We start from the raw sequence: 72,089 nt of genomic DNA, 5'->3' as shown, positions 1-72,089 counted from the left end.
TGGAGTGTGACGAGGAGGAGAATGACGTACGCGATAAGGCAGAGTGACACAAATGTCACCATGCTAACCTTTCATGCACTCTCACTCTCTCTCCTCTCTACTTTGCCTCTCTTCTCCTTGTAGATCTGAAGCCTTGCAGAGGTGGACACCAAATGGGCAGCATGGAATCCAACATACACCCTCCAGCGACTAGCTTTCCACACCTAACTGTCTCCACCATCTCCAGCCATCAGCTTGAACCATCCCAGCGAGGACTGAGCCTGCAGAGTTGACTTGGCTAGACTGAGATACCAGAAGCCGCCTAAAGGAAGTAGAGAAAAGCAGTGGGTGACGAGCCTCAGAGGAGTTGACTTACAACAAACCAGTCAACCTGTTGAGCATACGATTGAGCTTCTTGGACTTCATCTGAAATGAAATAAACTGCAGTGATGCTTGAGCAATGGTATGGAGCTTTCGGACATGTCCGGATTTATCGACCGGATATCCTATCGAGATTACGACACGTTTGTGTACACCTCAGAGCTGGGCCACTTTTCCAGATTGGCTTGTGGGCAAAAGCGAATAATTGAAAATCCCTCCTCAAGAGGGTCTCTCTTCTGATTTGTTGTGGGGAAAGAGGCCTTTTTTTTTTAAAGGAACAATAAAAAAAAAAAACCTTTCTTTATCCCACACTTTCTCCCTATTTTTTTTCCACCATCTTTCTCTCACATTGCGGAGAAATACATTATGAAGCAGCACCATTCTTCTTCATCCTCCCTCGGTGATGGAGAGAGAGGAGGGACAGACTGTCCAGAATAGATAACGAGCAAGGAGACTGGCACTGAGGAGAGGAGAAGGAGAAAAAAGCAGGGAATACAGGGAAACAGGTAGAGAGAGAAAGAGAAAGACAGAGAAAGAAGCAGAGAAGGCAAGAAAAGAAAAATAGAGAATTAACTAGGATTGTTCGAAATCCTCTTGGAGACTTAGAGTCTCTTTCTAATTCGTCTGTGCCGTGTTGGAGGCTAGTTAGCGCAATGTGCAGGGGAGGGGTCAGGATTTACACCAGGGGGGGCACTTGAGCAGGAGAGTAGGGTTATGTCCCCCCTGCACCTGCCTGGTCTGTATCTTAGTGTTTGGCAGGAAGACAGACTGAAAGATGGCCCGGTAAACAGACAGCTATACTGAATGATAGACAAGCTCTAAGGCTGGTAAGACAGACAGAGAGGAAGACGGGTACACAGCCTATTCCAAGTGTCAGGCAGAGAGCCAGGCAGACAACCAGTGCCGGCACAGTAGACAGCGTGCGATTCATTGTCATTCTATGCACTGTGTGAGGAAGAGACAGAGGGAAGGAAAGAAAGCAGAGACAGAAAGAAAGAAGAGGAGCATCCCTGTGTTTGTAGCTTCTGGAGAATCTCACTTCATCTGCATCCACACCAGTCAGCACTGTGGCAAGCCCATGCACTAAAAAAAAAAGGCTGGGAGGGAGGGGGCTGTTACTAGAAAGGAAATACAGGTTGGAAAGAGAGAGAGAGAGAGAGAGAGAAGGAGGCAGGCAGAGAAACAGAGGGAGAGAGCAGGTGTCGGAAATCCTCCCCTTCATCTGCTTGTCATTTACTCCTTTATGTTCTCTCCTCGTCTGGCGAGGTGATTGGTTTTCTGATGCCGGCGTTCCTCTGCTCATAGGCCCTCCGCAATCCCGAGGAAAACAAGAGGTGGGCAGACAGAGGAAAGCTGAAAAAGACAGCGTCAAAGGAAAGGTGGAGCCCCATTTTGATTGACTAATTTTTCACCCCTTTCTTATTTGTCAAGACGGGCCCATGTTATTTTATTTTTTTTTGCTTCTTTTCTTAAAGTAAGAGATAGAAAGAAGAAAAACACAGGCCCAGTCAATCAATCCCTCATTCTCTTTGCACACAGAATTGAACCTCTGCTTTCATCAACTGTTGATTTTTCTTGCCTTGTTCTAAAGGGATTATTTTCTCCATCAGAGTACAAACACTGGAATCCTCTAGATTCCCTCACCCCCAATGACACACTGTGAACCCCTCTGATTCCCCCACAGCGTCCCCCCTTCGGCTGAAGTGCTAAAAATCCTGTGGTCTCAGATCTCAATGCCTGTGTTGACTCACTACTACAGCGATAATATGGCACAGCGCTTCTGATAACGTCTGATTCATTCTGTAAGTAGGACTCTCTCTCTTTTTATGTGTGTGTGTGTGTGTTCACATGTACACTGCATGTCATTAGCGTGTATTCCACTCATGTATGCAGGAACACGGACGTGGTCTGTCTTTCTGCAGTGTTGGTTTTATGGTGTCTTCACAGCGGATTTGCTTTCCTGTGCTTCCTCTGCTCCAGGCAATTTGAGCATGTGTGTGTGTGTGTGTGTGTGTCTGCCAAAGAAAGAGATTTTGATCTTACAGCCAAGCTTACAACAGCATCAGAGTGGTGTCAGAAAGAGGCGAAGGAGGTGCCTTTCTGTGTGTGTGTGCACGCCTACATATTGGTCCTGAGGTTAATTTGAACTAATTAGTGGTGAGTATTTTTGCTTCTCAGAGCAGTTTTTTTGGTTCTGTGTCAGTGTACTTGCATTCATTAGGGTGAGATGGAAAAGGGATGGGGGGCTAAAACTGAAGAGGGTGAACCAGCTAATGAGAATGACTCTGAATCCCTGACTAGTTCTTTGTTGCCTCCATTTCACGTCTAATGCCCTGAGCATTACACCCCGGCTACATATCATTTCAGCCTCTTTTTATCTCCCTGTGTGTTGCATTGGATGAAGCTCTATCCTGAGACCCAGCCTCTGCAATGTCCTGCATATTACTAAGCCCATCTATCTCCGCGGACACATCCACATCTTTATACACTCCCACAGTCACCAGGCCCTGCACCGGGAGACGCTCAATCAAGATAGTCCCTTCAAACAGACCAATGAACTGTGAATAACGCCATTACACAAACTCCCAGCTCAGAGCGTTACAGAGACAGAAAGATTGGGAGGGTGGAAAAAAAGAAAGGGAAAAAAGAGAGAGGGAGAGGGAGAGATGGAATGAAAAACAGTCTGGATATAGAAGAACCAGAGTCAGAAGGGGAATGAGAGAGGAGACAGAGAGTGCGAGACAGAAAGCAACAGAGAGGAGGACACATAGAGGAGGGAGGGTGAGAAACAGAGAGGGAAAAGGGAGTGCGTGGGTCTAGAGGGGCTGCGGAGCAGGAAAAGACCTCTGCTCCATGGGAGCACTCTGATGGGCTTAGCAAGGCCCCGCTTTGTTCACACTGTTGGTCAGCCTCTCAGAATTAAGATTACTAAATAATACGATTACTGCAGCTGCACACTGATAACACACTGCTGCCGATCCCCTTTGTCACTGTCAGAAGACCCAGAGAAGAGAGGAGGAGTGGCATATGATGGCATCAAAGGCATGGCAGTACTGACTACATTACACTGTCACAAGGGCCCACGCTTCACAACATGGCTTGTCTGCTTGCCGCTGAGTAGAAGTGGAAAGAGTTGGTGTGACTATTCATATGACAAGTGGCCATAAACAAAAGGATACTAAGGAAAAAATAACGTCAGCCCAGGTTTTTTCCTCAAATGGATGGATGCTGCCATCATGTCCAATTTTGTGACATAAATTTTGGCTCGCCGTATCTTTTCTTCATTTGTTAATGTTGCACTCGCTAAAAAACAAGTAAACAGGGAAACCTGTTACCTGATTCTACATGTGTAAACATAAACCAATGCTCTCATGGTGAAACGTCTGCCCCTTATCTCGATGTTTTACACCGCATCCTCTGCGTGGGCTATTTGTTTCATGTTTCAGCGCTTGACAGCTTTGACACAGATTCCTGCCAAGTTGACCTTGCAGTTTAAAGTGTAATAAAAGCTGAATTCCCAGGCTGTGTGGCACATCGATACGTGTTCTTCTGGTAGCTGATAAATGCCCCCCCCCCCCGACCCCAGGGAGAGGGTAAAAACAAGTAGACAGCAGAAACTGCTGTCCAGTCCTGCTCAGCGGAAGTAAAGTACTACCGTCTGAACCCCACTGATCCCAGAGTAGTGTGCTAATATCAGGGTTGGGCTTGGCTCAAACCCCCTCCTATGAGATATGAAGCACCTCCACTCTCCTCTCAGCAGGAGCAACCATTTGCCTGCAGAGCTAAAGATTAGCTTGGAGCAGGAAACAGAAAAGACACATTTAGCTTGTGATGGTATAGTATAAGAGTAACAAATAACAAACCAGAGCAGACAACAAAATCAGTGAAATATGACACACAGCACAAACATGCAGCTTAAAACAGCCCAAAGCCACTGCAAGTTGGCAACCATTCATTTCAGTTTCTGTTCCTGTGCAGCACATTTGTCATCTAGTGGATGTTTTGTGTACATGTCATGGAGTATATTTGCTTCAGTGACATCGAATGAACTTTGACCCCAGGCCCTCCCCCAGCTAAGCCCCATAGTCACAAAATAACTGTATGAGTCACTATGTAGAACCAGTACAGCTCCAGTCAGAAAGCATCCATGTTGAAGCACATGCACTCTGCTCGGCAAGACCAAACATGCAGAAACAGAAAGGCAATATGGAGATGATGTGCCAAATGATCAGTTACATTTTTGTGTCATTCGGTCTCCCCTTTTTGAGTGCTTTTCACAGCAGCAGTGTACTGTATCCGTACAGTGTTCTGTATAATCATTTCACTCGACTTGGTCTAAATTGTGGCAGAAATGCACATGGTTCAGAAGATAATCTTTCACGTCGGGTTTGAGAGCTTCCCATTGCTCTCGTTTACCAGTTAGGTCCTTTCAGATCAGTGATCCCATCATCCCTCTGGGTTACATCTTCCAATCGCTGGTTTAGATTTTTATTTGCTGGTTCCAATTTTGATTGTTCTTGACAGTATCGTTCCTTGCTAATTCTCCACTGCATCATTAATCATTTTACAGTTCTTTGGTGGGAGCAGCTGTTCTCCCTTCGAAGGTGGTCTGCAGCTGTTATTTCTTTAACTGTGCTATAATGTAGCAGGGAATGCTTTGTTCTTCTCAAAAGGTAAACAGTATATATAGTGTTATAGCAGGAATAGATCATTGTTAGACTGTTATCAACACTGAATCCATCATTTTCTCATCAACTTGGGACTGGAATTGGCTTCTGCAATCATGCCCCATGATGCCTCTTGCGTGGTAGTTCACCCCTGAAGTGTCTCAGACAGCCCCAGCTCCAAAGCGAGCCGGGCTAATTTGGGATGTGAGATCTCTTCTAACACTGAGCAGCACTTCAGTTTCCTCTGCCTTCAATCTTCTGCCGCTTGACCACCAGCGCGAGGCAGTGCAGCCTGCACTAAACCTTTGCTCCTCATTGCCTAATGGAGCACAAAAAATGGCCCTGTTTGCTTAGTCGTTTGTCCACTCCTGCTTGCTTCGGGCTAGCTGGCCTTGGGGGAAAGATTGAGTGAGTGTGTGAGTGTGCATGTGTGTGTGTGTGTGAGAGGAGGGTGACAAGAAATGGACATTAGGACACACATGCCCTTTCCATAATGTGCTCCCGGCTGGGCTGTTTGGCTGGCCATAAAGTGAATGCCGCTAATGGCCTCTCAGTTAATGGAGTCATTAAGATTGGATTGCAAAAAGATAAAAGCAATGTGTATAATGTGTGTGAACCGGGTGGTAGTGTACATCGTTTGTATATGTGTACTGTTACTGTAACTGCTTTGTGTGTTTCTAGTTATTTAGTGCTTCAGTAGATACACCCAGGACAACACTCAAGGCGGCAGTGACACTCTCCTGCGTTAGCATTAGTAGAAAAGGTCAGTATTCTATCAGTGTAATTGTAATGCGGTCTGAGGCCCAGGTGATCAGTCCTGACCTGGCTTGTCCTAATCAGTCGGCTGGCGGAGGCTCAGAAAGTCACAGCTATAATGTTTCACGGCTAGATTTCCGCTGCCTCGTGTGTGTGTGTAAGTGACAAAGGCTGATAGGCTTCATTTGAGGTCATTTCAGGATCTGCCCCCGAGAGAATATGGCAAGGCCTGCGAAAGGCATTCTGGGTAGTGTTGCGTGTTGTTTTCATGGTGGCATGACTGCTCATTAAGTCTATGTCAATTTCTTGATTCTTACCAGAGGGTTTGCTTATGTCACCGTGCTCATCATGTTTTAAGCTTCAGCTGCGGTCGGTCCAGCTCGCCTCATTCACTTGTTGTATTCAATGAAATGCAGCCGTCATTGCACCACAAGGGCAAGCTAGTTTTCAGGCAGAATTAACATTAAATCACAGGATAAAATAATTAAAACACAACAGGAAAATCTCTCTAATTAGGCCAGACGGAGAGTCAATAGTTTTACTGCTAAACTTTGTGTATATTTCCAATAGTTTTTCTCAACTTTGCAAAGTATAACTTTTTTCAAACTCAAAAGAGGCGTATTTTACTACACTGTTTACCAATATTCCACACTCACAAATCTTTGCCAGCCTCATGATAATAACCACATTTATCTGTCAAATGGTGTCAGTCCATGTATCAGAAGATCAGATAATAGATTTCAGAGTGAAAGCGCGCGCCTTTTAATGTAACCAGCTACTAAGCAGGTGAAGCCTGTGGCTGGAAAATGGAGTCTCAGCAGGGGATGTCATACTGCAATCACTGATCAAACCTGTCTGCAGACCCCTGAGGAGGCCTGAGGGGGTCATGCTGCAAAATATGGAAAACTGGTTTAATTTTGCTGTTATTTTATTTTGAGATAAGATAGTGAAGGCATATTATAGGAGTGACTGTTCTAATCTGAGATTTCATTATCGTTAGTCATTACAGTATTAACAGTTGTACAGTTGTAAATGACAGTGGATTGAAATATGTGTGTGTATGTGTTTGGGGAGCCTTTTTTGAAGATGTTTGAAAAGCCCATGTTTAGACAGATCGACTACAGTAGAGGGGCAATGTGTTTTATTACAGTATGAGCTGAAGCACTCTGCAAGCAGTCTTGTACCGTTCATCCACTCTGGTACATTTCTACATAATTGCTTTTGTATGAAAAATTGTTCAAAAGTCATTCAGCTAACAACATTGTCAGTCTTGGTCTAGTGAGTCTATTTTACATTCTAATGTTTCACTCCGGCCCCTGCTGAGCGGCAGTTTGCCTGACAGTGTAATAATGGCACTCATCATGATATCTACAGGTATCACATCTCTCTGAAGCTGATCATTTATATACGTAGGACTTAGCTCAGCTCTGCTAGACTCTACAGGACTCCATGGTGGATGTGGATCGGAGAGAATTTCACACATTTGCTTTAACGTACTTGGGCTAACAAAATGCTGCCAGCCACGTAGTGTCAGGCACATGTACCAGAGCTCAGCCCAGGTGGAATTACCAAATGTACTGTTTAAGTGGTGAACCGACATTTGCCAGAAAAGAACATTAAAACATTACATTGCAAACAAAGAACTTTGTCTCCTCTCCCAGTATCTTCAAATAAAATCTGTCACAAACACAACATTTTACAAAAAAGGTGGAGGCTTTAAATCATTATGTAATTAACAATAAAACATAAAATGGACTTTGTCTTCAGTCTCACCTGAATCACATAACAAACAAAGTCTTTTCTCTTCTATGACACCATTAAACCTGCCTATTTCTATAAATAATGTTAATGTACCTGAACATAACTGTGCACATAGAGATTTGGGTTTTGATACAATTATTTTTCACATAAGGTGTTTCACTGTAGTGACTTCTTATGAGACAATATGTTCATAATTTAGGTTTGTGCCAAGCATCAATAGACCATTTTTGCTTAGACATCAGAAATCAATGCAAATCAAATTGCACTGTCATGAATATTACACTGTAATCAATTTTGTAAAATAAAAATAAAAAATTAATCATCAAAATTAAAGATTTCACTTCACTAGTCCAGGCATGTCCACACAAAATGTTAAGGTTTTCCAACCCATATCAGGACTGATTTTTCATTTCAATTTGAGATCTACCAAACAGGACAGCAGTTTCTCAGGAAATTGTGCCTAGCATAAATGTACATGTCATTCAAGGAAGTTAATGAAACCACCCACCTGATGGTTTTCATCTCTTATATCATTGTCGAAATAGTTTGGTTTTAAACTATCCTTATTTGTGGCATTTTCTACCTGGCCAGATGCCAGACTCGAGCATCATCCTCTGTTAAATAATCCGTAAAAATGTTAATTCACTTAAAAGAGTTGTCACCTTTTGGATGGTTTTATCTCTTCAATTAGTCGGCCAACCAGGTTTTTCTAGCATTCCTTAACAAAAACTGTAAACAGCCAAAACCACAGCCTACTGATATACGGCACGTTAAATAGAAAAGACGCCCTCATTGCTTTTTGTCCCTAAAATACAGTCGAAGGCCAAATTTCATCACCACTTCCATGTTTTGCCCCTTGGCTCATTGTTTCTACAACACTGGTGTTTTGGGATTGTGAGTCAAGAGCCTGCAATCAGCTCCACCAATCAGAAATATTAACATGCGAGTCAGTTCCAGCTCAGCTGCCCTGGTCCAAATGGTGATGCTGGAATTGATTATGGGCTACTGTCTGATTTTAAGCTGCTGAATATTTAATTGACTCAATGAAACATAATACTCCAAATACTCCATGTCATGTCATTATAATTTAATTTAAAAAATACAACAACTTAATTAACTCATTTGTGGTTTTATGGGCTTCAGATTTCCACTAACGTGTGGTGGGTCTGGAAAATATGGCAGCATTTTTTTCCCGCTGAGTCAAAACTTGGCTGCGATGACAGCCCTCCACCACTGCCCCCTGCTGCAACCACATACACAGAAGTGTCATGAAATAGTAGAATATTATCTGCATCATTGCCTTTTTGAGGTATAACTTTCAGATGAGCTCAGATGTTAAATGGTAGCCTGTGAATAAAGTACATTCAGACACCCAGGGAAAGAGGTGTTGACTGTAATTAAGCTCAGATAGAGGTGTCTGATGTAAAGTGAAAATGCTTAGCGAAAGCAAAGTAACTTCTTAAAGGGTCTGACAACCTCCTGAGGGCGATACTTTTCTACTTCACTTAAGTTAAACAATAGCAGCACATCATCCAAGAGGCTCAGTTAAAATGAAAAACTACTTTTGTCTGGTTCAGCTGTACTTGATGTAATCCACACAGTTGTTTGACCAGTGTTTATTTCAAGTCCTCCTGAGCTATTCACTCAGGAATCAAAGTCTAAAGCTCGAGTCATTTATCTAGTGCTTTTCTCTGAATCTCCGAGCTCTGCTGGGATTTTTCCCCAAACCCACAAATGTTATAGTCGCATGCAAACAAGATACTAGATGTGTGCATGATGAACTGCATTTGTACACAAGAAGATTGACGAAGAGCATAAGTGTATTGTATGTCTGTTTATACATAAACATCTGATGTAGCCCATGTGTGTGCCATGTTTATGTATGCAATATAAATGTTGCGGAGGCGTTTTTTTCCATCTGTGTCAAGATCTGTCAAGACGGGAACCGTATTGTGCTGGCTGTGCGTCTCTGTAATTCCTTTGAATTCCATACATGATGAAATCCTAAGGGAGGAGGTTTCATGTGTTCATTCTGCTGATGTCGTGGTTGGCGCTGGTGTGTGTTAGATGCCAGAATCAATGTGTTTCACACAAGCCGAGCTGTGGTCATGCTGAAAGGTGCAAAAGATTTCAGACTTCTCATGAGACTGTGTTTGATCCAAAGTAAAACAGGCTGAGAAAGCACATGCTCTACTGATCCACACAGGTGATACCAGCCTATTAGCACCTGCTGTCAGCCTCAGCTCTGCTGTTTGCAGGTCAGTAGTAGAAAGTAATATAAGAAAGTCAGTAGGACAACTTGGGACACAACATGTTGTGTGTCTTACTCAAAAGCTGCTAGATTAAAGCTGTTAAACATTGATAATTAGTGAGCAAATTAGGGATCAGAAATAGATTGTAGGTGTTAAATATCAGGTATATACCAATACCTCCTGGATCCATCCTCTTCACTTTCTGTACACACGACATGTATTGCGTATCTGTCCTGTGAGAGGAATCCCACCTCTGCTGCTCCTCCTGAGGTTTTTTTTCCATTTTTCCTAGTTTTTTAGGAGAGTTTTTCCTCATTTGAATTGAGGGTCTAAGGACAGAGGGTGTTGTGTGCTCTACAGATTGTAAAGCCCCTTGAGGCAAATTGTGATTTGTGATATTGGGCTATATAAATAAAATTGAATTGACTTGACCTTTGCTATATTGACTTTTACTGGCCACTTGGGTCAGCAAAAACAAGCTCTAAACACAACACTGACATATTATTACCCCATAAAGTTGATATGGCAAATGTGTTAGCAAACAGTTGCGTAATTAAACACCTGGCTGATCAAACATTAGCATTCAGTTTGTGTGATCTGGCCACCAGATGAGTGTAAGATCTATTTCTGCTCCCCTTTCAGCTCTGTTTTTGGTCTCCACCACCTCCTGAGGGAAATGTCTGCTAAATGCTCCCCTATTTTCACAAACCAGTTGCTACCTTTGTCTGTGTACTGTTTGATGCTGGGCAGGTAGCTTACAGTGGGGTTTTCATGTCTTTTTGCTAAAAACAGCTGTCTACTGAGTGTGGAAACAACACTGACGAGAACGGTGAGAGTGAACCAAAACAGCAAAGCCAAAACAATGAGCTGAAAGATGCTAAAATGCTCTTTAGGGCTGAGGGGAACTGCGGAGTCGGGTGATAATTCTCTGTTTCAGAACAACAAACAACCCCTTTCACCTTACATACAGCAGCTTTAATGGTACATAAATTCAAATACACACCAGGTAGCTACTTAGCAGTCATATGTTGTTTCCCCAGGGAAGATTCATTGTTTACCTGACAATGTCAGACCTTTGCCCACTCCGACAAATGAGGACAAAACACACAGACATAATTTGCGCTGCCTGAAGAGTTGCGTAACCTCGGCTCCTGATATCAGCATTTTCCAATTTAGCCATCACTGGTCTCAATGGGACATAATCAGTCGCGAGCAGTTGGCCAGTGGCACTTTCGGGTGATATCCTGTCTACGACAATAACAACTACATCTCATAAGGGGATAACCTGTCTTATTGCACAAAGGATTTACATACAGCAGGTAATCATTGTGACCGCAGGCTATCTGTGACTGATGGTGTGTGTCAGCACTGTACATGCAGCCTTTATTTTCATTTGGCAATCAGGCCTGTCGGGCCATCTTGCTGCAGAGATCAATGTACTGTTTGGATGATTGTAATGTGTGTGATTGTCAGCGTGTGTGTGCGTGTGTGCGTGTGTGTGCGTAATTCATCTAAATGCTTACCTGTAGGCCATCGTCTTTGCTGCCTCCATGTATCCATCTCACTCAGTGTTGCGGTGAAGCAGAGGAAACATAGGGCTCCTTTCATGGGGGACCATTACCACAGCAACCTGATTTACTCTCTCTCGGAGGCTTTGATATTAAAACACTGCTGTACAATAATCCATTTTAAAAGAAAACCCAAATTCAGAAATATGCTAATAAAGGGAAGTGTGTGTGTACAACCGTATCCTTCAAGGCTTTTCTAGTGAGGGGATGTTGGAGGCAGAGGGGAGGAGGTGTGGGGGAGAGGAGATAGGAAGCGATAGCTCAGCAGAAAGTGTGTAAAGTCCTCCAGTGGCTAGCTAATCTGCTAGGTTTAGGGCGGCTGGTTTTCTATGTGCCCTCATGGAGGAAGGGGAAAGCTCTGTAGGGCTCACCTTTCAAGCCGCCTGGGCCGCAGCCACAGGGGGAAACCCAAACACATCGATTAGCCGTCAAGAGGAGGGGGAGACAGTGAGCGAGGAGTGGACTAACTCTCTTCCTATCCTTCCCTCTCCCTCCACCTCCTCCAGCTCAGGCCACTGCTCTTTCACATGAACATATGGGTACAGCGGAGAGAAGATTGAGGATGGAAGGAAAGCAATCAAAAATGAGGTGGATGAAAAATGAGGAAGGTGTGTTGAGCGAGAACAATCCACAAAAAGAAAGACAGGAATCAAACAAACAGGCGAGCCCAGAACAGCCGTGTTTTGTTTTGCTCTGATCATAAGCCAAAATCTGGGAGCGTGCCTGTGTGTGTGTGTGTGTGTGTGTGTGTGTGTGTGTGTGCGTGTGCGTGTGCGTGCACGGCAGCTGCTGAGTTGCTGTGTTTATCTGTGTGAAAGCTTTACGGTAAATAAAGCTCGAGCCCTGGCAGGGAGACAGGTGCAGCAGGCTGGGCCAAAGGAGAGCTACTGTAACTCAGGAAGAGAGAGAGAGGGAGAAAGAGTGAGAGGAAGGGAGCAACTCTTGAAAGTGCCAAACGGACAATCTTTTGAAGTGGCCCATATTGGCATATCATGAATAAACATGAGCGATGTTTGCTTTCCAGCAAAGCAAAGCTGAAGGTGTAGGGCTCATTAGAGACCAAGAGGCCATGTTGATAAAAGAACTGTGGCCATGATCATTTACTGCACTGAAAAGCCCCGCAAGTTTATCTGGTAGCGTTTATCATTTTAACCCTGATGTTCGTCTAATCATGCATGCACTGATGAGAAAGAATGGAGGCACTAATTAAAAAGAAAATTCCACAAAGCTGAAGTGTACCATGTAGACATGAAAACATCTGAGATCATCTACGGCACTGTATTATCTATTCATTGCTCAGTATTTCAAAATTACCTACCAATTATGCTGTCAACTACCTAATGATACTATTTTGTCAGCACATTTATTAAGAAAACCATTATAATAATCTCCAGAGTTTCACTGCAAAGCCATTTTGTAGGGATAGGTCTCACATTTTTTAGTTTTCCGGAAACAAACTGATGATAATGTCTATTACTGCTGATAATGATAGCGCAAATTACATAACTCTCCCAGCGCTTCCACTCCAAATCATAACTCATCTATAGGCATTTGGAATATTAACCCAGTGCTCCCCCAAGGCTGAGAATATGAACCAGCACCTTATAAGCCTATGCAACTCTGTGCAGTGGTGGTGTGATTAAAAACTCTGCCTGGTGAATTGCTAATACACTTGCTGGAGTTTGATAGCCTCCAGTATAGCAGGCTGCTGGTTATGAATAACCCCCTGCATAACCGACCCTCCCCCACATCACTCTGTGGCTGTGCACTTAAAGGTTTTTTTTTCTTCAGCTAACTGAATACATGTCAGAGCATAAGGTTCATCTGAAAGCATTAGAGGAATCAGTAACAGCCCTTAAGTCTTTCTGAGGCGGATCGGGGTGGAGATTAAGCAACATCGGTTAAAAGGAGACGGGAGGGGAAATGTGTTTTGGTCTTATAGGCATCTGACAGCTCCTCTATAATAGTGAGTTAATCCTTTTTATACAGTGTGTGTTCCTTTCCTACACACATTAGCAACATCCAAACACGTACACAGATGCACCACATAAATGCGGGCACAAAGCACACACACGTGCATGCACATAAACGCTCATGGGCATAGACACTCGCATTCATAAACACATAAACAAAGCAGTACATAAACAGGCGTCTTAGCAGTCCTGGCTGAACTGATGAATGGAGAGGCCTTTGAACTGTTGATCATTTCTTGACATGTTTCATCATTTCATCTTGACATCTGTCAGAACTGCTCAGGCCACCCTAGCCAAATAAATGTTGTCGTCTTACCAACAAGTATTACTCCGAGTCATGCAAGTGGCTAAGGTGCTAAAGGAGTGTGTGTGCTTACTCCTACAAGCTACTTAGGCACCAAACTGACTAATTCTAAGTGCTAATGACAGGTGTCTCTTTGTGTTTGGTTTGCGGTATGGAAACGCTGCCAAATGCCTGCCATCACTAGCATCAAACGCTGCGGTGTTTGCAAATACTCTGTAGGATGAGGTGCGGTATCTGTTACGGCCGTGCACTCGTTCAACTCATTAAAACTTAATTGATATGTGACATTTGATATCCATTGTTGAATCATTTAATGACATTGATGTGACAGACTCAATTCGGCCAGTTAGGCAGCATCAGAGTAAGAAGTCATTTTGTCCCTCCTGTCATTATCTTCCTCATCGCACCCTGTGATTGCACAGACCAATTAAAATGGATTAACCTCCCATCCAGTTCACCCCTCTCTGCCACCAAATTGTTGTCATCATGGCTGCCCGGACTCACTCTTTGTTTTTTGTTACACTCTCTCAGGGGCTGTCGAAAGTAATAATTGTGTTTCTTGCTGTGTGATAATGCGGTGCTCTCTGTTCCTTTCGGCTCTGTATTGAAATCTTGATCCTGTCCCTCTGCAGTGGCTATCTCCCTCCGTATCTGAAGAACTGATGGTATCTCCCTCCCCCAGTGAATTTCCTCCTCTCCAGCTGAATTATCCATTCTCCCCCTATGGCTCTCTTTCTCAACTTTCAATATTTCCTCTCTGGCTTCCCTATCGTCTCGCCTTATCTCTCCCTCACCACTACATTTCCTCCATCTTGCTCTCTCTGTCTTACTCTCTTACCTTCTCCTTTCTCTCTCTCTTCTGCCTCTTATCTGTCCCCCTCAATCGCTCTCTTCTGTCTTACTTCAGTCTAACTCGGCATCCAAAAGAAGCTTTGCATGTCTCTGGCCAGGAAGCATCAGAGTGTAACCTGCTAAATTGGAACGTTATGGTGAGGCAACACACACGCATGAGAAACTCTTGAGTTAATGGACAATTTACCTCACCTCATTGTTATAGCCTTTACATTCATTAAGCCCCCTCTGCTCTCTCCTCTGCCTCTCTTTATCTTTCACCCATGCACTCACTCCTTTATGCCTTCATTCTCTCCTATCTTTCTCTGCCCTGGTTGTCTTCATCCTAAAAGCCAGGCTACATTCTTCTTCATTGTGACCTACCTACTGTATGTTTCCTGTGGCTCTGGTGTGCCGCTCTCTATCTCCCCTCCAGCATTAGCTGTCCAGCCTGGTTCCTCCAGCCCACTGTAAATGGTAAAATAATGGTAACAGCCAGCCATAAATCAACCCAATTGAAAAACATCACCATTAGAGTCTCCCTCTCTTTCCCTCCCTCATCTGCTCTTTTCTGTGCCCTTCACCTTTGTTCCAGGAGGGAACGAGGGAGGGAAAGATGACGATTAGCAAGTGTTGTGGGGGAAAACAGAGGCTTCCATAGAAGGTGAAGGATAATGAAAAATAAATACAGCACATGCGTTACGCTGTATGTGCGTGTGTTTGTTTCTGTGCACATGTGTTTGTGTATTTGTCGATTCCAGAGAATGAGATCCAGTCTTTAAGCTGTTACTGGTGTGTGGATGCCATGTGCTCTGTCCTGACCCGAAGCTTAGAGGAGAAGGCTCATGCGGAAGGAAGAATATCCTTGTGTCAGCACATCCGCAATCCGTTTGTGTGTGTGTGTGTGTGTGTGTGTGTGGCCACACATGTATTACAGGCTTAAGGGAGGGAAGGGAAAAATGCACCACAGTGAGACAGATAGTGCAAAATGGCAAAAAGGAAAGGAGTGATAGGGAGACATCATCATGGTACTAAGAAATTTGCAACAATGGGGTGGTGAGTGCAGCGATGCGTTAAATGTGATATGACACAGAGACATACATATCGTAGACATAACCTCGTTCATAGAAGACAAATGCACTGACACACACACACCCACGCACACACACATTTAGTTACAGCAGCTGATTGCAGGCAATGGTGCGTTGTTCAAGCTTTATTGGACAAATAAAAGCCGGCGTCAGGCTGGGGCCTGTCTGGGTTTGGTTGCTGTGGTGATGCTTGCCAAGGTACATGGCAGAAAGCAGTGATGGAGGAAGTATTTAGGTCCATTACTTTACAAAAGTAACAATACCATAATTATTCTATTACTAACAAAATTCCTACATTTCTTACTTAAATAGTCAGTTCACCAAAATTACATAATTTCTCAAGCCACTCAGATTGTTTTGGTTTTGCTCACCCAGGTTTTAAGATATCCGTCTCTGAGATTACTGCTTGCTCTAGGTGCTCACAGCAATAAAATATTACCTTTAAAAAATTCAACAGCAAAGTGTCTGTCCATGTCCTAATTACTCTGGATCATCCACAGACTTGTGCCAATTTTCATTGGAACTACTTTCTCCCCAATAAATAGTCACTATTTAAACCAATAAGACAGTAAGACTATCTGCATACCACTGTAGGTAAATGAACCATCCCTTTAACTAAATATACAGAAGTATTATCAACAAAGTCTCCTTATATCAAATATAAAAGTACTCATCCTTTCAGTGTGTTATGTTATTATATCATTGGATATTTTTACTTATACATTAACGTGTAAGCAGTATTCAATGCTGTAACTGGTAGAAGTTTGTCTAATTTTAACTACAGGCACTTTATAAACAGTTTGGCAGTTAAACGCACAGTGTGTAATTTCTGCTGCTAGGGGGTCTCTCAATCAAAACAATAACAAAGGGCATAGTTTTATTAAAGTAAAATTAAAGTGGTGGAGTAAAAGGTACAATAAACCAAAAAGCAGCGAACAACTGAAAATACACTACTCGCATACAATAAGCATGAATAAGTATTCATGCATATACTGTATGCTTGCGCTCACAACTCCCACACACTTGACTGAACCACACGTGCCGTGACACATCTTTACAGATACACACACATCCACGCATCCTTACAGACTCGCAGCGCAAAGGCCACGCTGCACAGAGGTGCTGACGGCTGTCATGTTAATATGACAGTGAGGCTGGAGGATTTGGTTGCTACCAGCAGGGTGAGTTGGAGGAGTAGAGAAGAGGGAGGAGAGGAGAAGGAAGGTGGTGTGGGGGCAAAATAAAAACTTAAAATTAATTATCCAGCTCTTTTACAAAAAGTAAAGTGCACAAAAAGCCCTTAGATTTAGGCATATAAAATGATGCCTAACACTTAACAACACGGAACACGATAAATGTGTGTAGTTACTAGGGAACGAGTGAGGAACGACCAGATTATTGATGAATCGTTAATGAGTAGTTCCTGAATAACTCTAATTTGAGGACTACATAGTAGACATTTATGAGTTACTAGAGAACAGACTAGGAGATACCATATTAATTTCATAGCAGTCCATTCAGTAGTTGCATTATTACATTACAAACAAACTGACATTGCCATTCCTAGGATCATGCTGCTAGCATGCCTAACAATTCGGAAAAGGCTTTTGTTATACATGTGTGAGGAGTACAGTCTGCTGTAATTCATAATAGTGAAATATAGCTCATTGCTGGACATCAATGTGACTATTTTGTATATATTTTTGCATATATATACTTTAGTGACATATATTAATACATGAAACATACTGTTATTAATATCCTGTTACAGATTGAAACCCTATTTTCCAGCTCTAACACAGAAGAATCAACTTCAGGTCGTAATGAAGTGAATAAACAGAGGTGTGGAATAGGTGTCCTCCTATGTAAATGGTAGTGGATGCAGAGAGTGGTTGATGAAATGAAGATGAGGGGTGTGCAGACGGGGGAACGAGGGAGTTAGGGAGGGGCAGAAGGAGGCCAGGATGAGGGAGGGGAGAGAAGTCAAGACTGAGAAAGCAAGAGGGAATGTTGATGACAGGATGAAGATACAGTGCGGCGGGGGGAAGGGTGGAGGCATGTTGTGAAGGAGTGGGGAAAAGGATTGAGGGATTGTTGGAAGGAGGCGAAGGAGGGAGATTTGTCCTCCATCCAGCAGGAGTGTGGTCTTCACTGGCCCCTGCGGCACTGTCTTCCCAATCTCCATCCCTTAATCAAGAAGAAGAACAAAGATATGCATGTTATTAAAAATCAGGCCCGTCAAAGGGAGCAAGGGAGCACGGGAGAGAGGGAGAGAAAGAAATAAATAATGGCATAGTAGAGTATAAATATAGTGATATCCTCCAGGCACGTTCTATCTATCGCTCATTTTTCCTCGGCCATTAAGGAATTCTTCTTTCTTTTTCGCCCCTCTCTTTTAAATAAAAATGAAATGGTGTTGATTTTCATTGTCTGCCTCCTTTATGTCTCCACGTCTCCATCTCTATTTTAGCGCCGACTGCCCATCTTTATTTTCACACTCATTTCTATGCTTCTGTTCTGTGACTGGCTTTATCTCACTGTCTTATTAGCTTTGTTCTCATTCCCTGCCTCTCACCTGTTCTTCATTTTTCTCTTACATTCGCCCGCTCCCTCCTCTATCACACCCTTATTTTATGTGATGTCAAGCTAATCACTCCGCCATTGTCTCTCTCTGCTTCTCTCCCTCTGTCTGTCCCTCTGTGGTGTGAAAGTGATTATGGTGGATGGCGCATTAGGTGGGTTGTGGCGTGTGTGTGTATGTGTGTGTGGGAGTGATGATGATGGCATGTTGAGAGGCAGGTGAAAGGTGAGACATGGGGTGCAGCTATAGACGGAGGCGTCAGTGTGTCATCTCTTATCAGCAGTATTTAGTACCGGATGTGTTACCCCAGTGTAATTTGCTGCTCAATATGGAATTATACAATATTTACAGCCCAGGGTAATTAGAGGGCTGCAGTCAGCTATCACAGTGTCACCGAGGACACGGGCACTCTTAATTACATGTCACATGTTTGGATTTAGTCAGCCTTTAATATTCCGACGTGTTTGAGAATGATCTTTTCGTGTAGTAATAGTAACACAAGACTAAAGGTGTGTCTCTGTTCCATACAACATACTATTTCAAAGCTGGTTTTGATGATGTGGCGTGTTCAAAACAGACAGCATTTGTACATAGATTGCATGATTTTTGAGTGCACTGTTGTTGGAAGGCGCTGGGCTGTGAAGCGATTTTCGTGTTGTGTCTGCACTGGGTATTGCAAAAGGATCATCACATGATGCACACTAGCCCAAAAAACATTTTTCCCATACACAATCATTGTAAAAGGAACGGCTTTAAAACTGTGAATACATTTTTCTGAGCAACACAAACCCCCCGAAATTTGTTTTTGTATTACCAGAATTTGATCCTTTCAGTTTAGTAAAATTTGGAAAGTCTAGAAGAGCCATATGATTGAATTATTGTATCCCATTCCTCTGTGCAAGGAGCCAACAGGAAGTCAGCCGGCTCGGCTGGAGAAGAGATCTAGTGTGCATGCTCTATGGGCCCAAAAATACGTTTGTGAGATGAAGCCTGCATGCGCTGTTATCAACTTTAATTGGAACGAATGGGGCGCCATCTTCGAACGCAGTATCCAGTTCTCCTTAATACATCCATGTGAAGTACACTATTCTCAATGCAATGCACAAAGGAAATGGAGGAGTTGCTCACACATTGCATCATATCCTGTTACAAAAAAAGAGTGCATTTTAGGAACGCTCTCTGCTGGAGTACAAGTCACAGCCTGTTGCACCAATCCAATATTTACCCACATTTGATCTGTAATATGAATTTGGAATAAAGAATGACAGCCCTAGTGTGCAGTATTGAATTATGTGAGGCTGTAGTGCTCATTACGAAATAGTGGGGGAAAATTATAATTTGGCTTGAGGATAGTACCATCTATAAAGTTCAGATAGTGTTACCTATATGCAAATTAACTTGCTAGCACATAGCATAGCATGTTGATACCACAAACACCTGTATAATAATCCTGTTTAGTTCAAAAGCTCTGCAGTAAGCACCTTTGTGAAGCTGTTGTGTTGAGTGTCAGAAAACTGTTTATTCAAAAACCCCAGAACTGTATTATACTAGACAGGAGTTCATGTTACAGTGTTGACCCCTGTATTTGCCATAATTTAAGTTTGATTCAGTCACTTACCAGCCCTTCTCCCTCTCCTCTCTACTGTTATAAAAATGTGACAACACAGAGAGGGTGTTGACCACTTTGACCTCCGTTGACCCTCTCCTTTGTTATCATTTATGAGTTTGAAATGATTCTGTATCAGTATTTGTACTCTGAAACCACATAAACTGTGTGCTGTCTCTCTCTGCCCTGTTTAGTCTCCCTGCCTCTCTCTCTCACTCTCTCTCTCTCTCTCTCTCTCTCTCTCTCTCATACACACACAAATACACAAAAACATACCTGCCTGACACAAACCATTTATTCCAATATATAAACAATCTACCAAATGCTGCCCGATTTTTCAGGTTTTCCTGCAACATTCATGATTTCCCTTCTATGACAAATGGAACATTTGTAGGACAAGAAATAAGCCGATTACAAGAAAACAAGTCAGATTTCTTGTGTTGCTCCAAATATCTACCGTTGCAAGGCCCAGGTGCAGAACATGATTGGTTCTCTAATAGGTAAACTGGCTTGAGACACAATGAGAATATGGGACCACCTGGGCGTGTGTGTGTGTGTGTGTGTGTGTGTGTGTGTGTGTGCACATGAGTTTCATGGCATGTTTGACAGCATTGTGTGTATGTGTGAGAGTGTAGCTGCAGTCGCCCTTGGTCATGCTCATTAGGCTGTTATGAGGGTGGTATGTGCTCATTACCAAGTGAAGATTCACAAGAGCCGCCATAGTATCCAACATTAAGTAATTGAGGAGGGCAACAAAAAATGTGCAGCAACTGATTTGTCCTTTTGTACCATCAGTGGCTGAGATGTGTTTTTAGATTAAAGAACCTTAACTGCACAAGTTGAACCAAGCTGAAACTGCCTCTGAAGCCAATGCAGGAGTGCCTCATATATGATTATGATTATAAAGACCACTACATGTAGGCTCCTAGGAAACGCAAGACTGAATAGAGTTTAAAGTTAAAGCAGAACTTACGTGTCCTGCTCTAGTAATAAGAAAACTTGATAGAAAATCACATTGACATTTGTAACCACATTATAAATCCTGTCTTTATGGGCCCTAAGTGTACTCCATTTCCCTTTCCCACATGCCAAAAACTGTTACGGATTAAAGGAATAGTTCAACATTTTAATACGCTTAGTCGCTTTCCTGCCGAAAGTAAGATGAGAAGATCGATACCACTCTCTACGCTAATTATGGATCTAGAGCCTGAAGGTGGTTAGCCTTAGCTTAGCATAAAGACTGGAAGCTGGGGGAAACAGCAAGTCTGTCAATATTAGACTTTGCAGCACCTTTAAAGCTCAGCAATTACCATGTCGTATCTTATTTGTTAAATCTGTACGCAAACTGAAATGTAAAGTGGTTTCCCAAAAAATCAAACTATTCCTAAAGGTTACCAGCTTGAGAAACTGAGGCTAGTCGAGTGGCGAGCCAATGGACTTGTCAATCTCCAGTCCAGACATGGCTGTAACAATGGCACCACAGATGATCCAAAAGGCTTAAAAAGAGGCAACAATAAAGATAAGGAAGGATAAGGAAGAAACAGTTATGGTAATGAATGTATAAAACAGAAAAACAGCTCCTGGGAGCTGTAGTTTTCGGAATGCTAACAAATGAATCGTTCAACTCTGTCATGAAGGGTTCAAGTTCTAATAGCAAGCATATCTTAGTATATTCATAGTAAACACAAAGAGCACATTTTATGTTTTCAGAAAGACAAATGAAAGAAATCCTCAACGGGGGATTGCATTAATTTACATAATTTAGTGAAATAGCAGCTAGCTTCACATTAGGACTTTGACTGTTGCCTGATTTTGAAAATCATTGTTCCATTGAGGGGTTACTGCGGTTTAGGTTGGTTTCCCAAGCTACTGCACTCAGCTGTGGTAGTTGCTACTTGCTTAAACCATCTCAGCTCCACATTGCCTCTATGCCATTGCCAAAATGTGGAATACCTCCCATCAGACACCTTGAGGTGATGTCACAGATGCTAATCCCCTGCTCTTTTACAGTCAATGAGTCCAGCCAATCACTACCTTCTCTCTCTCCCTCTCTGATTCCAGCAGAAGCTGCTTGGCATGCCGTGGATGTGTCCTCCTTGTGGACATGACTAATGCATGGAACACACAATGTATCTGCCAGTCAAAGCAAGCTAGACTTGTGTGGGCGAGAGCGCTCTCACGTTTACCTTTTGTGTGTGCTTAATAAAATAATTCCATCTGCTAAATATACATAAGCCTGGATTATAACATATGATACAAGATCGCATGCACAGACACACATACATGCACATAGATTTTCTCATCTCTATGTTGATTGTCCTTCACCTGATGAGTGTGTTTACGTAGCGGTGCTGAGATTCCTGTGGTTTGCTGATGTTCCATCATAGTGTTCCCTCTCAGTAAGCTGGCACTTCGCCACAGGGCTGGTCACGCTAATAAAGACCCTTTGAACTGAACCGAATTGACTTGAGACATGCAGAGAAAAGGGGAGGAGAAGGAAAAAAGAGATGGAGAAATGGAATTAGGAACAAAGACTGAAAGAAAGAAAGAGAGAGAGATAATGAAAGGTTTTGTCCTCCAGGTAAAGACCTGCCATTTTTTTCTGTCACCCATGCTAACATTAATAATTAAAGGCTAGGCAGGCTGGATGGGGTCCCTAGATAAGGGCAGATGACGTCCTTGGATAATGCTTGTTTCAACCTTCATTTTGATTTTTAAGGTCGTACTTGAGGGGCATTTGACATTTTGACATCTGACATTTAAAAGGAGTGGGCAGTAGACTTCACTTTGGCATTTTATTAGGTTTTTTGGGGGGGACAGTACATTGAAGCTAAATTGAGAAATGCGACACAGGCCTGATTTGAACCCATTTCTGGCTCTTGTGTCAGTACAGGGGCATTGCCAGATTTCATATTATGCCCTCCTCTCCAGTCATTCTGCACCTCTAACTGTTCCTCCAATGACAACGGAAGTCGCCCTGATGTTGTATAATACTTACTGTTATCTGTTTCAAATCCTTCAAAAGATCCTGTGCAACCCACCTCACATGCATTCTGAGGAAATGCGGGTGAAATTGGTTCTTAGAGATCAGCGTTGAGTGTGAGTTTATTTGGAACCTGGGTCCAGATCAGCAAAAAGGCTATCATAAGAACCAGACTGAATGTCAATCAAACAGTCATTATGGCACAACAAGACATCCACGAGCAGGATGAAACCTACGGGCTGTGTGCGTTAGTTACTGTACCACTGATGAAGCAATGTGACATCTTGTGTGTGGGCCTGCGGCAGCTTCAGGCCTGCAGAGGCTGTCTAGTCCGACTAATGAGGATGGAGAGAGAGGTCAGAGATGATAGCCAATCTAAATAAGGACCTTGATATGACTTTAACACTGTGTCATAGTGTGTCACTGTGCATGTGTGTGTGTGTGCTTGGAGGTGATGTCCTCCCACCTTCCTGCTGTTATGTTATGACTGGCGTCCTTGCTCCGAGCCCACTGTCAACAGGAGGTGTCATCCACGCAGCGCGCTGCTGGCTGCGTTCTGAACACTGACAGAGATAGACACACCTTCAGAAACACACACATATTTAAATGTGCACAGATACACACACAGTTGCATATCTAATGTACTCCTTATAAGGCATTCTGTGAGCATAGACAAATACAGGACACGCACATGCTCCCTTGTGCGCGCTCATGCTTCCTGCTCTGTCAGTTCTCCCACTGGCCGTTGGTGAGTGTCCATGTTATGCAAACTCATAACAAAACCCTGTCAGAAACTGTGAGTGTGTGTCAGCTCACCTGACAGGAACAGAGGGCCGTCTTCCTCCCTCACGATCCCATTTTCCCTCACTCCAACCTCATCCATCCTGAGACTCTTTACGGCACTTAAATTAAACTGAAGTTGACGTATACTCACTTAACGTTGACACATTTCTTGTTTCTGTCTCTCTTCCTTATCCAGTTCTTCTTTTACCGCTGACCACTGTTGGATTGTTAACAGACAAAACCCTTGAGATCCAAATGCACTGAAAGTGTCTGGCGCGTGTGTTTGGAAGCACACCTATTGTTTTAAATGGTCGAGCGTGCACCAAAAGTGTTATGAGGCGCGTCAAACTGCCTTGACGCCACTACTCCGACCTTGATTTTGGAACGTCAAATGATGCCCCACGACCAAAGCTGTTTTTTCTGCAGCTGCAGTACTTGTTAACAGACCTCCCCCGTATCGTCTATCATGAACGTTTACTGATCTACTGGTCATAAAACTTAACTTGCTACATAAACCCAGGGTGCAATTTGCCGGGGGGAAGAGGGGGATATCCCCCTCTCTGGCCTACATATCCCTGCCTCTGCTGAATTATTTTCATCCCCGGTAGGGACAAAGTTTGCCCCCCCACATTCATAGTGATTAATGCTACTACACAAATAGGCCATATAAAATACCTAAAAATAAGCTATTTATTTTTATGTTGACAGCATGAATTGCATTTTGTGATTGTTTGTTATTGAATATTGAAGTTTATGAATAAGTGTTTTGCAGAGGGGCGCTATCCATGGTACTGAAAGGGGGATTTAATTCTGGCATGTTAAATTAACATTTAACTTTTACTTTTGTTGTGTATGATTGCATGTGTCCGCATGAGGAAAGGACAAGAATGAAAGTGAAAATTTCGTGCTACTTGATTGATTAAATTTTAAGAAGTTGATTAAAATAATCATGCAAATGTGGTGGTTCAAGTTCAAGTATAGGTCCATTGTGGTTTATGATTTATTTTCACCTAACAACAGCAATTAACACAATAGAGAGTTATGATTAGCTGTGCTTTATGTGACTTTCACCCACCTGGAAGAAGAAGTAAAAGATGAAATGAGATGGCTGGTCCCCAGTGGCTTTACCGATGTTTTACTGCCAACTGACGTAAGCAGCAGCATGCGCCCAACAGTTGCCCTCCTGCCTCATCTAACGTTATAGGCTACTCAAATAGAAATTTATAGAAAATGAATGGGGGTATCTGTAAAGTACAAAAATGTTGCCTAAAATACTTCCGTATCTGTGGTGTTGTCATTTCAAATCTGATGCCTGCAGTGCGCCATGGGAGCATCAATTGACTTGCATCAAATGAGGCGTGTCAATTATCGCTTTCAGTGCGTTTGGGCCTTCACAGATTTTTTTTACAGTCATAAACCAGTTGCCAGGATACACTGGACATGTAATTGCTTGAAATTAGTATTTTTTGTTTCCAGGAAGTCTGTAATTTTCCCTGCTCAGCGGGACTCTGACTGAAAGCATGCCTGTCTAACGTGGCATGCAGAGAACTATTTTGGCGCGCTATCTATGCTTTAATACAGGGCTTAGCAGCCACAGTGGAGTTGTTAAGTAGCATAGTAGCTGAATGTTAACCAATACAGTGATACCAACAAGCCTCACTGTAAGTGTAGCTGTCAGGAAGAACAGGAACTAAGCCCCACACTGGGGCCTGTTTCAAACACACACCAGATGAGCGGCTGATGAAGAAGACGGTGCCTTTCAGAAGAACGCAAGTGACATTTGAACGCCTGAACAATTCCCAGAGTTGTTGTTGAGAACATTTCTTGGGCGGAGGCGAAGGATATGAAAATGTGCCGTTATAGCGCATATTTTTTGATGATAATGGGTACATTTGTGTGTGGGCTGTCACAAACATACTGTATACAACATTTCTTTGGTGTGCCAGTGTTTACAGTATGCTTGCAGATACGTTGTGGGCGTATGTTTCATTTTTCCCATGAAATGTACGTTCACTCCTTTGAATCTTAATGATGAAGTCACAATTCTATGAATCCATATGCTGCCTTCCTGGCTGTCCCAACAGCTTGTATATAGTTTGTCAGCTGTTGTTATTTTAGCCTGCAGGCCCTTGTGATGGGATCATTTAGGACTTATTCGCTTCACACCTCCCTTTATGTGTCCATATATGGAGCAGTGTAAGGGGACTTCACTTTGTCACATTTAGAGCCATCTCACCTAGCAGCCCTAGTCTTTGAAGGCATTTCTTGCCGCATGACTGGCTTTACTGTACAGTATATGAGTTGTTTAAGTTGTTTCCACTGCTGCAGGAATGTGATTGTTTGTGCAGCTCCTGACACAGAGCACCATAATGAAAGAGACTCCTTTTTGTGAAGCACTGCTTCTCATATAATGGCTTAATTAAGGCAGGAATGGAATTTGCTCTGCGTATGGATGTGAGACCCGCTGGTCAATCATAGCAACTCACATAGCAACAAGACCTGCGTAGGACAACTGAAATAGATGAGATGAATCAGTCGCAGTGCTTTACTGTTGGCATGCTTTATCTCCTGGCCATGACAACGCCTTTGTGATCAGTGTTTGTCAGTTTGTCCCCACATTCTGTGGTGGATAATATTGCCAAGAAAAACATTGTGGAATGTGGACAAAAGAAGCTAATTAGGAGTTGGAATAATTCAAAAGAAAAAACAATGTTTACAACATAGACACACTGTTGCTTTTATCTGAGTGCTGCCTTCCCTTCTAGAGCTAGAGAGGACACAAACAACAACAGGAGGTGAGCCACTTGCAGCGATGTCCTTGGTCGATCTGTATTTGTACATCCCTGATTGTTGGCCATGCGTACAGATGTTGCAGTGAGGGTTGTTTACCTGGCCACATGGTGTGTGTATGGTGAGCGTCTCCAGTCTATTACACCGTGGCCTAAAGTGAAACCTGAGGGTAGCCTTCATAGATTGATGAGAGTTCACACAGCATGGTGGAGCCCTGGGTGGCGTGTCACGGATGCATATAAGCAAGCAGAGAAGCACACACATTCACACACACACACACACACACACACACACACACACACACACACACACACAGATGGACCGGTACAATGCGTTCACGACCTGTTCAGTCACCCTCACACACTCACTCAGAAGCATCCCTCATCTCCGTTTTCTAGATGGGGTCGGCATGTCAACTAGCTCACCATGATAGAGAGGGAATTAGAGAGTGTGTGTATACGTACACGTGTGTGTGTGTGTGTGTGTGTGTGTGTGTGTGTGTGTGTGTGAGCGTGCTGTAGGGCTTTGTTTGTATATTAGGCCCAAGTCCTGCATCACTCATTCCAGCACGACACATCAAAGAGACAGAGGCCGACGCTGCTGCCCGCTGACCATATATGGTTCTTCCTGCATCATCCAGGCTTTGGTTCAGCCCATTAGAGAAAGTAGGACAGAGCGGGGTCCTGATGACCATATTTGGCCGGGTGCTCTTGTCCCCTGCAGCCATCTTGCCTGCCTCCACCGCACACTGCCAGGGCACTGCTGCTCAGCTCCTTCCCCCTCATCGTCTATCCCCATTTCTTCTGTTTTCTCCTCATTCTCCTCCTCCACCACCAGAACGGAACATTTTTCATCCCCCTCTTGGTTTCTCTTTCTGCTCACTCTGCCCCTTATTGCTCCTTTCCCCTCCTCCTCTCTCCTGCTCATCCTGTTACCGCGCTGTTTTGTCTTTTCTCCCCAAACCCACTTCTTCCGCTCATCCTCCTTCTCCCCGCTTCACCCCTCTTTACTGCTTCCTTTGTTCTTTCCTTTCTCATTACTTCCTGTGTTCCCCCTCTCTCCCTTATCCCTCCCCAGCAGGAAGCTGTGCGCATCCAGGTTTACTCCACTGGCTGTGCACAGGGAACCGGGTCTGTTGGCCCCTGGCCTATTCTGGCTCCATCCCTGTGTTCCTAATCAGCCCTGCTGCACGATGCACATGTGTCTGCAAATTCATTAACGTACACACATCCTCACACATGTGCATAGACATTTTTGTTATGTATGAGTCTGTGAGGGTGTTAAGCCTACATCTGCACACCCACACCCATGTGTTTGTCACGCACACTTTCACACACACTCAATTTGTGTGAGCACGTTAATAGTCTCACTCACACACACATACTCTCTCCACCTCCTGGCAGCGGGTTTGATCGCCTGGAAAATGAATACTAAATGCAGGGCAAAATGGCTGGCAGGGATCACCTTGGCTGCGTGCAGCTCACCTCCTGCTCCATGCAGGAATAAAACTGGAGCACCTCCATACCTATCTCCCCACTCAGATATTCTTGGACTCCACAGCTTGGTAAGGAGGCACAAAGTAATAGTTGGCTTTTGTTAGTAATTTGGTGTCTAAGTAGAGAGGAGAGAGGCTCCTCCTGTGCCCTGGCTGTAGCATTCCCTTTGAGCCCTCAGCCTTTCCTCTCACACACTGTTCACACTCACACACACACAAACAAACAGAGACATACAGTAAAGGCTTGTATACACACAAGCAAGCACGCGTACACATGCAGAAACGAGTTAATTTCCCCAATCGCTGGGAATCAAAGGAGGTGGAGTAGCTAGCTGAGGACTGGGCCAGCTGGGAACAGGTCTTCCCGAGGCTGAAGGAAGCTGTTTGGATCCAGACACACAAACACACACACACACACACACACACACACACACACACACACACACACACACATACACATATGCACATCCCCTGGTACTAGGGTTGAATGTTTTCCCTTGATTTTGAAATGATTGCTTTCCGGGAGTGTCAGTCTGGATATTAGTTTGATTTTAAACACATCATTATTAGTAATTATTATTTGATAGTTTATTCAACTTTTTTTGATGTTGTTATTTCATATTTATTATACGAAATGTAATATATTATATATGATATATTTTTAGTAATTACAATCAATCTTTGAATTCGAAAAACGCTGCTCTAATCACACAGAATCATCTGATTCTATGTTTTTCAATATAGTTTCCAGTCCGAGTATGGGACGATTGGAGTGTGTGAAGAATTGTATAGTGCTGACCTAATAACTGTGTGCTGTAGCATGGAAGGAAAGTCTGTTGCATGCAGCCATTTTGGGGTGTTGTTTTAGTTGTTTGAGGCATAGAAGCACTGTTCCTAGACATTCAGTTGTAACATTGTCTTCTGCACTCGATGCTCAACTTGTTGAATACAGATGATTTTAGGATAGAGGCCTGCATTTCTGATGAATCACTCTTGTTTCCTTCACACGTATTCTAAAAATGTTTTGCCACACAGCTGAACTGTATTCTGCCCTTTTAGCACCAAAAGACAGAACTGCTGCAGGCATTGATCCAGTTCTGTTACCATAATATGGCTCAAGGCTTTCAAGGTTGGACTTTGCATGGTGGCATTAATGAAGTTTGGAGACGGCATCTTTGTTTCATAAGTGTGAACATACAGGACACAGACACACAAGGACACATACTGAAAATATTGCGTTACTGCAGCAACATGCAGCATTTTTCCATGAAAAATTTAGTGGACATTTGGCCAGAGTTTCAGGTAATAACTGGATCTGGATTGCCAATATTCAATCCTACTTGGTATCCCTCCTCTCAAACCACAGTAGAAAAAGGTTAGAGTTCTTGCAGTGCAAACAATGAACAATTAAGGCCCTTGCAATGGCTCATTGTGTGTGTTTTATATCTGCATGTGTGTGGCAGGAGAGTAGCACATCTTCTTGGGTGGAGTGTTTCCAATACAGCCATGTCTGTGTGTTTATATGTGATTATGAATCTTTTTATGCATATGAGATGTGTTTGTAGCACGGCAAGAGTGTGTTTGTGTCCGAGTGTTTCTGTTTGTGAGTGTGCTTCCGTTATCAATCCGGGCCAGACGACAGAAGCTCTTTAGTTGAGAGTTAGTTCAGTTTAGCATGAAGATGAGGTTTGCTGGCCCGCGTGTGCCAGCCTTACTTTGCCGAGTGTATTCCTGCGTGTATGTGTGTCAATGAGTGTGTGCGTATGTAGGGTATGTGTGTGTGGTCTTTGATGTCAGCTGGTGGCTGCTACTGTTTGCAGATGTGAGCGTTAGGTAATCACAAAACACAATCACTCTGATCTATTCCTGAACCTCTGCCATTATATATAGCATTCTCCTCATCCACCCACAACCTCTCTCCATTTCTCTCTTTCACACACACACACACACACACACACACACACACACACACACACACACACACACAAATACATTTTCTGTTTTTTTCCCTCTATTTTCCATCTCTCCTCTGCCTCTGCCACTCCTCATCTCTGTCCTCCATCTCCTACTCCCACACTCACTCTATCTCTGTGTTTTGTTATATATTACTGCTCTCTGTTGTTTGTCTCCGGTCTCTGGACATTTTTCTTGTCATCTCTCTTTTTTCCCCCTGTTCCTTCACCCGCTGCCCCCGAGCCCTGCACTCCCCATCACTAACACTTCCCCTCCTCCCCAGCCTTTCTACCCCTCTCCTCCCTCCAACATCCCTTCTTTACCCTTGCTGTCCTCCTCCTCTCCTCCCTTTTTGCCTTCCATCACATGTGTGCACGCTGTCGGAGGGGGAGTATTGATTGCACGCTTGGCTGACAGGCACAGTAATGGACGACTTGGAGTGTGTGTGTGCGTGGTGGTGGGGGGTGTTTAAGGTACAGTCCTGGCAATAACTCACCTGACCAAGCGGACGGCCGCCGGGCAGGCAGGCGGAGTGAGAGGTGCTGCAGCACGCGGCGGGACTTGACAGGCTGCATTTGAAAGCAACTGAGCCAAATATAGGGCAACTTTCAAATCACACCCTATTTCTTCCTCAGGGAACTCGTTTTTGACCAGACGCATCATGTGAGAACACTGGCAATAAAATGGACGAGTAAATTCAGGAACTGCAGTGACTAGTCTCCCCTGCCGTCATGTTATATTGTTTTACATTTATCGCAGACATGCAGGATATCAAAAGTGTTGCTTTCAAAAACACAGTGTGCTTTGTTGTTGCCAAATCCTGAGCCATGCTCCTCAATAATCAGCACTGCAGCATGGACAGCAACATAAGACATACACTGCAGTTAAAATGCTAATATGGCCGATTCAATTAAAACTATCTCTTTTCCATCGCCCATAACACCGTTTTGTGGCTTTTTGTGTCCACTCTTTTATGGATTATTATGGAAACTGAGAGTTTGGTTTCTCTTCTTTCAGGCAGTTTTTGGACATTGTCATAATGATTGCAGAGCTTTATGCAGCAGCTCCTTTGACAGTGGAATAGCTTTTGTTTCATGGTGCTGATCTAATAGAGAGAGCCTGTGACATGTGGGTTCAGTCTGGATGCTGTTACAAATACTGTACCTATAGAAATGTAATTCTGGTACATGTGCTGCATGCCAAAAGCCTAATTATGTGATTTCTATATACACCAGTACAATGCAGAGTGTATCATTACCAAGTAAGTGTTATCATCATTCCCGCTGGCATAAAGTGCAACACATACAGTACATGAATACATGCTAATACACATAAAATCACATTGTGGCATTAGGCATGATAACACATATTACATCACTTTCATCCTTAAACCACATCATTTTAATTTATTTCATCCAATCTGTATTCATAAGTGGAAAAATACAACTGTTAGGCATGAAAAAGGTGGTAGTACACTACTACAAATAGTAATTCAAATAGATAAGCAATTGAATAAACACACATTTCTCATACATAATTAAGTGAAACCTGACCCAGATCAAGTAACGTGAATGAATGATTCTAATTTGAGATGCCAGCTGTAAGCTATATAAAAAATGAATGTGGATATTCATAATGCTGTAGTAAGTTGTGGAACTTCTAAGGCTAATGAACCATGGGCTAACTAAATGCATTATGCATTTATTCACCAGTGCTTGGTACTGATGTACTGAACAATGGAGCAAACAAATGCTAATCCTGCATTAAATATGGTGCTCTAGCATAAATAAACAGACATTGCTTTTAGCATATGCTACCAACTATTAGCATAGAGCCGGCGGACGCATAACCAACAATTTAGCATGAGAAAGCTGAGCTCAATGTACTGCAGCAGTCTATGACCACTGAATTCAAACTGAATCTCTTAATTGACCTTGTGAAGGTTACTCCATGGTCATGGAGACTCACACACACACAAAGAGGCACACACACAGCCTGAAAGCGACCTGCATTTGTACTAAAAATAAGCAGTAAAGCACTTTGTTTTCTTTTTCATGTTTCAATGGCATGTTTTTGCAGCGAGGCAGCTCTCCTACTCAGCTGAAACATGGTTTGTGGAGATGGTTGAAGAGCCAATCTGTCCTGCTGGTGAGGGACATTAAATATTGACTTACAGATAGAATCAAGGCCCAAATGGCAAGAAATTATTCATCATTTGTCAGATACGATGTTTTTGATCATCTGAGCCATTTTTATGCTTCAGACCTCTGGCCTCCAGTGCTGTGCTGCTGACCTTCAACTGAATCCCATCATACTCATGTTAAGATGAAATACATATTGGAGTTAACAGCTCTGTTCTTATACACACTGATAATACACTCATCTGGTGCATTAGGAGGATATTAGGCTTTTACACAACAAAACACTGTGATACCTTCATTTATACTTAATTGTTGACAGTATTTACATTTGCTCACAGAACAATTTTTTTGTTCTGTAATCAAATATTTTTGATTTCTAAATCAAATGTTTGTAATTGGTGTTGGTCTTTATTGAAGTCTTTATTGAAACTTTACTTTATCCGTTTTCATTCCTTTAATTCCTTCCTTGAATTTTATTATCTATATATATATATATATAATAAAATTCAAGTTGAAACTTGTTGAAACTTGTGCAGTTCAACAATGTGTGGAAAGTTGTAAAACACTGAAGAAAGTTTTCTCATCAACGATAATAAAAAGCATTCATCTTCCCACGACATGGAAACAAAACCTGTGTTCATTAATCTTTCTAAGTGGTTGAATCCTCAAAAAGTCCTCACTTTTGTTTTGTGCATGTTGTCCCCGTGTTGCTTTGCCCGGGGCATCTGAAAACAATTTGAGAATGCTGTTGTCGGTAATGCATTTAGCAGAGATGGATACACAAATAAAAAGCTTTTTATGCAAAACTGATGCACAACAACATTTCCAAAGTGCCCAGTCACTCTATATTTCTGTATTTTGCTGAATCTTGCAGCCCCTCCTTCTCCAGTCAGTCCCTATCAGGCCTGATAGTGTGATGTCTCCTGTTGAGCGGAGATGACCAATTTTAGACTCAGTCATGGGTGACAGAATTATACAACATCTTGAGGAGACATGCAACGTATTCAGGCAAACTGTGAAATCATTTTATGGGGAATAAAATTCTGATAAATATCGACCATTAGCCCCTGGATAGACCACAAATCTAAAAAGATAATTATGTGACTAATTTGATCTGATTAATATGTATCACTGACGGTTGAATAGCTCAGCCAGGCTAACATCAATCAGAGTTGGACAAACTATCCCCGGGCAATTTACATAACATAAATACCAGTAAATTAAACTTTTATTTCATCATATACAATAATAATTTGAAACAAGCAGCCATGATAGAACATATGCACAGCCTTAGGAATCAGTATAATAAAATATGGTCAGATGAAAGCAGTTTTTCACGGTCACTATTTAAATACAGATGTTAATGTATTTATGGTCTGGAGGCTTATACAGTAAAATTGAAAAAGGAGAGTAAAACTGATGAAATCATTTGATTAAAAGGATAATTTATGGCTTAACACAAACAGAACACTGAAAACTCATTATTTTGTGCTTGCTGATTCTTCCAGCAAAGTGGCATTTTCTAAGCGTTTGAGCAACTCCACAATCTGGCAAAGGACATTATTAAAGATTAGTCCCCTGGCATTTCCAGCGTGCTGGATATTGCAGAGTGCAGAATGAAAGACAACATGCAAGACAGGCAATGACATCGACCAAGGTCATGAGCTATATTCATACCCATGTTGTTTTCAACATGAGACACAATGAAAAAAAATCCCTCAGGGCTTCATTGTGTTATCCTATTGCTTCTGTGACCTTTTTAAAATGGATGGCATTTTTTTCCTGTAATAATGAAATTGCTCATAGATAATCTGATCAATTATGTAATCCAATACAGCCACCAGGAGTGCCCTGTTTTTTTATCGATTCGCATTTAGGGATAAGAAATAGAGTAGCTTTGAATTGTTTGTGTTATTTCAAGTATTTATTCCTTTAATTGTAGATACCATATTTAGAATTTGTTTTTGGTGACAGTCATATTTTTCCGCTATAGTAACATGAAGGCCAAAGTCAGTATTATCTGTTAAGACGCATATTGCTGCTGAGTCAACACAGATTGGCGCTGTCTCGAGTCACATGGCATTGTTCATGGCTTATATTCACCATCTGGCACTAATGCAAAGTTCTCAGCTATTTTAGCAGCAGCTTCAAAAAGTAAAAATTTATTTTTTATGTATTTATCCAAAGGCACAATCCTAAACACAATGTCAGACGAAGAAACATGAAGTAAACAAGATAATTACTACACTTGTTTTCATTCAATTAAATATTTTTTTCATCCACTGCCTGGTGCCTACTTAACTTAAAAATGTGTAGAGTGTGTGTGTACAGCAGCAGATTAACAAATGAATATGAAAAGAAGGCTTTGATTCAGCAAGGAAGTTGAAGTGGCAAGAGCTTACAAATGGCAACTACTTATAAAACACTGTTCTTATGCTGTTGTTAATTTCAGTTATTTCAGTGATCAACTTCTGCTCACTGAAAGACAGTTACTGGAAACTGGTAATGATGTTTTTATATTGTCATATTGATTCTCTGAAAGCCTTTCATCACACCTGCAGCGGCCATAAAAATACACTCGATCTAACTTAGAGATGATTCAAGCCTCGTTCATATATTACACATCCATGCACACTTTCCTTGAGCCGAGAAACTGATTTCAGAACAGACTTCTTTGTGAAATGCCTTAAATGAAAGAGCTGGTAGAAATCCTCTGAAAAAAACATGATGTAACATTTTGTTTTTCAGCATGATTTTTAACCCTGGCGTTCTGCATTAATACTCGACCATTTAACTCTACAAGAGAGCGTGATCATTCTTCTCCTGAATGAGAACCCTGTCTTGCCCTACATATTTCGGTCTTTGCATAGTTAGTGCAAGTGAATCCTTTTCAAATGTTGAACGCAGTCTGAGAAGTGCAGTCTGAGAGAATTTGTCTCTCGCCCGGGGCAGCTGAAAACAAACCAAATTTGAGCATACTGCTTTCTGCAGAGCAAATTAGTACAGACGAAAACACAAACCAGAAGCCCCGCATGTAAACTTGAACCACACAAGCACTTTCACAGCACTCAGTTGCCCCTTTTGCTTTCATGTTTTTATTTTAGCCCTCCTCTCCTCCCAGTCGCTCTTTATCAGCACTGATAGTGTGCCGGCTCGTCCTGATCTCAGATGACCAATTTTAGACGTAGTCGTGGGTGACAGAATTACACAACGATCTGAGTGGACACGCAACATGTCGTAGTCATAGAGTACACACACCCGAGTCAGGCGCAGAGTGCACACTTGTTCCCGGTCACGTAGCAAAAACACATTCCTTGTGTCTCTGCCTCTCACTATTACAGCATAGTCAATCACACACACACACAGAAAAACATACACTGCAGCAACGACGAAGCCCCGCCTCACATGACCAGTGGGCTCTAACTCCCCGATCTCACCGTTACCTGTTCCATCACCGGCTATCTCTCTCCTCTGTCCTCTCTCTCTCTCTCTCCGTCTCCCTCACACTCCTCCCCACTCCCTCCTCCTCTCATCCTCGACTCTGTTGCCACGGCAGCAAAACCTGACAATGGGAGTTGAGAGAGAGAGAGAGAGATAGATAGATAGATAGAGAGAGAGAGAGAGAGAGAGAGAGAGAGCAAATGCCATCTGAGTCATTTAATCCACAACCTGTGTATGTGTGTTTGTGCATGAAGGCGAATATGCTGGATATGTTTAATATACTGGATATGTTTGTGTACATCTCTATGTATCTGTTGTGTGTGTGTGTGTGTGTGTGTGTGAACGGCGCGTGGGTGTGTAAGTGGGAGAGCTGTGTGGAGTCGGTGCATCGGTTCATCACAGAGCTACGGCAGTGTGAAGGCAAACACTCTACCTTTGTCTGTCTCACTGCATATAGCTGCGCTGTTTCCGCTTTCTCTTTCATGTTCACTGTAAATATCCGTTTCTTTTCAAGCAATATTCCCTCACCAGTGTCAAGTGATTCACAAACATCTCTGTGTTGTGAAGCCTTTGTGCTCTGAGTGATCGAACAAACTAAACTTTTGACTCTGAAGTGCTTTCATGACGTGACATAGTGCCTCTTACTGTACAGTAACAGACATAATTTAAATATTCTGTATCAGTAGTCATCTGAAACGTACAGAAGATCTCTGTGTTAATACTAGGTACTCAAGTCAAGTTGAATCAAGTCAGATTTATTTGTATAGCCAAGTATAATCCAAATGTCTCAATGGGCTTCACAGGCTCACACCATTTGTGCTAAGCTCTCTAAGAAGACAAGGAAAATACTATTCACACACCAAAACCCTTTAGCACATGAGCGAAAAATATTGAAAGAAGCCTCAGGAGAGGCAATTCAAAAAGACATCCCTCTTCCTCGGATGGCCGGCTCCACAGCAGGAGCAGTCATTGGAAAAAAGACAACTGAAAAGAAAAAAAAAAAGAACAAATTGTAACAGTTAGCAGAAAATCAAAGCACAAGGGGTTTATAGTCCAACGATGGGATTATAATATGTCAAATAAAGTGTGCACCAATAACCCATACCACCAGTTTATGATGAAAGGCAAAACATTAATTGTGACATCCATCTGATCGCTTACATTGATTTAAATTGACAGCGCTCTATTCCCATTCAGACATTGTTCTCTTCACAGCGCCGTGTGTAATAATATCACTCTTATATTTCCAAGGCTTTGTTCTGAATGCAAATTTTAGCTCTCCAAACAAGCCAGGGGGCGAGTGAGTTCAAGGAGAGCTTCCTAATTGTGATTAAACTGCTGTGCTTACATAAGCCACAGCTGCAACAAGTGGGACCTACGTCGACAGCTAGTGACACTGAACAGCACATCTTTTTTAAACAGCTCCTGGGGAAAGCATTGCACTGAGCTTCACCCCCTCCAAACACACTGATCTGAACAGCAGGTGGTACATATGCATGCAGGAAGGCTGAAATGCAAACTCACTGCTGGCACATACAAACACATAACAAGCAGGGGACGCAGACGTAGAGAAAACAAAAAGACACACGCTCACGCATAAGCAAGCACACGCAATGTTCTCTGAACCTTCCTCGAGAGTTGGTGCATGTGTGTGCAGCCAGTGGATGCTTGTGTGTTTGTGGGTGACATACACGGATGTGACAGTGTCACAGGAGCACGGTGGTTCCCCAAGCAGCCGGTGTCACTGACTGAGGGCCTCTTTGTCAAGGAGAACACTGGGAAGAATTTATCCATGTCCAATGAACGGGGGGGGGGGGGGGGGGGGGCTGTAACAGAGAAAGTGCACTGTCGAGATTGAAGAGACCTGTGAGAGCTAAGATAGGGAGAGAGGAGAGAGAGAGAGAGAGGTCAGTAAAGAGACAGGGGTATAGAGTGTTCCTGAGGAAGAGAGGGTGGGGGAGGAGGGAGGATGGAGAGAGAGAGAGAGAGAGAGAGAGAGAGAGAGGCTGAAAATGAGAGATCAAAGTGTCTGCAGTCCTGCTGAGGGAGGACAAGGTGAAAACATATAGGAAGCGGGTGGGAGTTACAGCGAGACAGAAAGCACAAGACTGGAGTTACTTGGGTCAGACACAATAACATGAACACCTGATGTTCATGTCACCTGATTGTTAAAGCTTATAAGTAGGGTAGCAAATAATGTTTTTTTCCTACAAATTAGAAAGAGTGTATTTATGTGCACATCTCGTGATGGGTGCAAGGCTATTAGAAATCAGCATTGATGAAAAGAGTTAACGCCTGCACACTTATTATACTCTGAAGTAGACAACATTTCGATCCCAGTCGGATCTGCGTTTGACTTTTTTTTGATGAAGACCTGACTGGGATCGAAACGTTATTGAACTTAAATATGCACTTTCTTAGAACCCAAGGTGACGTTTCAAACTGCTTGTTTTGTCCGACAGACAGTCCAAAACCCAAAGAAACTCAATTTACAAACTCAAATTTGAGTAGCTGGAACCAGCAGATATTTTTTATATATATATATCTATATTTTTGCTAGTGCTCACGGGGTGTGCGTGGGGATCAACACCTGCTGGTCTGAGAGGTGTTGATTCAACGAATCTGAGGCTGCAGTTTGTAATGTTGCTGTGTTAGATTGCACTACATTCTCAGATGTTGATTTTATTTTTTCCTTTATCTAGAGTGAGATGAATTCTTCTCTATATGCTTCACAAAGCTGTGTTTATTTTGCACTACCATCGTATTGAATTGCATTATACTATAGCTGTTCATGTTATTGTTTCTCATTTCATACGGGCAAGTTAATGTAACCTTTTCTGTAAACATTCTGCACTCACGTAAACATTTTCATTTTCAGCTTCCTGGTAGGTGACACCACATGAATAAGTCATATTTGCTAGAATTTTTGAACCTCAATTTCAAGTTTGCCTTGCTTCAAATCCAAGCTCTCAAAAGCCTGTAACACTGAGAATGGAAATAAGAAGGAAAGGTGAGGATAAAAATCCTCAAAAAATACTGAACCAAAAGGGATAAGAGGAAGAGAGAGACGGTGGTATAGAGAAGAGCACACAGGTGAGAGAGAAGAGAAAGGCAGAGATGATGAGATTAGAGAGGTACATGTAAGAGGAGAGGAGAGGGAGAAAGTGCAAATGGGTGCAAAGTGAAAATGCTGAGTCAATGCGACCAAGAACATGTGCTGCTGCTTTGATATTAGACGCAGACACAAAGTACGAAACACTTAATCCTACAAAAAGCCAAAAGGGGTGAGCGAAGGGTCCTTGGTATTTTTCCACTCCCACTGACACAGCTTATACACACACACACACACACACACACACACACACACACACACACACACACACACACACTCACAGCTCATCTTTGTCTGGGGGTTAACAAATGCTCTATAATGGCCTGACCATGCTCATTCAGGGACAGGAGCCCAGCTGTCTGCAGCAGCCCTTCTCTAGTCAACAATGACTATTAATTGTGAGAAGAATGAGCTAAATAACACTTATGTCCCATAATGGCTGGCGGTACAGTCTTCTTAAATCCACAGCCACTGAAGCCGTTCCACTTGCAAATTCAATTATGAGAATGATTCATCCTTCCATTATGATAACTGTCAGATTTTCTTGTGTCATACAATAAGGCAGAAGGGGAAAAACAAATGATTCGCCAGCCCCCCCACCAACACCCTTCTCCTCTCCTTCTCTTCACCACCCCCACCCCCCCTCAAGCTGCTTTTCTCCATCTGAGTTCTTTTTGTCTGTCCCCGCATCCCTCTCTTCTTCCACTCCTCCCCTGCTATCGCTCATCCTGCTTCCTCTGCCTGAGTCTCCGTTCATCCTCTCCTCAACTGCCTGGGGGTGTGAGGCGAGATAGCATTCCCTCGTTTTCTTATTTTCTCCATATCTACCCCCCTCCCTCCATCCCACTCTGGCAATCCTTTTGCTTCCCCTCCCTCGTCTAGCCCCCCCCCCTTCTTCCTCACGCTCTCTCTAGATAATTAAGATCTCTGATTTTACGGTTTTCTCTTTCATAATAGGCACTGCAGACACTATAAGCAAGCCGCCAAGTCTCCAGCACACACACACAAACACACACAAACAAAACAGTAAACACACACAAATATGCATATGCCTTCATACACACACGCACACACACACACACACACACACACACACACACACACACACACACACACACACACGAAGATGAATGCATGCACCAAACAGCTAAATCTCTAACTGGGATGAATGTCCCCTCTCTCTCTTTTATAGTCTCTCCTGTAAAACACACACACACACACACACACACACACACACACACACACACATATACACACAGCGAGTCAGGATATTTATGCATTTTGCTTTTGTGTATTTCTCAGTGGTGCCAGCATGCGGGGTGACTTACAGCAGGGTGCAGAATGAAAGCGAGCGAGGGGGGCTAGAAGCAGTGTTTTCTGTACAGCTCAGACTAGACCGGCTCTGCTTGGGCCTCTCGCTGCTCAAGCTCCCTGCAGACTGACACCCAACTGCTACAGGGACTCATGTACTACTACAGCACCAGAGCACGTACAGCAGCCAGACACACAGTCCTCGCAGATTAAACACTGCAATAGTATCTCACCGTTTGCTCTCTCTTTCTCCCTGACTGTATGTGTCTCCCTGACTACCTCCAGCCTCTACTACTACATTATAGCTACCTGCTGTCTTTCACTCTCCTGCAGTGGTGGAAGAAAGTAAAATCACTAATGCCAAACATAAACACTCTGTTACAAAAGTCCTGCATTCAAATTTTACTGAAGTACACATGCAAAATGTCCCTTTTCATAGAGTTATATTTTAGTGACTTTATTCTTAATCAGCTGGTCTCATCGAGATCAAGACCTTTTTCAAGAGAGACCTGAGACCATGAAACGTTGATAGTCAGGTAACCACTCAACTCGCATTACAACAGAACAATATAAGTAATACAACCAACAGTCAAACGACAAATAGAAATATTTTTTTCAATTACAAGAGTCGTAAAAAGACATTGGATAGTAAAGCTTTAAAATCTCAAAGGGCAACAAGAGAATCTAGCTTGAGGGCAGTTTGCATTCCATGTAAATGGTGACCATAGGTTAACTGTACATGTGAAATATTTAAGTTTAAGTAGTTATTGGATCATGTACTGAACATTAGTTAAAAATTGCAGAGAGAGATGAGATATGAGGTAGTTTGGACGTGAAGATTTAGAGATGAATATCATGAGATGATTATTGCTTCGTGTCAGTAAGGAAGTCCATCCCAATGTGTGATACAGAGAGCAGTGATGAGTATGAAATGTGTCATTAGTGATAAAGTGAAACACACTGCGATAAACAGGGTTTAACTGCTGAAGTAATGATGGGGCAGCGCGACAGTACAGTGTGTGCCCAATATATTTTTATTATATATATTGGATTATAGTTATTGATGATTTACTGTAAGATATAAGCAGCATTTTAATGTTGCAGCTAGATGAGGTGGAGCTAATTTCACTTAATGTACTGTTGGGAGCTTAACTTATAACGATGCATAATTTTATATGTATGTAAATGCATATATATTCTGTGGGTTCATTTTATTTCTGCAAAGGGACTTGTAGCTGTGAAATAAATGCAGTGGAATAAAAACTACAAGATTTCTCTCTCATATGTAGTGAAAATATAAAGTAGAATTAAAAATACTCACGTACACTACGAGTACCTCAGAATTATACCTGAGTACAGCACTTGAGTAAATGTACATTGCTACTCTCCACCATGGCTCTTCTGTCTTTCTATCTCTATCCTGCTCTGCGTCTCTCTTTCTGCAGAAACACTTTCCAATCTCTTCTCTCTGTATTCAATTTTGTTCTTTTATTCCCCCATCGTCCCCAGCCCATTCCCTCTGCTTCTTTTTTTCTCTCATTCTCCTTACTTCTATCACAGCTTTCCATCTCCTTCCTCCTTCCCCCCTCTTCTTCTCCTTGGAGTATAGATGCTGTAATCTTCCCTGTCTAATGCTGTCAATAGCTCTCAATAACAATGAAATAGCACCGGTTCTATCCCATCATTGATGAAGGCATTGGCTCAGTTAGGATCTTATTCGTCATCATGGCAATCTGCTTCTTGATAATAGCCAATCAGATGGCTCCTGTGAAATGCAGTGCTCCCATGATAGGTTCCCCATTGTTTTGATTGACTGCACCTGAGGGCCCGCCACTTCAGCTGGGCTCGATCAATACACCATCACACTCACGCAAGGTGAGCGCATGCCCATACATGTCCTGGAATAAACACACTGGTCTGGACACCTCACACACACTTTGGTGAGGAGTAAATTGAGAAAGAGACCACTGGTGTGGGGAGAAAACAGAATACAGTAGTAACGGCCATCAAAATGGAGTACTGTGCTGCCCAACACTCGCTGCGTGACAGTAGTGTGCCATATAGTGATCACAGCTGTTGCATAACTGTCACTGATGTACCGCATCACACATATACATGCACAGAAATGTTGTGGAATGTTTTACTGCAGTAATTATTTATTGGCACCTTTAATGTAACATACTGTGTTAAAACAACAATGATTTATTGAAAACAATGGGTGGGGAAAAAAAATTACTCCCACTGTGTGCCTGTTATTCTATGTTGTGTCACACATACAGATGGCCACACATAAGCCCTGCCTCTGTTCACTTTGAGCTGCGGTAACCATAATGAGAGCAACACAGCCATCTGCACAGTGTGGTGCATGCTATTAGTATTACAAACATGTTCGTGCACACATTTGCCCACCCTTTGACACAACAAACCTGACAATGAGAGACATGTAAAGTCTGACAGGAAGAGAAGGAGGTCAGTAATTGCAAAGAAGCAAAGGAGAAAAAACGGGAATTATGGTTGGTTTATGAGACGCGAAGAGGGATTCAAAGCTCAGGGTTGCAGATTTTTTTTAATGTGCTTTGAATATCAAAGTTGGAAAGGTGAGCAGGGGAAAAAAGACAAAATGAAGATCTCAAAGTGAAATGGCTTTTTTAAAGAAAGGAGGGATGTTCTTTCAAGGAGGTGACCGACAATCTGCATCATCTGCCTCTTTGATGTATGCACAAACACACAATGCCAACTCATTTCAAACCCCTCACGCACTTGTGAGGGTCACATGTCAGCCCCCCCCCCCCCCGTTTACAGCTGCAAGGGTCAATTGAAGGCCATGAACTGACTCTTTCAGCTGTCTGTCGGACCCGTCTGAAGCTCAGACCGGTGAACAAGACGTTTGAAACATTCCCAGGTCAACAACCCCCACCACCATCGCCAACATCACCATCACCAACACCACCCCTCCCTTAACCTCCCTGCCTGTCTGTCACACAACACTCCTTCCCCTCTCCTCTGTCTTCATCCCTCCTTTCTTCATCCTTGTTATGTTGTCAGTCAGAGCAGGGCTTTGTCATTCCTGGAGAGGGCTGCTGAGCACCAGTGGAGCTCAGCTGAGCTCTTGTTGTGTGCTGTTTATTTGTGTTTGGGTCTGTGTATAGGTGGGGGTGATGGTTCGGTTACGAAAACATGGGTGGATAGTATATGTTTGTGTGTGTTTTCAAGGCAGTTGTCTTGTCTGTGTGTGTGTGTGTGTGTGTGTGTGTGTTCAGTAAGTGTTTCTAAGAAGTGACTGTGTTTGTTTATATGAATGTATGTGCGTGTACGTACAGTTTAGATGTGTATGAGTGAATGTGTGGCGACGTGTGAGCCAGCTGCTGCGTGTGTTGTCTTTGAACCCATGGAGATCGCTTCAAGGCTGAGTCCTGTCACTTCTAAACGGCAGACTTCCCACAGGAGAATAGTGAATGGAGATGTGTGTACTGTGTTTTATGAGACAAGCTTTATGCATGGGACTGGGCTGCCTCTGTGATATGACAGTGAACATCTTCATAGCCGAGTGTGAAAGTCTATTGAATGTGCTGTCAAATTACAGGTGCTCCCACTACATGGAAATGTGACAGGGCAAACTGAAGATAAGCCGCAGGATGACAATTTAAAGAGAGACATCTTGTGCCAGGAGAATGATTATGTGTCCAGTAACGTGCAGCATGTCCTCCGCTCCTGCAGGTGGTGGTACAGGCAGCCAGCAGAACATTCTCCATGAGGAGCAGTAGAAGATGCCGGCTCTGCCAGCACTGCTGCTGTCAATACACTTACTGCTAGTCACCATGCCACCACGCTCCCTCAGTCAGGCCCCCTTGCTCTCCTCCATCCACATGGGTGAGTGGCCAGCCATCCCTCCATCCCTACAACACCTTCATCAAAAGGTTTCTTAACATACCTTTCATGGTTTGTTTTTAACCTGCTTTGGTGCCTCATAGAGGGGTTTGCCACTTTGGACAGCAAAGCACTTAAAAGCCAAATTAGCACTAAGAATATACCTGTTGGTGTCCTCATACAGTAAAATATGTTCCCATCCAGAGAGTGATTGGCAGATACACTCTTAGCAGAACTGTTTAAGTCTCTTTGATCTACTGCATGTATGCTGGAGAATAAGATCATCCTAAAAAGCCTTCATCAGGAGCAGGAAGAGCTGTCTGACACCTGCAACAATGCACCTATCATTGTTTTGGACAATGTCTACTTTTTGATGTTTTAAATATCAGTGAGTCTCCTGGATCCATGTGTAAGAATACCTGCACAGTATAAAAAAATAGAAATTGACATTATCTGTGAGACTTTTGTTTGACCAAAATAGCTACAAACACTGCAACAAAACTGGATAAAAGAGTGCCGAATGCCAATTAGCAGCATTTGTCAGCAACTGTATGAAAGGGTTCTGGCAATCAGTATTTTGATAACTAACTCCATTGAGGCCAGATCATATCAGCCCAAAGGATTTAATATGTCAAGAGGAACTTTTATGAAAATCGTGACAACATGTGGTAAATACAATAACTACACTGATAAAGACGAACTACAGGCAAAAGCTGTACTAATCGTATGTGACCCACATGTGTAAAAAGCTTTGCATAAAGACTAGAATCAGGGGGAAACAGCTAGCCTGGCTCTGTTTGGTATCGATGATCTCATCTCTCCCAGGAAGTGAATAAGCATATTGTCAAACTATTCATTTAATTTCTGATGCTGTTTCTGTCATTTACTAATTTGAACAAGGTGAAATCCCTTAATTCTTTCACCAGTTGGTGGTTGTGATTCCTCTGTCAGCCCCACTCTTCTCCACAAAACACATTCCCACCCACACATGAGCATGGATCCTCCACCTCTACTCCTCACCTGTTCTTTCCCTCTCACTGTCCTCCGTCTTCATACTCATGTCCTTCTCTCCTCTGCTTCACCTATCTCTGCCTCCCTCTCTGCCCCTCTAGCGGCAATCCTGGATGACCAGTCTGTGTGTGGGCGTGGGGAGCGGCAGGCGCTGGCCCTGGCCAAGGAGAACATCAACAGCGTGATGGAGGGTCCGTCCCGAGCCCAAGTGGCGGTGGACATATATGAGCTGCAAAAAGACTCCCAGTACGACACTACTGACACCAGTGAGTGGAGCCGATGCACACCAAAGAAGAAGTTGAGCAGATTCAACCCATCAGAGAGTGATAAAATCCAGCCATATCCATTAGAGCCCAATAGGGCATAGTGTCTAATTAGCACAGGCAAAATGTGACCACTAAAAATACCTGTAGATGTATTGTAAGTAATATGGAGTATTAATATTAATAGTGAATAGTACAGAGTAGAAAAGAACAGTAGTTTACTGAACACTGCAGGTTTCATTCCAAAACACTTAGAAAGGTTGCTGATCTTTTAAAAAAGATAATGACATTTTCTACAAAGCTGAAATTATTTGTGAGCAAAAACCTCAAATGATGACTCGAATGATAAAAAACACCACCACTTTTGTGTGATTAGGAACCAGTAAGGGCTTGTGCTGATTAGTTTACATGTCATTGGAGACCAGTAATGGGCCAGTAAGCCTGTCTCATTAAAAACAGTGGGCCAGTGCCCTCCAGTAACAACTGGCACTGTCGACTGTGCAGGCGGTGACAAAAACAAATCATCAAATACTAATACAGATCAGCGGTGCGGGCCAACAGAAAGCAGCACCACACCACAGAGGCTGCTCCATGAAATTTGTATATGTGTATATACAGAGTTAAAACTGAATGTTTGAAGTCTAAAGACAGTAGAAGAACTGCTGAATCCAGTCACTGAGGAGATAGAGACTCCCTGCTCCTATTCTAATAGGTCACTGACCCTGCCACAAGCTACTGGCAAAATGTCTGTGTGCTTGAGAAGGGTTGTGTACATATGTGCATGCTTGAGTTGCGGGCATGTGTGTATGTGTCTCTGTGCGTATGTGTGTCCTTGACCGATGGGCAGGAGACTTTGACAGGCTTGTTTGCTCGCAGTGTTTTTTGGTCTCTGGATCAGAGAGCTCATCATCTTACAGCTACGGCTGTCTGAGGCACGCTTGCACGCACCCAACTGCACACACACGCATTTACACATGCATGCACACACATCCCTCTCTGCAGACACATTCACACATGGGCACAGTGTTGGCATATACGCACACGCCACACACACACACACACACACACACACACACACACACACACACACACACACACACAGTGGCAGGGAATGAGGAGGACTAATTGGGATGAATTAAAATACCAACCAAATATACCAGCAAGAAAAGAGCTTTATGACTATGTGATTAACACGGTTAAGTCATCAGTGAAAGTATTTTTTGGGTGGGTAGACAGAAAACATAGTCAATAAAAATGAATTCACAGCACATCCAAAAGATACTGTACAAAAACAGATAAGTAGGATGAAACCCCTGGGTGCATAACATGGTCAAACTGCTGTTATGGATACTGGCCAAATGCTGGTATACTAATTCACTCATCTGCTTTCTTGCCGAGAGTTAGATGAGACAATTGAGACCAATCTCACATCTGTACGCTATATACAAACAGACTGCAGCCAGTTAGCCTTGTTTAGTCATATTTAGCGGACAGACATTAAACATTGGTCTTTTCACCTAACTCCCAAGCAAGAAAGCAAATAAGCGGATTTCCCAAACTATTATTTGTTCTGTTGTCTTGAATGACAATGAACATAACTTGTCCTGTTACCTCTTACTTTTAATAATTCATGTATCTACTCAACATAGTGAAGACATTTCAAATATGTGCACAAACTTACGCTTAAGGCACTCAGGAGTAGAGGAGTGTGTGGCTTCTTGATAAAAAACCTTCATTAGTTACATGGCTTGTTCATGAAACAATTAAACAACTGTCAGGTTTTGACGTCAGATGATCTTTGTCAGGGTTCAAATGAAGAGACGATACCTGAGCCTGACCTTTTTATACATTCATTCAGGGTTGTGTCCTGATTGGGTAATTGGGACCAAAGATAGGAGTTAGTGCGCGTCACTCAGAAATTTCGCACGCTCACAGAAAACTCCACAAAACAATCAATCAGAAACAGAAAATAAAGGTAAACATCGTGATTGCCTCAATGAAAAACATAATGTATATACATATCTTCTCTGTCAATATAAATGTGTCACAAAAAAGGTCTGAAATCCATTTCTCCACATAGGCCTGGATATATGAATATAGTGGAGACTTTAGTCAAATCTGTCCTTGAATAGATCATTGACAGAGCCTGGAGTCATTCCTGAGCAAAGTATTTGTACAAAGTACTATTGTAATAGACAAATGTGCAAAACTGTTTCTCCCACATTAATGTCCTCCTGAAAAATAGTAATCGTGCAAACTGGCATTTGTTAATTGAAGGCGACCACCAATCTGTTAGTATCATTCTGATGCCAGAGACATAATTATAGCAACATGTCTAAAAATCATTCAAATCATTAAAAGCGACTGTCTAAACAGTGAATAATAGCAGCAGGCAACCTCTGGCCTGCCCTGCTGTGGTCCTTACAGTATTTATCTCAAAATAAATCAGGTTCTAATGAGACAGATTGTGCTTCCACAATAGAATCAGTGCTTAAACTGAAATCATAACACATCCTCGGAGTTCTTGCTGCATTTTTAATTTCCACACTTTCCCCTGACTGCAGCCCCTACTGTATACCAACCCTGTGCTGCCATCAGAACGAAGCAGAGGAAAGGTGTGTGACTGCATATTCAGTGTTTACTTTACTTTTTCCCTTCCAGTGTGTCAGATTCTACCCAAAGGCGTCGTCTCTGTGATAGGTCCCGCCTCCAGCCCCGCCTCCGGCTCCACTGTCAGTCATATATGTGGAGAGAAGGAGGTGAGTGTGGAAGATAAACACACAAATATGTGCAAATATGTGTGTCATGTGGGCATAGAGACATCACGTACCTCTTTCTCTTCTACCCACAGACGTCATGATGAATGTATTGAGTATCAAGTAACCATCATCCTCTTCTTCCAACTGTTTTCTCCTTTCTTCTTCTAGCCTTTTATGCTTAGGTCCCTCAGTTCTCTGCCATCTTTCTTATCTCTCTTTTCACCCTGTAGCCTCTCTAATGGATCTTCCTTATTCACAGTTTTTTTCCTGTTGAGTGTGTTTGGAGGGGAGTTAATCGACAGTCACATTTGCTTTTCTTGCCTTCCCTAATGTTTCTATCTCCTCTCCCCTCCTCTCTCCTTCTGTCAGATCCCTCACGTAAAGATTGGCCCGGAGGAAACTCCCCGCTTGCCGTACCTGCGCTTTGCCTCTGTCACTCTGTACCCTAGCAACGAGGACCTGAGTCTGGCCATAGAAGCCATCTTGCGCTCGTTCAGTTACCCCTCAGCCAGCCTGGTCTGCGCCAAGGCTGAGTGTGAGTACACATGCAGCCTGTTTAATAGTTATACAGTACATCATGTGTGACTGCGTGGCCGTGTTTGTATTTAGGTGGGTGTAAATGCACCGGTTGTGTTCTTGCAAGCTTATTCACCTTGTATGTATATGTGTGTTTGCGTGTGTGTGCAAATGCCTCTGTGGGAGTGTTGGCACATTCACACTGTTTGGGCGGATATGACTGTTTTGCACTGTTGGACACTCATTTTGACAGTCTGGTCATGAAGTTCTGTCTGTTGTCAGAGTTCAGAACATGGCTCATGCTGCAGCCTTCCTATTTATTACTCATGCTCTCGCACACTGTCTCTTATCCACCTCAGAGGGTTGTTAGGCCAAACCAATTTAATAAATATTCGTGTTTGAAATGCTTTCCAGTATTGGAAGAACTTAGGGGACATTTGATTTAACTTGCCAGGCACTCAGAGAGCCTCAACATCACAGGGGATTTGGGGCTTAGTCACTAGCCCTCTTTATTTTCATTTTGAAAGAGTGCATTATTGATTTATTATGCTCTGCCCTATCGAGACTTGCAGGAATTAAAGAGCTTGGTCGGATGGTGGCTGTAGTATTCAAACAAAGCTTTCTGAATATATGACAGAATACACTACGTGCTGTAGGAGGTGGCAAAATCCTAATTTTTTCACTGAATAGTCGCCTGACTTTTTGTCCATTCCTGAGTGAAACTGAGCTGGGATGAGTTGTTGTGCAGCTGTTGACTGCTCACACCAGCCAAGTAGAACTGCACAAGAACTGAAGGGCAATTACATAAAGAATAAGTGGGACCATTAAAGTCTGTGAACACTTCTCGTGGCAGTGTGAAAAGGGTAGATTTTGACAAACAAAACGCTGTGACATTATGAAAAATTGATTCAATCATTGAGATGCTTTCATTATCTCCCCTGCAGTTAACCAGCCTTCCTGCGGTTTCCTGAAAGTAAGCTGAATTCCTTGTGGACTTGTCATTTCATTGAAGTAAAAGAGCTTTGAAATGGCATCAGACATCTTTTTCCAGTTTTGATCATCAGTTGAATTGGTAGATAAGAGCCTTGTCTTTCACCAGGCTTTTCCTCTCAGAGGAATTAGAGGCTACAGATACCCTGATAGTTACCGTCCGGGCCAAAAGATGCAGCTTTTACTGGTAGAGACACTGAGGGGAGCGTGTGTGTGTAATATATTTGGCTTGAAGGTGATCTATACAAGGTTATCACACTCACAGACTCTGACCCACTTGGCTGCGCTATCTATCGCCATGGAGCTGGTTGCCATGGCTGCAGAATAGGTGCTAACTGCCACTCAACAGGCTTGTTCCACACTCTGAACGACTGCGTGGGTGTGTATGGCACGGTATGTGTGTGTTTGATATATTTTTTTTTCTGTGTGCTTGGTTCACTTTGTCCGTACATGTTCGTGTGTTTGAGTGCCGGTTTATGCATGCATGCCTCTGGGTGTGTGTGTGTGTGTGTGTGTGTGTGTGTGTATTGTTGCCCCTGAGTGTACTGTATGTCTATACGTGGGTTTTGGGGTACTTGTGTGATTGTGTGTGTGTTTGTGTGTGCGGCTCTTCTGTGGTGCTGCAGAGGTTCAACATCAGACAATGTTTACCACCAGCCCACTTGTTTTATTCATCTTGTTTACCCGAGTGTAGAGTGGTGTGTTCAAGAGAAGTAGACATTCTCTCTTTTTAGTCAGTGAGGCGAGTAATATGTGAAGTCACACATTCATTGACACCCACCTTGCAAGCATCCTAATTAAGTAACGTATTTGGAAACTGGTCATTTTTGCAACGGCATGTTAATGGCATTAATCTAATTTGTCCCTCTTTAGCCCGTGCAAGTAGCAGTCCATAGATATTCTGTTAAATGAGAGTGAGTCAGAGATTTTGGGTCATTTCCGACGTATCCTTCTCTCGCTGTGCCTGGGTCACAACGTGCTATCTGAGCCTAATTCCATTATGCAGTTTTCATGAGATGGATGAGGTTAAGGACAGCGAGAGGGAGAGACGGAGCACAAGGAGGAGGAGATGGTGGCGGCGGCGGCGGTGGCGTAAGAGCGAGATGAATAAAGACAGAGAGAGGTAACTAGAGCACAGGGCTAAGATGAGAGAGATAGAGAGGTTAGAGCTTATGTGTGAGGGAGAGAATATGTGAAAGAAGGAGAGTGAGACAGGGGAGGAGAGGAAGCTGTAAAGTGCATTGATTTTTTTCCCCTCCTTCCTCAAACTAATTAAAGTTTTGGCCTGGTTCAGTGATTACCCCACTGCTTACAGAGGCTTTCTCCTGCTGAAGGGCTCTGTGTGCTACCTCTCCCCTCCTCCCCTCCGTCCCCCAGATGCCTGCCCCACCACTTATTTACATAGCTAGGGGTGCTTTACTATGGAATTACAATTAGGAAGCAGCAGGGTAGACTTTCTAGTAAAGGCTCATTCCACTCACAATGTCAAGTGAGTCTTGACTGCCATTGGTTATACTCATTTTCGAGAGGAATTCGGTTGAAGTGGGCGAATTGTCTCAAGTACTGTATTTTAGTCTTTCTGCTCCTGCAGTTCTGCTCCGCTTCCAGTCCATCTTTTCTGTTTCCTCAGTGCATCTCCAGTTTTGTTATTTGATTTTAAGGTTTTCAGTTTTTTGAACACATACTTTCTTTTTGCTCACAGTACATACATCACTCAAAGAACTGAAGAGCAATCATTGATGGAGACAACAACTACAAAGTGAATTACAAAGCACTCAAAGAGCACATACCTCTGCCAAGGCTTCGCAACCCTCTACATTTATTATTCTATTAATAGAAAATGTTTAGAAATTTGTCGTTCTGATTGGCCATGGATTTTGGAGGACACCTGGGAATATTAGGCCTTTGTGCAAAGATTCAGACTTATGTTGACTGAGTTATATTTTGTCATGTTGCTGTAGAGCCATACTTACCTAAAATGTCATCAGATGTTGTTGTACCATTGGGAGTTCATATGTACACTTGTTGCATTTAAACAGTGCATTTACATGTTATGGCAGTTTATGTCAAACCTAGAAAAATTTAGACATATAGGAATGTATGAACATGATATTGTGACATCAAAGCTAGTCATTGTCCAATATGCAACTTACACAAATGTGATGTGAAAACTGTAAACCTTCATACACTGAATGGACAGTAAAGCAGGAAACATCTTGTGTTCAGTAGTTAAACTTAACTTAACTTAAAATTATTATCATTTTTTTATAGGTCCTAAAGAGGAGGGGGTCTTTTTTGGGCTTATCCAAATATTTTATGTACCAGATTCGGTTTAAGATTGTACAAAATCTGTATGAGTAACATTAACAAGGAAGAAAATATGAAGAGCCATGCCTATAATGTGATATATAAAATTGGCAGACATTCAAGTGGATAGCTAAAAAAAAACTTTAATACATATGGTCTTAACTCATTAAAATCACACCAACGTGTGTGTGTACCTTTGCCTTCATCAGTGTGTCTGTAGGAGGAGTGTTGAAAAACAAAAATCAAGATGGTGGAAAATCTGTCTAGGTGTAAATGGAAGAGTGAAATAATCCAGAGGAAGAATATTACCTCTGTGTCTCACTGTTCGGGGGCAAAGTGCGCACAACTAATCAGTTGTTCCCTGGCCCATAGTCTAACTCTTCTTCAACTAACACAATCTGTCAAGTTCCTTTTGAGATATGCTGCTAACTAACAGACAAACAAACAAACAAACAAACAAACAAACATGTCACTGAATACAAAACCTCCTTGGTGGAGGTCATAATAGATAGAAACAAGTCCCACTGAGAGAAACAGTGAATGCATACTGCAGACTCCATATTAAATCATCTTTCATTTTCTAGGGACTTAGACAAACCATCTATCACGCCTAGTAAAATGACATAAATGTACGGCCATCCGAGGATAAATCAAGATTTTCATAGGTCCTGCTAAGCTTACATTTTGGAAATATGAGTTGTGTCTACTGATACAGACATTGATATGCGGCTCGGCTCTGCTTTGGCTCTGCCTCAGGCCTGCTGAGATTGGAGGAACTGGTCCGCCGCTTTCTCATCTCTCGGGAGACGCTGTCAATCAGGATGCTGGATGACAACCTGGACCCTACGCCGCTGCTGAAGGAGATCCGTGATGACAAAGTGGCCACCATCATCATTGACGCCAATGCTTCTGTCTCCTATCACATCCTCAAGAAGGTCAGTTCTCAAAACATCAATACATTCTTCAGTGCCGCCCACACGTGCAGGATATGAAGTTAACTCTTATATACAGCACACACAGTAACACTCGGGGATTTGCATTTTTCTCTTTAATGTATCCATTTGGGAAATTCAGCGTACAGTCATGAAGGGCATGCAGAGCTTACCATCTATAAAATAATAAAACAACTCTCTCAAAGCCCCGTAGGCTACACATTTGTTGTCCTAACATGTATTTTTACCTTCTCTGCCCTCCAGAGCTGCATAGAGAACAACATTTATGCATGTCTGCCAGCAATAATCACTTACACTCTTAAGAAAGTATTTGACAAAAGAACATCCTCTGCTGGGATGTGGTGCAGATGTTACCCATGCTTGTTCTGATTCATGGTACGGCCTGTAATGCCGATAGCCAGCGCAGTGAGTCACAGTTTGAATGCGTATGGGATGTTTTCACTGGGCACATTGGAGCGGCTGTCCGCCCTCAGCGAAATGTCCTAGTGTTAGCCTGATGATGTAAAACTGTGATTAACGTATGCTCCCTCTCTCTCCTCCTCTCCTCCCCCATATTCTCTCCTACTTTGTCCCCCAACTGTCTCCTTTGCTCTCTGCCTCTCAATAACTCTCCTCCTTTGCCCCCTCCCTTTCTCTCCCTCCATCAATCTTTCTACATCTTCCCCTACTCTCTCTTTCCACATTCTGTATCCCACCTGGCTCTTCTTCATCCCACTCTCTCTTTCTCTTTGTCCTACAGGCGTCAGAGCTAGGGATGACATCAGCATTTTACAAGTACATCCTCACCACCATGGTAAGAGCTCACCAGTTCTACCCCTTCCTCTCTTCTGCCTTCTCGTCCTCCATTTTTGCTCGTTCGTCTCTCCTGCTCCTCTTCTTCTGTCCCTTTATGAGTGAGCAAAGGTGCTAAGGCGGAGAAAGTATTAGGTAAAGGGAGAAGAGAGAGGTGACAGAGAGAGAGGAAAGAGAGGGGAGATGAGATGATGGGAAGAGGGAAAGAGAGAGAGAGAGAGAGATCTGAGAAATTATCATACTGTACAAAGATGTGGAAGTTCAGAGGAGGATGGCAAAAAAAACAACTGAAGAAAAAGGGGTCTGAGGTGAAGGTGATGACAGACATGATGCGCCCTTTTTCTTCTGCCACCCGCCACCTTCTCTACGCTTCCGGTGTTTTCATCTGCCTCTTTGATATCCTCCCCTCCTTTCCTACCATTTGAATTAATGTGTCACTTTATGCTCTGCGCCTGATTTTTATTTATCTCTCCCCTCTCCGTCCTCTGTGCATGATGCGCTCTTGTGCTTTAGATGCCGCGTCTTTGTGTTTATATTTCTGCGAAAAGCTACCGGAGTCATTTCCATCAACCTCTGTTTCCCCTGTATCACTGTTTTCCCTTTTTCCCAGCTGTCTATATCATTTTGTTCTCTCTCCACCAGAGATTAGATGTTGTCACTCCTCGTAGCCTCTCTTTTTCTTTATCACACTCTCCTTTGCAGAGTATTTTTCAAGATTTGATACACTGTCAACAAAGTCACTCACCTGAATTTTCTGTCTCCCCTCCTTGCTCCTCCTCCTTTTCTAGGACTTCCCACTACTGAAACTGGATGACATAGTGGATGAGCAGTCCAACATTGTGGGTTTCTCCATGTTCAACACCACCCATCCCTTCTATTTGGAGTTCATTAGGAGCCTCAACCTGTCTTGGAGGGAGAGCTGTGACCTAACGTACCCCGGCCCTGCGGTCAGTCTCATGGACACTCGAGCACTCATGCATGCGCACATTCAGGAGTCATTTTCAAAGCTTTGTTTGTATGCCATGTAACATTAAGCAGCATTATTCCTCACACTGATTCATGGAGCAGTTAAAGAGATTCAGCTACTCTTTTGCTTGCATTTAATGGGTATTGATGTATCCATCTGTGCTTCCTCCCCACTGGTTTCCTCATACCTCACGTCTATTCTCTCTCCTTTTTATTTTCCCTGCCTCCCTCCCTGTTAACCATTCAATCATTTCTGCTCACACCTCTCTCCTCATTGCATCTTCTCCCTTGACTCTTTGTCTTTCCTTGCTGTGTTTCCACCCCCCCCACCCCCCCTTTGTCTTTGTCCCCCTCCATGTCTCCCTTGCGTCCTTTCCCCCTTCCACAGCTCTCGTCAGCGCTGATGTTTGATGCGGTACATGTGGTGGTGGGGGCGGTGAGGGAATTGAACCGCAGTCAGGAAATCGGAGTGAAGCCACTCAGCTGCACCTCACCTCAGATCTGGCAACACGGGACCAGTCTTATGAACTACCTGCGCATGGTGAGCGCTTGATAAATACAATATGTAATCACCTGCTCATCCACATGTACATACATCATGAGAAACATAAGTAAGGTATGAGCTTGAAGTCTCATTGATTTTTAATTCTTTAGATGTCCACACTTACTTACTATTCACATCCATTGAAGCATCATTCTGTGTATAGGCTCCATGTGTTATCATCATAGTCAGGATGTTTCTTTTTTACACAACAAAATACGATGGGCTAAAACTAACAATTATTTTCATTATTGATTTAAACTGATGCTTATTTTTCTATGAATCTATATATCATTTCATCAATAAAATGTCAGAAATTTGTTACAAGTTAAATGTTAGATAGGGAAAATACCCATTATAATTTCCCAAAGCCTATAAAGCCTCTTCAAATTAGAGCTGAAACGATTTGAATCAATGAATCAATCAATAAAAAATGTATTGGCAAATATTTTAATAATCGATTACTTGCCGACTCTAAAATGTGAGGATTTGCTGCTTTTTGTTATTGTTTGTCAAAGTAAACTGAATCGTTGTGTTTTGGACTGTTGGCTCCAAGACTGTTGGCAACTAGCAAATGTTTGCCATTTTTCTTGAAAAATGACTTAAACGATCATCATCATTATCATTATCATTAATTGGAATTCTGGTCGATTAATTTTCTCTCGATTGACTTATTGATTAATGACTACAGTACAACCACAGTCTGTATCATTCTCATCTCATATGCGCATGTAACCTTTGTCTCTTGTTACTCCTTGTCATTTCCCATCTCTGGTCGTCTGCGTGTCTCTCTCATCGACGACCTGTTGTCAAGGCAGCCTGAGTCCCATCTCTCATTGCCTCCACCCCACCGGCCCGACATCTGCCTTTGCTAGTCAACATCATGGTGTGCTCCATCTTCAGCACTGTGCCATTCATCATAGATCTCACTAACTGTGCCAACACCTGAGGTTTGGACAGGCAGAGCTGCGCTGTGAGGTGCAGTTCTGAGTCTTATTAGGGAGCTGGTGACTCTTTTTGCTGCTCTATCTGAGCCTCTCGCTCAGTCACTTTCTCCTAAGTTGATCCAAAACTGATCATCCCTGTCTAGTCCAGCCTCAGACACTTCCTCTGTCTCTCTAGCTTTTTCTCTCTTTTTGTCGTTCACCCTCTCTTTCCTCCTAATCACTGTAGACAGTACCTGTTTGCCTAATCATCATGGAGAGTGAGAAGAAGAATGTTTGGTTTTATATAGAAATGTGTCTGTATTTATTTCTCCATCTCTCCTCATTGTTTCTACTCTCATTTTCTTATCTATTCTTCTCCTCTTTTCCCTTCCTCTCTCACACTCCCTCACCTCACTCTCTCCATCTGCCTGCCAGGTGGAGTACGATGGTCTGACAGGGCGCGTGGAGTTCAACAGCAAAGGTCAGAGGACCAACTACACCCTGCGGATCCTGGAGAAACACCGAGGAGGCCACAAAGAGGTCAGGAGTCACCTGTTATCATGCAGCAGCCAGGTCACATCGCCCATAGGCTTTGGGTTAGTTACAGGTCACCCGTCTGATTTCACAAAGCCACGGGAGGAGTTTAACACTGAGGTCATACTCATCACAGATACCAGGCAAATATCTTTACTTTGTGAAGTTGGTTTGATGCGTTTCACCTTACGGCGCTGTAGTGTAACCTGCCATCAGACGTGGGTCAGGTAGTAGCTGTGCTCACATTTATTTTATCTGGAGGCCACCGGGATACATAAGTGTAGTTCATCAATTGAATTTCAAACGGTTGCAAAATTTTATAGCCGGTCTGTATTATTGAGTCCGGCGTATATATATTTTTTTAGACTCATGAATGTACTTTGATGTTTGGACTGTCCCTGTCTCCCTGATGTTTTTTTCACACAACATGTTTCCTCTCAGCCACAGCTGGATGTTGACTTGACGTTTTCTGATCTAAAAACATACAAAAATATTTTCTTCCTATGGCTGCAAACAATGACATTAATTTGTCGGAATCAGTGTTTGTAATTGGCCTCAAGCTCAGTACAGAGTGGACGTGCAGATAGATCTGCTAGTCTTATATATAATACTGTATATAATAATCACATAGAGTATATTTTTGTCTTTGTCTTGTATAGAGCTGGAATTTTTCTGAGGCTTAGTTTTGGTTTTAGTTTCTCCTGGACTTGGTCTTCACTTGAACTCAACTGGTTCAGGTTTTGCAGTTGACATAGACTCAGTAATGTCAGTTACAAAGTACTACGTATGTGAAGTTTGCTTACATTAGCTAACATTAGCCACCCTAAGGTACTGGTAATACCAGACCAATTAAGGCTGTCGCAGCAATAGTGTACTGGATTAAGCAAGAGTGTGTTTTATTGCTGAAGAAACTAACCTTTAATTTGTAAGAGGCCATGTGTCATTTCTTCTTTACAAAGTAACACAGTCTTGCTTTAAAAGGTTTGTTCTACACATAAATTCCTTTTCATTCATTTCCCTGGACCAGATCTTCCCTGTTAGTCTGGGCATTTTATCTTTTTGATGTAATAAACCACAACAAATTTGTTAAGGGTAGTTGGAGAATGTGGGGAACTAAAATAAAAAGATGGCAGACCCAGCCAACGAGGTGTTTAGGACCATTTTTGGTGCATTATTCTGTCACTGCACACTCCTTAAGTGAGCATTGGAAGAAAAGGTGAGGAAAGATAGAAATCAAAATATATTTCACCTGCATTTCAAAGTCAAAATTAAATGAAGCATAAGTACACACATCACTGCAGATCCAGACTGAGGGAATTACGTTGCGGTCCATTGACTGGAGGAAACACTTTCTCTTCACCTTCCCTTAATATGCCTTGCCAGGCTCTACTATAGGCTGACTGCCTCCCATGTAACTGATAACATACTTAAATCTAGACTTAAACTCAGTGGGAGACTTGTGATAATTAACACTTTAACTCTGCTCACCTCTCTGCACCCGCACTGTAGGGAGGCAGTGGTGGCTCACGGAGAAAAGACCACTTTTAAATATCAGGGCAGGATAAAGAGTGTCATTGAAAAAAACTGCGATTCTGTCTGTGGAGTCATTACCTCTCATCTGACCTATTGAAAGATGTACAGTATTATTTCCCAAAGAAATGCCTCTGTGAGCTGCGGTTCCACCCCTGTACTCTGGTTAGGTCATAATCACACACTTATGTACCTAACCACCTTTACTGTCTCCATAAAATGGAAATATATGTGCTGTTTTTTTATGCAATTTAAGAAAGGTGTTAGTACAAGAAAATACACATGGCAGTCCCGATCATGAATGCTTTTCATTTACTTCCATCTTGTCCCAGCTCATTGCTCTGCTTGTAAACAGCAGTGTTTTTTTTTTTTGTTTTTTTTTTTACAATGCATGGTACTGCAGGTATGTGTATGGCTCCAATGGGGGCAATTAAATCAATATGCATATACAGTATTCAACAGTATGGATACCAATGAAATAGTCAACATGCAAAGGTACTCCATAAAATAGACCAATAGTGGTAATGCACTCACTGAATTTGCTATAGATGGTGTGTAGCCTGCCACAACAGTAAAACAGTTGCAGTGAAGTTAGAGCTTAACAGTACATTATTTATCCTACAAAAGCCATTGATTTTCTCTCTCTTTCTCTTCTCTGTTAGATCGGTATCTGGTACTCCAACAACACCCTGGCAATGAACTCCACCAGTCTGGATATTAACGTCTCAGAGACGCTGGCAAACAAGACCCTCATTGTCACCACCATACTGGTAAGGTCGCAGTTACCTTCTGGACCACCACGCTGGTGAGGTCGGAGTTGTTTTTGTGTTGCTGCGCAGGCTGTGCCGCAGCTCACGCTGTGTTGTGGTCTGTTTCTGCTAATTTTGCTGTCACTGTAGCTGTCATAGAAACTGACAGAGCACTGAGAGAGACACGTTACTAAATTCAAACTGCCAAAATCCTCGTTAAGACACTAGAAGTTGTCTCCTTCTGGTTTCCATGTGAGTAATGTCATATCAGGAAATCAATAAACCCTTGCTTTCTTGCTGGCCATATATGCTAGCTTCGTGAAAGATTTCCTTTAGGTCAATATATTTGTTGCACCCAGTGAATAAGTGAAGCTCTGTCTCAACGGCTTGCAAATCCCAATGAGAACACAGCCTGTCTTCTCTTAGTAGCCAGGTTTGTCTGCGTCTATTGCGGCCAGACTGTGGTGACTGAATACTGTCTGTATTTTAAAGGGGTTCTCCTGCAGTTTAGTACAGGACTCTCCACAATGTTGGGGGACTCACAAGGGACAGATTTTGGAGAAAAAAAAATTCTTTAAAACTCACCTCCCAGGCTTTCCTGCATAACTGTTTTCTACAGACTGAGTAGTACTCTCTTTATGGCAAATAAACTGATGATATGATTTTGACATGTAAAATTGGTGGAATTCCCCTTTAAATACATTACATTTTATTTGAATAGAGACTCAAAGTGCTTTAGAGAGAGTTGTATTTGAAAAAAGGGGACACTTGCTTTTACAAAATTTCCAATGACATGCTGAGTCAGATGAGAAGTTAGATGAGAAGATCGATATCACTCTCTTGTGCACAGTATATATGAAGCTACAGCTGCTTAGCTTAGCTTAGCTTAGCATAGCATAAAGACTGGACAGATTAAACAAACAATAATGAGTTAATTAGGGACATTTAGAGGTGGTGGATTTTGTTAACATCAGATAGAGCCAGGCTAGCTGTTTCACCCTGTTTCCAGGCTAAGTTAAGCTAATCATCTCTGGTTGTAGCTTCATATTTAACAGATATGAGAGTGGTATTTATCTTCTCATCACTCTCTGCTGAAAAGCAAATAAGCATATTTCCCAAAATGTCAATTCCTTTAATCTATTATTAACACAACAGTTAATTTTTTACAATAGAAATGAAACATTGAACCTTACATTTCAGTCAGTAATCCCTCCTCAAACAGAATATTCTTAGTTTTGGATTGAAACCCCTCATTTTCCCCCCATGTTCAGGAGAACCCATATGTGATGCGCAAAGACAACTACCAGGACTTCCAGGGCAACGACCAGTATGAGGGCTTCTGTGTCGATATGCTGAGGGAGCTGGCAGACATCTTGAAATTCTCCTTCAAGATCAAGCTGGTGGATGATGGGCTGTATGGGGCTCCAGAGCCCAACGGCTCTTGGACTGGGATGGTTGGAGAGCTGATCAACAGGGTGAGTACCCCCACCCCCCTCACATACACACCAGAAACACGCTCAAATGTTTTAACCAGTGTCTCTACAAACAGAAACTTATACCGAACACACACGCATGCACACACACACCCCCACACACTCTCACACTGTAGCCCCAAACCACAACTCTGCTGTAACTTCCCATGTCTCAAATTGCCCTCAAAGGGGAGTAAGACTCTTATCTAGGACAAAAGCTGACTTGATAATTCCCCAAAAGAGAGTGGTAGCATTGCCTAAAATTGTCTGCACCATCTTTCCTTGCAGTAACCCTCCTCTAGCCTGCCCCCCCACTTTCTCTCCTTGTCCAGGCCTAGTGCGCCTGTGACAGACACTCTGGTTGAAGCAGGCTAATGAGAGCCCCTCTTTGCTTAATTACCATACGGTATACTTCAATTACCAGACTGTGGTCCCTGTGTGGGGCCTGCCACACTGGTGCTCCCGCAGCTCTCCACGCTTTCTCTCCCTCCCTGCCCTCCCCACTGCCTGATCATTCAGCTCTAATTAGCGGCCCATGTTCATCAATTAGCTTTTAATGGAAGAGATGGAAGGAAGGCAGAGCAACCAGAGACCTGCAAGGTTTTATACAGGTGGAAAGACCAGCCACCCAGTGCTTTCTTGCAATTAGCCTCATTTGAATGGTGGCTAATGTGTGAGTGTGTGTGCCAGAGGGAAAGGGACAGAGTGCACGTCTGTTTTTCCAAATGTGCTTTCAAGTGTATAGTCAAACTTTTCATTTTTCATTCGGTAAGCCAACATTTCATACAAACAGAGCTCTCAGCTACCCAGTGCAGCATCAAGTGTCTTTCTATTTTTGCACAGTTACCTGACCACTTGTCGTTTTTCTTTCTGACCCTCCTCCACCACCTCTATCTTTCTCTCGCCCCCACTACTATCTATCTGCCTATCTATCTTTGTCAATCCTACAGAAAGCAGACCTCGCCGTGGCAGGCTTCACCATCACGTCAGAGAGAGAGAAAGTTATCGACTTCTCTAAGCCATTCATGACCCTAGGAATCAGCATCTTGTACAGAGTTCAACTGGTGAGGGTGTTATCTGGGGCTGTAGGGCGCCCGCTGCGTGATACTCACTACAGATCTTGTGTTGGATTTCATTTCTTTTGTTTGCTCTGCTTTTAAGCTGGCAGGGTCGTACAGAAGATGACAGGCTACACTTGTTAGAAGACTCTTATGGAATCAGACTGAATGTTACATAAGAGTTGATCTCATCTTTGAAGCTGAAGATTGTGTTTGTGTAGTATGCTGCATGCTGCATCCACTGTGTCCACAGTTAAATTTATAGGGGTAATTTCAATTGCTCAATAAGTCAGTGCTCTGCAACTGGGTAACAGTGGCAGCTTTACATTGCTAATGAGGTTTTGGGTCTAAGCCAAGTATGCTTCAGCAGTGGGCATTGTGAAACGGAGCATTTATGGATTGTAGCATTAGCGTATCAATGCACTGCAGACTTACTATCAGAGTGCAGTGAAGGACACTGCCCTCCTGTGGTGCAAAGTGGACATTCCCTGGCTGCTGAGACATGACACCCTGTTTTTTTAACACATTGTACCTTCCTGTCTGTCTGTCACTGTCTGTCTGTGTGACTCCTTCTCTCTACTTCTCCTCCTCCTCTTTCTCTCTGTGCCAGGGTCGGAAGCCGGGTTACTTCTCCTTCCTCGATCCCTTCTCTCCAGCTGTCTGGCTCTTCATGCTGCTCGCCTACCTGGCTGTCAGCTGTGTGCTCTTCCTGGCTGCAAGGTCCATACATTACATCACACACTGTGCTGATAGTCTGCAGCTCACATCTGTGCTCTATTGCCATTTATCTTGTTGAACACGAGTCGCCTGTCACATAAGGGAATGTTTTACCTTATACAACCTCCGGCAGACAATTTGACAGGGATCGAATGACTGATTGGTGGTGACTTGAATGATATGACAGAAGAACATTACTGTACTGCAGTTTCACCTCAAGGTCATTCCACTGTACGTGTGTCCCCTCCAGGCTGAGCCCCTATGAGTGGTATAACCCTCACCCGTGTCTGCGAGAGCGCAGGGACATGTTGGAGAACCAGTACACCCTGGGAAACAGCCTGTGGTTCCCTGTCGGAGGCTTCATGCAGCAGGGATCAGAGATAATGCCCAGAGCCCTCTCCACCAGATGTGTTAGTGGGGTGTGGTAAGTTATAGAACTGTTAAGTTTGTGTTTGCATGCCGGCCAGTTTGAAGCCCTCATCCGCTTTTGCATATTGTTACTTCACTTGGATGTTTGAGCTTCTCTGTGCAGAATGATGTATGTGTTTGACACTAGAAATCTGTTTTCATATTCATCTGCTGAGTTAATCTTTGCTCACATTAAATCAAGAGTTCAAGACGTGTATGTATGAGCAGGATTTTGTTACATCACAACTAGTTTAGAAGCTAATCATGGTCCAGTATGCAAATTACACAAGCGTGATGCATCCATCAATAAAGACTTTGGAATTTAAAATGATTTACATTTTCATAGTTTTTAGATTTTTTTAATGAGGGAGAGGTTCGATGTGCTTTTGAGAAATGTTATTGTTTTTTATTATTTTAGTATTTTTATTGTCTTCAAACATCTCTGGAGATGTGGTGATCTTTAAACAGACTGTCACGTGTTAAATGTTGCTATATGATGTTATATATTTACATGTTGCCATAATAATGATAATAATATTAATATATATTTCTATGGTGTACAGCCAGAGGTTTACAAAGTGCTAAACAAAAAGAGAAACAAAGAAATTGTGAATTGTAATACATTTGTAATAAAAACGTAATAACACATTTGAAGACATTAAAACGATAAAAGGGCTGGTAGACAAGATTATAAACACAATTTTATATATTAACAGAATCAGCAGAATCAGTAAATTGCTCCAGATTTTAGGGGCCATATTTGCAAAAGCTCAGTCCCCTTTAGACATGTATTCTCAATTAATTTCTTCATCAAGAACCTTCATTTTTCCTTGAGGTTGATTTTTTTTTCTTTTTTTCAGCACATCTGCTGTGTGAGATAATGACATTTATATTTTAAAGGTTAAGCATGTAGCTGACATATAAGTTTCAGTCCCTGAGCGCCAACATTTCATGCAAACAATACAAAAATGCTAAGTTCACAGAAATACTACATTAGCCTGATAATATTCCTGTGGCAACAGAGGGACATATGCTGAGAAAAAAACCCTGATTGCTAAGAGCTAAGGAGATATGGAAGGGGAAGACAGAAAGTGCAAATTACACTGAGTTGAGCAAGATATGGGATAAAGGATCTTAGTAAGCATAGTGAGTACATGTTTTGAGACATGCAAGAAAGGTCATAAGAGAGAGACAGATTTTTAAGGTTGGTGTAGAGTACTATCCGTTAGTCCAAGAAACCTGAGACCCTTTTCTTGCTTACCCTTGGGTTTGAGCAATATGATGATAAATACAGAGAGACAATATAAATAGATTTTTCCATACTGTTTATAAAATTTCTGGGTGTATTTGCAATATTGCAAATCAATGAGAAGGACTGATGTATAGTAATATTGGATTTTTAAATGATTTTCAATCTATTTCCTTTGCTGGATGAACCCAAAACAAAGATTCATTATTGGTTGTTTAATCCAGTCAATCCATAATTCGATATATAAATTCTGGGATCTAGAAATCTAGCGATGAAAGATTGGATCCATATTGCCCATCCCTACTTACCCTTTTCACTGTTTTCCTCCCCTTTTCTCCACCTTGTAGGTGGGCTTTCACGCTGATCATCATCTCCTCCTACACGGCCAACCTGGCAGCCTTCCTGACCGTCCAGAGGATGGAGGTTCCCATCGAGTCTCCGGACGACTTGGCCGACCAGACAAACATTGAGTATGGGACCATCCACGGAGGGAGCACCATGACCTTCTTCATGGTATGACCCACTGCAGCAGCTATGGCTCTGGTTGGCTTCGTGTTTGGGATTTTTGAACGGGTATTTGTGTTTGTTTGTATCCGTGTGTAAGTGTTGAATTAAGTTGGCAGTTGGATTTACTCTAGAATCTGACAATTTCCTGAAATTTTCATAAAGTTTTTGTGATTTAGTGCAGTGTTTTTGTCTTTATTGCTGTGCCTGGAATGAGTTGTTGTCCTCATGTTTGCTACTATATCTCTGAGTTCCTCTCTTGTTTTCTTTATGGCTGTTTGTGTTTGTGTTAAGTGGCTGACTGCCTGTGTTTGCTTATGAGAGCGCTTCCGGCATCTGTGTTGGCATCTGTGTTTTTCATAGACCGTGCGTGTGTGTGTGTGTGTGTGTGTTTTGTCTTTGTGTGTAGGTGTGTTTGCATGTGGGAGTGTGTGTAGGTGAGTGTATAAAAAAAATGTATTTGTTTACTTGTGTGCATGCATGGGAGCATGAGTGTGTGTGTTTTGAATTCTTGTGGTGTTTGTCCGTATTGAGGATATAAGAAAGAGTGGTTTATGTTTGCCTACATAAGCCAGTTTCAATGGTACAGTACATTACCCCACTCAATGCCTAATCCACACACACACATACAATATACCCCCCCATTATTACACACAGATGCCGCTCTCTCTACTCTTTCTTCTCACACACAATACACAGAGATACAACATGTAATTGTACATGTTAAACACTTAATCCTTTTTTGATGCTTGCCATATTTTTGCTAAGTGCTGAACCACCTCCTGTGTGCTGATTTACCTCCATCTGTATGAAAGATGATGCATCAGCTACGCCATGAGCAAATAATCTGTTGCCTTGATTCACATGGCTTTTTTTCCCTCCACTCTCTCCTTCCTCCCTCTTATTTGCCATTGATGTTTTACTCTGCTTGTCATTTTCCACACTGGATTCTCTGTTCTGCCTATACTTCCCTCCCCTGTTTATCGAGAATGCATCACTTTTTACGTCTTCCCTCTTTAATTTTTATCGATCTCCATTTGATTCTGCTTCAAAGACTGATAATAGGACATGTTAGCAACCCCGAATGTACAAGCGCACGTCTGTGTCCGTCTGTAGTCAGTGTTTAATTACTATTGCTGTGTTCCCTCTGCAGAACTCGCGTTACCAGACCTACCAGCGGATGTGGAACTACATGAACTCCAAGCAGCCCGGTGTGTTTGTGAAAAGCACAGAGGAGGGCATCGCCCGCGTGGTCAACTCAAAGTATGCCTTCCTGATGGAGAGCACCATGAACGAGTACCACCGCGGCCTCAACTGTAATCTCACACAGATAGGAGGCCTGCTGGACACCAAGGGCTACGGCATCGGCATGCCACTGGGTAATAAAACTATTATATATTTTTTCAATCAAAACAAACATTACAAAGTGCTTGTAGCAACTGATAATATAAACACTACCAATTACATCACAACAATAACAGAGATTTATTAGTTCATTACAATAACTTCAATTATCTCAATGTAATAATGAGTTAAACATATGTTACACTCTGTAAGAAGTAATCATCACATTATTAAATGGTAAATGGCTGGATTTGTTATGTAGCATATTAGAGACAATCACTGTTTAAAGCTACTATCTGGGAATTTGTTACTTTCTTTTTTTACTGTATTTACTACTTAGAGAAATACAGTGTGTTATCACATTGACTTTAATGAATAACTATTACATTATGAGTTGCCACTATGAACAAGCTGAATGCTGAAACAAAACATAAAAACACCAATAAAAAGGAAAGGAGACATATACAGTTTAAAACATGTTAGCCTATTAATAGGTTTTTGAAGGCATCAATATTGATTTTGTCATCACCTTTTCTCCTCGACTGACTTGTCTGAAAGTCTTAGGCTACGATCGGCCTCGTCAGTGTTTTAATAGGTGTCATGTCTTTGATTAGATCTATGATTTATCAATAAAGGCCTCAAAATAATTGGAAAATTAACAACAGGCAACCAGTGCAGGGAGTTACTCTGTGAGTTGTACTAAAATATAACACTAAAATCATTGAAGTAGCATTCCATAGTTAGAAGAACATTAACAGAACAACAGTTTAGGGATGTTACTCAAGCTTTAAACAGAAATCAGAGGTATCATCTTGAATACAAAGGAATATCTACTGTACTTGTAGCCCCCCATCTCGGGGTGCATGTATTTGAACTGTGAGCAGTTCAGTTGTGAGTTAAGAGTGACTTTCTTTTATTAATTTAAATACATTTTTGAGGCCCAGAGAGATAAAACTATACAGTATTTCACAAGAAAAAAAGCAAAGACTAGAGAAAAGTCTTTATTTTTATTTCCTCGCAATCATTTCACAAACCCCTTTGATTAATCTTGCAGCCCCTTGTGGGGGCTCCCCTGTGTTAAAGGACTGAATTTGCAGTGATATTTGTTTACTTTCAGAAACAGACGTCAGACATTCAGCCCTGAACATCAGCAAACTCACGACATACTGTAACACAGCTTGCTTCTATATAATCTATTGTATAAATAATTGTATAAAAATGCTCTTTTATCTGATATAAAAGGACTTTCTCTATAAACCTGATCAAAAAATAAATAGATAAAGTCAATTGACTGGGGGAGAGGTAGGAACACCTGTATGAGATCAATTATGCTAAATAGACACATGTAGTCGTACTGATTGGTGAGAGATTAGATCTGAAAAATGTCTTGTACGTGGTTGATTTATTTTTTTATCTAAGGGATTAGTAAGTATTTCAACTGCAAAGTAATGAACATGGAGTTAATTGCTTTTCCACACACGTCCAGCTCTTCTGAAGCTCCTTCTTTAGCACATACTGTAGAGGTGGTGTCACTCCTCACAGCGATCTGTTCTAACGAAGAGGAGAAGGGCATGACCAGAGAGAGGAAGGAGAGGGACAGAAAGTAAGATATGACTGACCAAAGGTGTAGAGAAAGATGAAGCAGAGTTACTGTACTGTACTCGACAGACCCGAGAGGAGAAAGAGGTCTTTAGGCAGACCAAAAGGAGAGACATTTAGATATTTAATAATACTTTTAAAGAGTTGGTTCACCCAAATTAAAACAAAAACAACCCATTTTTTCTTACTTACCTCTAGGCATAGTTCAGTTTAAAGAAATAGTTTGACATTTTGGGGAAATACACTTGATCGCTTTCTCGCTGGTAGTTAGACAATGGATACCACTCGGAAGTCAGTACGCTAAATAGTCAGCTTAGTTTTGCAAAAAGACTGGAAACAAGGGGAAAACAGCTAGCCTGGCGCTGTCCAAAGATAATTAAAATGCAGTTTTACAGGGAGTTATGTGCTGGACTATTTCTTGGTGAACAGAGTTTGACTTTATTATTTACCATTTGAACAGAACCAGTCTAGCCTTTTCCCGCTAAGCTAATCGTCTCTTGGCTGTAGCTTCATATTTAATGGACCGACATGAGAGTGGTATCAATCTTCCCGTCTAACTCTCAGCAAGAAAGCAAATAAGCTATTATTTCCCAAAATCTCTTATTGACATAACAGTTTTGTTTTGTTTTTTTTGTTTTTAGAAATCACTTATTTATTTCACTTTGATGACCACACAGATATGTTATTAGTACAATGTGTAAAAAGCATGTTTCTATCAACATCATTGCATGGACAACAAACACATGGTGACAATTCACACAACAGTTCCACAACTCACTCAGAGGGTATTTTTTTGCTCATGAAGCTAGGAGTTTGGGTTCGGTATTGCAGTGGGGAATAAAACTATTGTATTTTGGAAATGGTTTGTCATGGTGGGAAGTGATGTGTAGCACCTCCCAGAGGATAAGGGTTATAGCTAGAACAGGGGATGATCTGGGTGAGTGCTATCTGAGATCATTTTCCATGCTCTGTTTACATGTAGTTCCAAAGAAAACTGTTCACATTAAGGTCTGCTGATTACCTTTACGGCAAGATAACAGAGAAAATGTATTTGTAATTTCTTGTGAACTGACCCTTTAAACCTCCCCATTCTCTTCTACTGTATCTAGTTCATAACATGCTTTGTATGCTGTCTGACCAGCAGCTGTACCACTGGCTCCGTCTGGTTGTAATCTCGCTCTTTATCTCTCACTAATCCTCCTCTTTATTCTCACAGTAAGATCACTTGTAGCCATCTCCAGGCTGCAACAGCAGTTCTTTCCCTGTGACTCTTGTCTCTTTTTCTCTTACACTTTCCTCATTTCATGTTTTTCTCCTCCTCTGGAACAACTCATCTCTTGCTTGGGCTCTTTTGCTGCGCCTTTTCTGTCCTCCTTCACTTGCTCTTATCCTGCTTTTCTGTCATTTGCCAGGGTTTCCGTTCAGAGATGAGATCACGCTGGCCATCCTCCAGCTGCAGGAAAATAACAGGCTGGAGATACTGAAGAGGAGGTGGTGGGAGGGAGGCCAATGTCCCAAAGAGGAGGACCACCGTGCCAAGGGTCAGTCGACCGCAGCTGTCCGTCTCCTCTCCCTCCTTCTCTCTAATGTCCCCAGTAATAGTCTCCCAACTCTCTGCTACAGTCCAGCTAATGGCTAATGCCTAACCTAATGTCCTTGTGAAGGGTGCTTAGCGCAATCTACTTTCCCAAATGTCTTCTGTTTGTCTCAGGTGGTGTGTAATGGGAATTTCATTAGAGTGAGTGTGGCTGTTCACGCGTGTGTGTTAAATGTGTGTGTGTCTGTGCCTGTATAATGACAAAGACAATGAAAATGCCTCTGCATTTATGCCACTGCTGTCCGATGAAAATCTAATTTAAAAATGGTTTTGGTAACTCTGAGAAGAAAAGACCTCATGCCTTACTTTTCAGCATCATTGAGCTTCATCTGTACAGTGTATCTCAAGCGTTTCAGAGCCCCATAATTCTGGTATTCACTCAGCCTCTTCATCATTGGCCATCTAAATGTTTTAATTCAATTGAGAAAGCACTCAGGCGATTTAGTATTGAACTTACATAAAGTCGAGATACAGATTTTAAAAGAGAATGGTCAAAATTGGAGCTGCAGAGGCTGAGAAATCCAGACTCTTATTCTCTTGTATGAGTCAAGCTCCAAAAATACTGGATCCTACACTTAATCCCTCTCTGAGTGGTGGGGCCCGTGTCTTTCAAACTCCCTGCAGTTTATTACACAGGCTGTCTATTAAAAATGTGTGGTCTCAAAACCCAAGCCACTTGAGTAATAGTTAAATGACATTTTGGTAAATGCTTATTCACTTTCTTGCTGAGAGTTAGATGAGAAGATTGAGGCCACTCTCGTGTCTGCACAACGAATATGAAACTGCAGCCAGCAGCTGGTTAGCTTAGCTTAGCATAAAGACTGGAAACAGGGAAACAACTTGTCTGGTAATAAAATCAGCACCTCTAAAGTGGACACCACTAATTATCATGTCATATCTCGTTTGTTTAATCTGCACAAAAAGTGTAAGAGTGACAAGTTGAGGATCTACGGGGGTTTATTTTCTCCGCTCGTTGCCTGGTAAGCTACAGAGATGCTTCAGGCCTGCGGTTTTCCCCTGTTTTGTTTATGCTAAGCTAAGCTAACCAGCTGCCAGTTGTAGCTTCATGCTTATTGTACAGACCCGAGAGTGGTATCAATCTTCTCATCTCTCAGCAAGACATCAAAATGTTGAACTATTCTTTTAACAGAGCTCCTCCAGAGCCACAGAAGACATTGTACAGCTGTTTTCACAGGCTGCATAGTACTCACCATGACTAGTAAATAAAAAAAAAGACATTTAAAACCAAGTTGGTGTTGGTTCTGCATGTGTATACCAATATTTGTCTCCTGTGGCCCACTCTCAGGTCTGGGCATGGAGAACATTGGGGGCATCTTTGTGGTGCTGATCTGTGGTCTCATCATTGCCGTGTTTGTGGCCATTATGGAGTTCGTGTGGTCGACCCGCCGCTCAGCAGAGACCGATGAGGTATGCCCCCATACCTGCCCTCGCCGACCCCACAGACACACCCCAGTAGGTTCCCATGGCATCCCGCCAACCCTTTTGATTATGTTGTTTTGTGTGTGTGTGTGGGTTTGTGTGTGAGAGTGGGTAGATTCTTTTCAGCTTTTGCCTCCATTTGTATGTGTTTGTTTACTTGTGCTGTAACATTTGAAATTCAGTGTGTTATGTGCATGTGAGATGAGAGGAATGTTCAAGTATGCGGCACTGAACTGCTGTAATGTCCAAAATGTATAGAAACAAATAGAGAACTTGACGTCACTTTGCATGTCCTGCCTGTTTTGAAGTCACTGTGCCCTTCTAGTGTTTGGTGTTTAACAGTATGGCACTAAGTGTTTGTGAGCTAAACTTGATGGTATGGATAAGCAATATTGAGAGATGCCAATATTTGCTTGCATAAAAAAATAGTGTGATCTTTTTCCCTGGCATTAAATGTCATGATGTATCTTCTTTTACATGCCTCACATGTACGCTGGTATTCTTCGTTTCCATTCTTGGATTACTTCTCACCCATTTCACTGTGTGTCTCCCTCTATCTCTCTCTCAAACACACACACCTCCTGTCATTCGGCCATCAGTGTCTATTCTCCGATAATGAGTACTGTTTCTGTTTATGTGAGCACATGACACATTTTTCTTATTATTTCAATGAGAATGTTGTTTGTCTGTAGTGGACATGTTGGTGCATTTTGTTCGTCCTGTGTGCAAATACAGTAGTCATGTTGTTGGAATGATGAAAAAGATTTGTGGGTGTTAAATTGTGTCTTAATGTGTGTGCGTGAGAGTGTGCACAGCTGCTGTATGCGTGAGTGTGCCTCTGTATATGTGCACCTGAGTTTGCAGGCCTGCCTGTCCGTTCATAGTGCATAGTGCCATAATGAAGTGCCCATAAACTAAACAACATTTTGGTGTTTTGTGTGTTTGGATTGTAATAACTCTCTCTGCTCCTTGGATATTCTCCCATCTCTATCCATTTCTACATCCTTCCCCATCACCTCCTCATTTCTGTTTACAAACCATCCCTCCATTTGTTGATCTCTGTGCCCTCGCTCCTCCTGCGACTTTTTCTTTTACCATGCCTTACTGTGTCTGTTCTCTCTGCCTTGATCCCGCCTTGTTCTTCTCTTTTTTTTGCTTTTCTTTTCAATTTTCTTGTTTTACTCCGCTCTCCTATTTATGTACTGCCTTACCACTGTCTTGTTCTGCTGCCTGCCTATTTTGTGTCTGTGGCGCCCCTCCTACCTTTGCCTCCTTCCCTTCCGTTTTTCCCTCTTTCCTCCCTCCTTCCTTTTCTCTTTTAGGTGTCTGTCTGTCGGGAGATGATCACAGAGTTCCGAAACGCCGTCTCCTGTAAGAAGAGCTCCCGTATGCGCCGCCGTCGGCCCCTCAGCAGCTCAGCAGCCCTGCGCCACCCCGCACGCATAGCTCTGGGGGCCCCTCGGCCCCTGCGCCTGGTCCGGGAGATGCGCCTCAGCAATGGCAAACTCTACAGTGGAGCTGGCCCACTGACAGGTGGAGCTGGAGGTGGAGGAGGTGGGGCAGGAGGGACAGGGCCTTCCGATCTGGGCCCTGGGCCCCAGCGGATCCTAGATGATCCACTGGGGGCCAACACCACCCCTCCTCCACCAGCCCCTACCCCTGTGATGCTGCCCGCCCGCAGCTGCACCCACGTGAGGATCTGCCAGGAGTGCCGGAGAATCCAGAGCCTGAGATCAGGCAGCAGTATAGGATCAACCACAACGAGAATACCACCTTCATCAGCGCCCCTTCCCAGGCTACCCCCACCCCCACCCCCATCCTCATCCAACACAGACAGTGAGGGTGGGGGGGGGCCAAGTCCAAGGCGGCTACACCACAGCCCGCCACCTCATACCTCTCGACCCATTCCCCCTCCACAGAACAGCAACACCACAAACCTACTGGCTGACCAGGACTGAGGGCAGAAGCAATGGGCGGGGTGAGATGGCGGCAGGGAGCCGGTGATATGGATGAGGAACATTTGTGCTGCTGAGAGAAACACTGCTTGTTTCCACAGGTGAAATGTGAGGGAGAGATGGAGGAAGTTGAACTCTGCAATGTCAGCCAATGAGACGACCTTTTAAAAGGAGAATGAACAGGGAAAACCGTAACCTTTTCTCCAGTTGAGCAGGAGGGCTACAGATACAGAACTGGCTACAAGCACACTGTGAGATGGTCTTCTGAACTCAACTCCGAAGA

General features: G+C 42.7%; 1 protein-coding gene across 2 annotated transcripts; it reads left to right on the top strand.

Moving 5' to 3' along the window:
* Positions 1-43,526: 43,526 nt before the first annotated feature.
* On the top strand, positions 43,527-71,809 carry grik5 (glutamate receptor, ionotropic, kainate 5). 2 transcript variants are annotated; one of them, XM_070912332.1, is made up of 20 exons: positions 43,527-43,629; positions 44,739-44,903; positions 47,562-47,659; positions 48,029-48,194; positions 52,229-52,407; positions 53,165-53,218; positions 54,006-54,164; positions 54,572-54,724; positions 56,086-56,190; positions 58,377-58,484; positions 59,735-59,938; positions 60,886-60,999; positions 61,604-61,713; positions 61,961-62,134; positions 63,715-63,880; positions 65,025-65,250; positions 68,227-68,355; positions 69,718-69,839; positions 70,451-70,487; positions 71,174-71,226. In XM_070912332.1, exons 1-20 carry the CDS (start codon positions 43,527-43,529, stop codon positions 71,224-71,226), a joined length of 2,625 nt encoding a protein of 874 aa, XP_070768433.1. The 2 variants fall into 2 exon arrangements, with proteins under 2 accessions (XP_070768433.1, XP_070768432.1); XM_070912331.1 differs by lacking the exon at positions 70,451-70,487 and having other exon boundaries at positions 69,718-69,884; positions 71,174-71,809.
* Positions 71,810-72,089: the final 280 nt, after the last annotated feature.

Source organism: Enoplosus armatus, chromosome 9 (assembly GCF_043641665.1).
Source record: "Enoplosus armatus isolate fEnoArm2 chromosome 9, fEnoArm2.hap1, whole genome shotgun sequence".
Classification (NCBI taxonomy): domain Eukaryota; kingdom Metazoa; phylum Chordata; class Actinopteri; order Centrarchiformes; family Enoplosidae; genus Enoplosus; species Enoplosus armatus.
Note: the sequence above shows the minus strand (reverse complement) of the source record. Positions and strands in the feature narration are given on the sequence as shown.

Excerpts from the sequence above, each read along its gene's own strand:
- grik5 (XM_070912331.1), top strand. The coding sequence starts at position 43,527 with ATGCCGGCTCTGCCAGCACTGCTGCTGTCAATACACTTACTGCTAGTC. Across the intron at positions 48,195-52,228 it reads GGTCTGCGCCAAGGCTGAGT|GCCTGCTGAGATTGGAGGAA; the intron begins GTGAGTACACAT and ends GCTCTGCCTCAG. Across the intron at positions 56,191-58,376 it reads ACCGAGGAGGCCACAAAGAG|ATCGGTATCTGGTACTCCAA; the intron begins GTCAGGAGTCAC and ends CTTCTCTGTTAG.